The sequence below is a fragment of the Micromys minutus genome (assembly GCF_963924665.1).
Source record: "Micromys minutus genome assembly, chromosome: 29".
In the NCBI taxonomy this organism is placed as follows: domain Eukaryota; kingdom Metazoa; phylum Chordata; class Mammalia; order Rodentia; family Muridae; genus Micromys; species Micromys minutus.
In genome coordinates, this window is record NC_137964.1 from 33,053,227 (window position 1) to 33,124,795 (window position 71,569).

Here is a 71,569-nt window from a genome sequence, read left to right on the forward strand (position 1 = left end):
CACTAGGCTCTCTCTTAGTCCCCTCTGCATTTCTGGCTCTGTGCTGATCCTGGGTCATATTAGCTCCTTCTGTCTTCACGGCCTGTTTAAGAAGGAATCCCTGCCTTTCTCAGTGAAGCCACAGATAGCAGTGGCTAAGCTCACACTCCTCAGATGTGACGCTGCCTCTGCCCGGTGCAGCCCCATGGAACAGGTTGCTATTGTATAGTTTCTGCTCCCACCTCCACTAGCCCACAAGAGACTAAGCATTCAACAAACACTGAGCCATTGCTCCTACTACTCAGGTCACGTGAACGGGAAAACTCAGTCTCCAGGCCCAGAGGGTCCCTGAAGCATCTCTGATGGGAAGGGCAGCTGTGGGAGGTGGGCTGTTGACAATGCAGGCTTTTCTCCCTGGTGACATTTTTCCAGCATAAAACTGCCCCGGGCTAGAAACACAGTCCAAGGGCTTGGCATCACTGGGCTTGTTTTTGACAGCATAGGCCTCTGGGGTTTCTCATGTGTTCAGATAAAGATATTTGCCCAGCCAGACCCGGCCAGCGGGCCGTGTGGGAGCGGCAAGGTCTGCTCCGTACAGCTTCAGGTTTCACACAGACGCCTGGCTGGGCTGGGGGAATACTTCTAATTGGGGGACCTCTGGACACGAGCTGCTTCTGGGACCCAGAATGACAGTGAGTCACAATGGTGTGTCTTGGGGGATGGGAGCGGTGTTGCTGGGCTGGACTGGGCTGGCCCTAGGACTCGGCAGATCCCAGTGGCTAGACAGAGGCACTTCTGGATCCCAGCCCTCTGGGGCTATGTGTGACATGACATAAGACATATGTGCTATGATTTTTGGGGTATGACCTGATTTGATACGTACAATGGGATTTGATTGGTGTCCCACGAGCAGTGTGGTGTGACATGCATGTGACAACCGCTTGACCCACAATGTAAAATAGTGCCAACCCCTCAGCTTCTGATGGGACATCCCAGTTAACTCCAGCATAAGCCCCAAACAGGACTGTGACAATGCTTTGAATGCCTGATTTTACAGGACACCCCAGCTCAGATGCATACCTCTGTGTAGCCTATGGGTCCCCTTCAACATCATGGTGCAGGCTTACAGCCCCGTACCACACTGCCCAGTAGCAGGAGAGAGGCCTGAGCTATGTAGCCCCAGCCGGGGGACAATCCCTATGGAGGACGTGTAGTTTTCCAGGAAGGCCCTCCACACGTGGGTAATTTGAGCATCGGTAAGCTGCTGTGTGTGACTCTGCCCATCATGGAGAGTGCGCATTGGCTTCTCTGGTGCAGACTGACAGACTGAGAGACAGTGCAGACCTGGAGGCTCCCTAGCTCAGTCCCAGCAGCAGTAAGGCCTCGTTGGCTTTTCTCAGAGAGAGCTTCGGTTTTCTCACATATGAGGTCGGGATGGAACCCGGGAAGGCAGAGGGCAGGCAGTTGGAACTGCTCTTCCAGCAGGCACTTAGACAGCACCGTGAAGGCTGAAATCTGTGCTGGTCCAACCTGATTCACACCTGGGTCTGCGGCTTTGGATGAAGCCTTCCCCTCATGAACCTCGGTTTATTTGCCTATCAAGTAGCAGAAATTCCAACCTGCTTCACGAATGCCCCCCGTAGACAAAACACCACGGAACGTTTAGGGACTGACAATTTGAATTGGGTGTGGCCCTGTCCCTTAAGGCTTACATGCTGAGGCTTGGTCCCTCCGCTATGGCAGTGCTTGAAACTGATGAGGTCATAAGGGCTCTGACCTGGCTGATCATCCACCGATGGACTCATAGCTGAGTGGATGGCTTGGAGATGGTACTGAAGGAATAGCAGAGAGAAGGGAGTCACTGGAGGTGTGCTCTCAGAATTGTCCTCATCATTTCCCATTCTCCTTCCTCTCCCTCCTTCCTTGGCTACCCTTGTCCCTCCTTTTCCAGGTCACCATGAGGTAAGCAGCTTCCTCCAACATGGGTCTCCACCATGAGATCCTTCTCACCACAGTCCAGAAATGATGGGACCAAGTAGACATAGACTAAAACTTCTGGGCCAAAGCAAACCTCTTCTTGCTCTGTGTTGTCAAGGCAACAGGAAGCTGACTGACAGTCCTGAGCCCAGGACCTCAGAGCACAGCCTGGTTTGGAAGCAGATTGTTGGACAGATCATTGCTGTGCAGTTCAAACACAGTAGAGTGTGTCAAACACAAAAGGACAGGGGCTTTTAGAGAAGAATAGAGGGCTGAAGAAATGGTTCAGCAGGTGAAGGTGCCCTGACCCTCATTGTGGAAGGAGAAGACAGAGCTGTTCCCACAGTTGTTCTCCAGTCATCATATGAGCATGATGGATGGATGGATGGACGGCTGGGCTGGATGGGTGGGCTGGATGGGTGGGTGGATGGGTGGATGGATGGATGGACGGACGGACGGATGGATGGATGGACGAATGGACGGCTGGGCGGATGGATGGATGGGTGGGTGGATGGATGGATGGATGGACGGACGGATGGATGGATGGACGAATGGACGGCTGGGCGGATGGATGGATAGGTGGGTGGGTGGATGGATGGATGGATGGGTGGGTGGATGGACGGACGGATGGACGGCTGGGCGGATGGATGGTTGGATGGGTGGGTGGATGGACGGACGGATGGACGGCTGGGCGGATGGATGGATGGATGGGTGGGTGAGTGGATGGGTAGATGGACTGACAGATGGATGGACAGACAGATATAATCTTTAAAGGCACCCATTCTTCATCCCCACCTCCTGCCACCGTCCAAGGTTAGCACCATATCTACCTTCATCAAGCAGCTTTTTGCTGTAGCCAGTGAGTGGGGGTTACAGTGGACATTATTAGAAAAACCCAATCTGGCCAAGAATGAGATATGGCAGAGAGCTCAGCCTCAAATGCGGCAGCTACATCCCTCCCTCCAAGGCTGAGGGAAGAGCAGAGAAATGAGCTGTAAGAGGCAGGTTGGGGAAGCTGTGTAGTAAACCACCTCCACCCTCAGGCAGGCAAGCAGCCCTGGTTATTGGTGGGACTCACCCAGAAACAGAGGTATGAGCAGGATGGATGTGTGCTGAGGGAAGGGTCCAGTGGGAGAGGGAGGGGCGCGGAAACGGGAATGAGAGCCACTCGAGTTTATTGTGCAAATGATAAAACTGTCAGGCAATTGTAAAAATAATTTAAGATGGAGGATAAATAGATATGGGAGACTGGTATGCAGGGACAAAGACAGACACCAGGGGAGTGGGTGCAGCTACCAACTGTCTGGTACAGCAAAGGGCAAGCCTTGTGCCCTCATACTGCAGGGGTTCTCAGCTGTGACACAACTCCTCATGCCGTGGTCACCCCCAGCCAGAAGACTGTTTCTGTTGCTACTTCATAACTGTCATGTTGTTATTGTAATGAATAACGTCAATATCTGATATTGACCCCTGTGAAAGAGTCATTTGGGCCTCCACGAAGGCATCATGACCCACAGGTTGGGAACAACTGTCCTCAGAGGGACCCAACCCTACTGACAGGTCAACAAGTGTAGACTTGCGCTGTAAGTTTGTTGTTGGTTTGTAGTGTTGTGTTACCAGCCATAGCAAACAGGTACAGTACAGACCCTAACACGGAGCCTGGGACAGAGTGAGGGACAAGGGGGACTCTTCCTGCCCCATGGGCTCCTTTATCTCTGTGTTGGACCCTCTGTTGCTGAGTTGATGAGACCGTAGTTTGGGGTTCAGCTGGGCATGGGATTGGGGCCCTTCCCAGACGAACCCCATGAGCACACCATCTCGCACACTCTCCCACAGTTGCTCAGTTCTCTCTCTGTTGATTTACATTTCTACCAAAAAAAAATTGTTTGGAAGTTAACTTACTTGAAAATACAAAACCAATGTGCTTTCCCCTAAAGAGGCTAACCACCTTTTATAGTCAAAGGCATGCCTTCCCCTAAAGAGGCCATTTATAGACAAGGGCGACGGGGTGCAGCTCCAGCAGCCCCTGGAGCTCTGAGCCTGAGGCTAGGGTATTAAAGACCCGTAGGCAGTAGTCAGGGCTCTCTTCCTGATTAATGGAGGAGACTCAAAGTGAATGCTTTTCTCAGTCTGTGAACTAAGGTTTATTACACTGGAATCAGCCCTGACAAGGTGACCGATCCACTTTCTATTGTCCTGTTGAAATCTCTGATTCTGTGTAGGTCTGTACTTGTCTTGTGGACAGGCAGATTTACCTTTCTAGATCCACCCCCCACCCCCGCCATGTTTATACAAAAGGTACATGCCTCAGAGACATACAAGAAATGGTTCTGCCTTTGACGTATTCTTAAGGGGCAGCTCATGAATTGGGGGTCCAGGGGTGGGATGCAGGAGTCCGGCTAAACTCTTGAGCAGGCAACATAATCTCTGGCTTGTCAGTCAAAGCTCCCCCCAGGAGAGCTTCAGCACAAACCATTCTTGGGAGTGTTTACTGCCCTTGGGCTCTTGCCAAGGTTAAAAGTGAGAACAGTCCTGATGACACTCACTTGTAGAAAAGACCATTAAACCTGAGGTGCCTCACAAAACAAGATGACCAAGTAGGTAACAGCCAGAAATAGCATGAGTCTTCTCTTTTGAGGAAGCCACAAGTGAGCAGACCTAATGCCCTATGGATCTAACGAGCATCACTCTCAGAGCCGGTCTGTGGCAGTCCTCAGTCTTTGACTCGGAATTCCTCAAATTCCGCATGCTGGGTGCTACGCACAGCTCAGATCTAGAGTGTTCAAAAGCCTCAAGGCTGTCTGCTTTACCCCTTTCTCAGACAGGATTCCATAGACCGGCAGTGGTCTGAGCGGGGCGTTCTGAAAGAAGAGTCACTTATTTTGACTCAAGGACACCGCAATCCACCGGGGTCTTGCTTCAGTTGTGGCTTGATCCAGGCTCAAAGGAAGCCCATCAATTTTCAGTTTCTCAATCACACCCTACTGGTACCCATATCCACAAGATGTTGGAAATCCGGTCTCCCAGCTCAAGTCTGTGAAGAGAGGCAAAGTGGTGTGTTTAGGGGGTTCAATCAGGCTCCCAAGGTTTCTGCATCTTTTTGGGAAAAGAAATGACTCATTGCAGAAACCCAGCAATACACATGAACATACATACATACACATGTGCACTTACACACATATACACTCACAGATGTATATACACATGTACCCACATGCATACGCATATGCACATTAACACTTACAGATGTACACATAACACATGCACACACACTCACACTCAAGATGCATTCACACATGCACACTCACACACACAGATGTACACATAACACACATATATTCACAGATGCATACACATTCACACCCAGCACATGCATGCCCACACATACACACTCACTCATGCTTGCACACACACACACACACACACACACACACACACACAGAGGGAGTGTGAGAGACAGAGGAGGAGAGAGGGAGAGAGGGAGAGGAAGGAAGGGAGAGAGGGATAAAGAAAGAGAGGGGGAAGGGAGAGAACAACCTCATCCCCAGTGCCATGATGCCAGGAAATAACAAGGTAGAAGTCAGCTTGATGAACGGGACTGTGTTCCTCTGCACTGATTTTGCCTGGAAGCTGTAGCTATTTTGGGTTCTGGTGGAGCCCTGGTTAAGCTTAGCTGGTTACAGCATCCCGGGCACCTGAGGGAAAGGGGATGAGAGAGGAGCAGAGAGAAGTGGAACCATGGCCCTGGAGGCAGCACCCCTGGCTGAGCCCCCCACTCCATGCTGTGGCGTTGCAACCTTTGGTGATGTTAAAGTCCCTTCAGAGTGACCACCCCTGCATCTGATCCTGCTTGGTCTTGTCCTACCCCACCTCTGCCAGGTGTCTCTGTGTGCCTCTTAGGTCTCAGCCTGAATTCCCATCCCCAGGCTAGCCAGGAATTCCACAGCCGTAGACAATGAGGCCCCCTATATTCCGAGTGCGCTCCATGAGCGACTCTGGGCAGTTACTCCTCACTGAGCCTCTCTTTCCTTGTATGTCCAGCGGGATAACTAGAACTCTTTCGGGAGGTTTGTGCCAGATAATTGCGTCATTGATTGACGTGGGTCAGCAACAGCTATCTTGGATGAAATCCCAGCAGAGCAGCAAACATGGAAGCCCAGCTTCTGCCCCTTCACTGTGTGGGGAAGATGGCTGCCAGTGTGGTAGGGAATGCCAGTGGGATGTCCCTGAAAAAAGAAATCAGAAGAAACAACAACAAAGACTAGGGCTAGAGCTTCACCTACTGTCCCCTTCAGCTCTGTGCCCAGCCTGTGCCTGCCCCGCCACTCCATACAACTACTTGAATAAGGTTCCAGCTCCGCACACTAGTGTCCCCAGCACCGCTGAGCACAGACCCGCACGATGGGGCCTCACCAGAAAGGTCAAGTTTGATATACCGGTGTGAACTGGGAGAAAGCAGCTTTCTGAGATCTTCGGATCAGATCCAGCTGATCCCAAGGCATCCCAATTTGAGTTCTCCCTGGTTCTCCCAGCCCCGACCCTCGGGGTACAGAACATACAGACGTCTGTGCAGGAGTCCCCATTGTCAGTGTTCTAAGGAGCAATGCCATGTCCTGGGAACAGACAAGGCGAGGGACTGATGAAGTCATGGAGAGACAGCCTCCCTGCGAGACTGGACAGGAAGCTGGATGGCACCCTCACAACTCTGTGCAGAACTTGCTTCACAGAGATGATTTCAAAGGCCATCAGAACCACTAGAGCACCACAAACAAGATGCCTTCTGTGGGGCACATTCCAGACCTAAGAGAGGTTATTTTAGTTGAGCACTTATTCAAAGGGAGGCCAAGAAGCTAAGGACACAGCCTCCCTGTGCTGGGAAGGGAAACCTAAGCTTCACGCTGGTGTGGCAGCGTGTTTCCCTTCCCCAGGGCATCCTCTGTGCTGTGTGCTGACTGTATTCTCCATCCAAAGAAAACATCCTGGATGGAGGTGTGTGTGCACTCTTGCACACATGCAACTTCCACACAAGAACCGTCTTTGTGCCTGGCCTTCATTCCGTATGTGTTAGTGATGGAGTCGCACACAAAGTATTGCTTAGTGCTCTGTGTGATGAGGACAGTAGACAGGGTGACAGATGATGTAAATGTTGGTGTCCGTTGACAATGATTACAGTAACCATGTTGACAATGACAGTGACAGTTGACAATGACTGTGACGATGTAGACAATGATTGTCATGGTCCAGTGACTAAGATGAGGTGTAGAGAATGATGAAGTTGACATTGATTATGATGATGTTGACAGTGACGTTGACAGTGACTGTGATGATGTAGATGACGGTGACGACAGTGACAGTTGACAGTGACCATGATGATGTCGACATTGATTATGGTGTTGACAGTGACTGTGATGATGTAGATGACGGTGACGACAGTGACAGTTGACAGTGACCATGATGATGTCGACATTGATAATGGTGTTGACAGTGACTGTGATGATGTAGATGTTGACAGTGACGTTGACAGTGACAGTTGACAGTGACTGTGATGGTGTAGATGATGATGACATTGACATTGATGATGATGACAGTGACTGTGATGGTGTAGATGATGGTGACGACAGTGACAGTTGACAATGATGGCACAGACAAACGATGATGGTGTTGATGGAGGTGAGGATGATGTCAGTGATGACTGTGGCAGCGATGATGATGACGACAGAGGCGACAAGGCTGATGTCAACAATGATGGTGACAGTGGTGGTCATGATGGTGAAGCTGATATTGACCGTGATGCTGATGAGGTGATGCCAGTGATGAGAAATGGTGGTGATGGTGTCACTGACGACGATGAGGATGCGGACAACGCAAATGATGGTGGTAATGTTGATGTCAACAATGATGCTGATGATGAGACCGGTATCAGCAGTGGTAGTAATGATGATATCGTGATGTCAACAATGATGACGCTAGTGGTTGATGGTGGTGGCGGTGACGATGATGTGACAAGGAGAAACATCTATGGCCATGTGTTGCTCTGAGTGTTTTGATTTTCAGTGACCACTTTGTCTCCATAAGAACTTATGAACCTGGTGTCTAGTCACTGAGTTCATTCCTTGCTGCTTCCAAGGTTACTGATCAAGTTGTTTTGGCTCAGTGTTCCTGTCTGTGAGGTGGAGATTTGGGCTGTACAGCTGGGAGTTGTTCTAGGGTAGAGGACACACTGAAGCAGAGCTGAGCTGAGCTACGCCCACAGAAGCCTCCTGGTGAGAGCCAGTAATTCATAACGGGAGGCCATCATGTGAGAAGACACTCAATTATATCTGTTGAGGCTCTCAGTCCTCCTGACTTGGGGTGGGAGAGGCTCCTCAAAGGCAGAGGACAAATGGCTTGTGGGACATCCTGGAAACAAGGTATAGCACATCTATAAAGAGCTTCTGGATCCCAGTGTCTTATCAGAGCCAAGAAATGCCTGTGGTGAGCACACACCACATAAGCACCCCCAGTTCTTGTGCCCTTTACATAGAAAGCTCAGGGTCCCTGACCTGCAGGTAAGAGGGCACCTGGGCCGCCCCACTCAGGCAGCCCCCTCCCATCAGCTGCTTCCAACTGGAGAATCAGGCTTCAGGCTGCCCCAGCTTTCATAGGATCCTGGCTGCTCAGGCAAAGGTAAAAAAAACAACAACAAACCCCTGTGCAAATGTGTTTTCCAGTAAACACGGCAGGGGGTCGCGGCTGCCTGCTGAGAAACAGCTCAGCGGTTGGTGCAGCTCTGGGCCAAATAACCCTGAGCTTTGTAGCTCCTGGAAAAGACAGGGCAGGAGCTGGGGGCACATGGGAATCCAGGTGCTCTCTGGAGCAACGCAGTCCTCCCGTTGAGCATCCCAGGAGCCCAGATAAGTGAGCAGCTGGCCAAGAAGGGAACTTGCACACTGCAGCTTGTTGTCGAGTTAGGGTTTTTATTAAGTGCAGTTTGCCTACAGTGAACATCCACCAGGTTCAGGTTGTGGTTCTGTGAGCTTTGACAAATAACTCGGCACCCTGCGTCAAAATCAGGAAACGCTTGAGTTCAGCCTCTAACACTCCACATGCTGGGCCCTGGAAATCACTGCTCTTTGTCTTTTCCCAGAACTGGGATCCTACAGCCCTCAGACTCCAGCGTCTTTCATTCTGGGCCATGTTAGCCCAGGGTTGTGCCGGTCTGAGTAACCACAATTTCTTGAAGACTCAGTAGTACCCCCCTGAGACAGGAACTCGCCACCTTGGGCTCACTTGCCTGGGATGGGAGGTTGGCAGAAGCTAGCAGAATTGCTCTCAGTGTCTGAATTTGTTCAGGTTTTGCTGTGGGCATGGCTATCATTTCTCTCATGTTAGCAACCCAGGAGGGAGGTGGTCAGATACCACAGTAAGCAAACATTACTAACACTGTAAGGAACAACCCTGCTTTCTTCCAGGGGGCTCCTGTTTCCTCCCACTATTGTGACTGGAAGTCCCACCCACTCCATGCCTCCCTTCACAGAGCTGGCTTTCTGTTTCAACCACCCTAATATTTTCTTGCAGTGGCTTTAAAGAGCCAGCTGCTACATCCTGCCACCCGGTGTCACTCCGCAGACAGTGGCTGAGGAGTGGTCAGGGCATGCGCCCCGGAGCAGCCAGGCCCCATCTGGTCCTCGAGGGTCCCAGACCTAAAGACATGCCTCATGTCTCTCCCCTGCTCCCATAGGGATGTGTCCCTGCCCACAAAGAGTGAGATTACAACCGGTTTCTAGGCTTGCTGTAGTTGTAGGGTTGGCTCAGAAGACTAAATTAAAGCCAGATGTGGTGACTGGCTAACCATCCAGTACTTAGAAGGCTGAGGAAGCAGGGTGAAGTGTTCGAGGCCAGCCTGGGTTACATGGTGAGACCCTCTTTAAAAACAAACAAACAAACACAAACACAATGTTGTGTAAACTCACAGATGGGCTCAGACACTTAGCTGAGGTGTCTTCCTCAGACTGTAGAGGCTTTCGGGACCTTCCTGTGTTAGGCTTTTACTTAGTCTTGGGGACTAGAGCTGGCACCAGGCTTCCTTTAGGCATGATGTGCTGGCAGAGCCCACCACGGTGTCCTGGAGATGTGGCTTCCTGAGCGGAGTCCCCCATAGAGACAAGGAGACTTATCTCCAGAGTGCCTGTTCCTATGGAAACAGGAGGTTGGGTGTCAGGAGAGGGAACACAGAAACACAGATACACACACAGAGAGAGACAGAGACAGAGACAGAGAGAGGAGAGAAAGAAGAGGAGAGAGAGAGAGGGGGAGAGAGAGACAGAGACAGAGAGACACAGAGAAAGTCAGAGAGGAGAGAAAGAAGAGGGGGGAGAGAGAGAGAAGGAGAGAGAGAGAGAGAGGGAGGGAAGGAGGGAGGGAGGGAGGGAGGGAGAGGGCGAGTGAGCGAGCGAGTACACTGTACCACAGAGCACACAGGCCCAGCCTGAAGTCTTAGCTCAGCACTGGTGATCTACATGATTTTAAAGAAGTCTCTTGATCTTTGGGAGCCTCGGTTTCTCGCACATATGATGGGATGGGGGCAGTACCTGCCTTGCAGATTCATGTTGAATGCTGGACATTGTGTTTTGAGTCTCTGAAAGCTGAAGCAAGGTGAGACTAAACCAGCACCTACTCTGAGTCTGAAACTATAAAACCACCAGCTTCCTGGTGCTGCCCAGGGTCACATCCTCTAGAGCACTGGGTCCACAACCTGATATACAGCAGGAAACTCCCACTGTGCAGAGAGAACAAGTCAGGGCGTGGTACCCTGACCCAGAGTGAGCCTGGGGCACCAGGAGACATCGCTGAGTGGAGAAGAAACTCTCCCAGGATGTGAAGCAGGTGGTGTTCATGGGGAGATGAGCCCTCCCTGCTAGGACAGCCTTCGGTTCAGGCTGGTCTCCTATGGTCAACTTTAGGCTGGTACTAAGGGACGTTTGTTGATTGAATGAATGAGTGAACTGCAGTTTGACTATTGGAAAACATAGATAGATAGGTAGATGGATAGATAGGTAGATGGATGGATGGATGGATGGATAGATAGATAGATAGATAGATAGATAGATAGATAGTGTATATATTTGATTTAGAAGAGCAGAGAGTGCAGTCTTCCTGGAGAAGGCCACACAGCTGTAAAATGATCATTTCGCCAAAGCAGAAGGAAAAGAGACGCCACAGCTTGAGGTGCCCTGCGCGGAACCTCTACCTGCCCTCCCCGTGGCAGCTGATATTTCTCAGAAGACTAACTTAACAGTGCCCACCTCTTCTTGTAACAGAATTACTCTTCTAGCAGTTTGCAAGAAGCCTGGGCAGGACACTGACCCAGGCCAGGCTTTTCTGGGTGCAAGCCATGCCAACTGTGGTCATGGGCAAGCCCATAGACGTAGGTGAGACCACTTCCTTTGTAGACAGGAAACTCCGAGAAGCATGCTGCATCTGAAGTTGGTTCCATCCACTAGCCTTGGAACGTTGGCCTTCCTCTTGATTGGCCCAGCCCTGCAGGACAGACTTCCTGTCCAGTGCTCCTGGCAGGAACATCTAATGCCACCAACAAAGGCACAGAGGCACTCTTCCTGTCCCCAGGTGACTCCTGCACACTCCAGCTCTCACCCCCAAATGTAACCACACAAACATCTCCCCTTCACCCGGTAGATTTATTCTTGGGGGTGTGTGGGCGAGGAGTGTTTTGTGTGGGGGAACGTTTATCTAAATTTAAATTTAAAACGTGTTCAACAGCGGCTTATTAATGCTAGGGCTGGGAATGGATGGCTCACCCCCCCCCTTCCAATAAACTGATAAGTAGGAGCCTCCCCCAGCTCTCCCTTCTGACCCAGCCTTACCTCTCTCTGTGCCCTTGGGCTAATCTGGCCATGGGGTAGCTGTGGATTATCTAGCTTGGAAAATGGAAGCTCAGAGAAGGACAAGGTCTCCTGCCTCTGTCCTGCCTTCCTGCCCTGGCCATCTGAGCTACTTCCTGCAATCCAGGCAAGGTGTCCAGCTGCCCCCACTCCCAGGAAAACGTACCTGACCCCTGCTGTGTCAACTAGCCCTCTCAACAACCAGGGGAGGGGAGGGGTGTTCTCACCCCGTTTTCCGCATAAGAAGTTGCAGCCCCCCCCCCCATGCCTTAAGTGACCCCGTGTTCCTTGTCCTGTCTTCTGTAAGCACCAAGATCCAAACTCCAGTCTAACTGGTGACAAAGCTCACACAATGGCTACAGCGATGGATTAGCCGCTAAGGGCACTGTATGCCAAACCTGGCAGGTCTGACTTTGATCCTCAGAAAGGACATGATGGAAGGAGAGAAGCAACTTGCTCGCGGTGTCCCGTGACCTCCATGTGTGTTGTGACATGGAATAGCAAATCATTTTAGAGAGCCCTCATACACTCCCTTGTATTTTTCAAAGCACAGCTTGGCGAGGGAGAGGGAAAAAGGAAAAAAACAACCATAAACTCACTTCTAACCCATTCCTGTCTGGCGAGGGCATTGCTGCCTAGCTATGCCTCGGCCCACAAGGAGACTCCTGCCTCCCGTGGCCCGTGGCTACTGTGGTGTTCTGTAATTGCTGAGCAATTTGGAGATGACTGGAAATATATAATTCATGGGTGTGTCTTTCTCCCAGTCCCCTGGAAGGCACTGAGGCATGACTGTCTCCCTAGGAGCTTTGACCTCAACACGGAAGGAAGCAGAATCTAAATATCCCAGTCAGAGAATCCTCCGCCATTCGGTAGACCCTGGTGACCCTACTACAAGATCCTGCAAATGGGAACCCCAACATTGAACCCCAACTAGAGCCAACGATCTAAAGCTAGGGTAAATGCTGGGCGTATTGAAAGGTGAGCCCAAGAGCCGCCTTTGCCCAGGCTTGTTCCCTGTGGCTGGCGGGAAACTGAGCCTGCAGCCTATCCCTGTGGCTGGAGGGAAACTGAGCCTGCAGCCGTATCCCTGTGGCTGGCTATCCCGAGATGCAGGTCAGCACTAGCCACAGAGGAGCAGGAACGTGGCCTGGGGGCTTCAGGCTCCAGCTGTGGCTCACTTTCAGTTCCCAGGAGCCAAAGAATCTAGTTAGCAGCTTTCCAGCACTAACCGGGTTTCTGGGGCAAATGGCAGCAGCTGCCGTTCCTTATTTTGAGTGGGGTTCAGGACCTCATTCTGCGCTGAGAAGGAGGAGAGGGTGCAGGATAGAATGCTGTGTCTGTGCTGGGGCGGGAGAAGGGCCGAGTGGGCTGTGAGGGGCTAGGGCTTGGTCCGCTGTGGTGTCCAGATGATGACAGGGGAACTGAAGACACTCCCTTTCTGCCTGAGGTTGTCCTCGAAGGAGGACATTGGAGAAGACAGTTTTCCACTAGGACCCTCTGGCCACTGAAGGCAATGCTGAAGATCCCGGGGACCTCTGCCCCTTCTGAGAAGTCTCCATTCCCTGCATGGGCTCTGAACACACAAAGGAGAAAGGTTCCCTGAAGCTGAGGGATTCCGACCAGTCACCATGCTGGCTCCCCAGACGGGAGGCCCCGGGGCAGCAGTGGGAAGAAGGTTCTAGATCGGCACCAACCTGAGTCTGAGAAGTGGGTTACTGCTTATTTTCCTCCTCTGCCATCATTAGGTTGCCATTCTCCTCTGTCAAAGGAGCATAAAACCACTGTGGAGTCCCCTGGAGGGGCCATAATGGGGGAGATGAAAACCCGACCTGCGGCAGGTCTGCCATGGCCTCGGGGGAGCTACTGGGGTAGGGCAGAGGTTCATCCCCAGTACACGCCATCTGGTTGGGACGCAAGACTAGGTCAAAGATGCTCCTGAGTGGAAAATTCCTCTCTGGAGAGGAGTCTCTAATGGAAGCAGTCACTGTTCCCAAATTAGAGTCCAACTGGGTGTGTCCACAAGTGGCAGTTTGCTTGTGATTGTGGCTAGAAGGAGCTGAGCAGGAGCTGTATGCACACGGGGTGGCAGTTTCTGGAGTCAGCTTGGTCTGACTTAGCTTGGTGACCCTGGGTCACTCCGTTGGGTTCTCTGAGTCCTGCAGATGTAAATCATCTGGTCTGTCCTGGCTGGTGCCTAAGAGCGCCTTCCCCTCTGGTCCCACTGAACACAGCCTGCTAGTCTCTGAGCCTCAGTTTCCCCTTCTGTTAGAGAACACCATTTTGCTGGGTGGTACATCTCGGACTCCTATCTGGTGCCATGCTCCCTACTCTAGAGAAGGTGGGAGGAGGATGTGCGTCCTGAAAACTCGATGATGTTCCTTTGTGGTCCTCGGCCCCTCTTCAGAGCATCCCTGTCAGCCATCTTTGCTGGCACAGGTCAGTGGATGTGTTCTTCGAAAGGCCACGCTGGATGGCCCTGGCTTTGTGGCCACAGGCCTGAGTCCCACAGAGAAGGGAGTATGCACCCTGGCTTTGTGCACAAAAGCTAAAGCACGACCCAGACCTGCCCCAGAAGGGATCCTGGGACTCCCCTCCTACACCCTGTATGGTCTACCTTAAGAAACATGGGCAGAGTTGCGTGCGGGCTCAGGGACAGCTTGAGGTGCAGCCTGTGCTACAAGGCTCCTGTCCCAATATTTAATCAGTACATGGTGCATGGTGTCCCCCCGCTGGGGACCTTCTCTGGAGTTGGCTTACAGACCTCTCCAGAGGGCCCATGTGGCTCCCTTACTACTTGGCACATTCCAGTTATTTCAGTGAGCAGACCGGAGAAGCACCCTTGAGCACAGGGATGGATGCTCAGACTCCACAGGAAGCTGCTGGCTCAGCACCGCAGAGCTGGCTCCATCTTTCCCTGCCTGGGCCCTCCTCTGGACTCCAGGTCCCCTCCTTCCCCTTCCTCTCTGCTCTGCCACCCCCATGGGTCTGGCCCCTGGATAAACATTCTGCCCATGAACACAACCATCCATTATCCCCCTGACAATTAGCAGCCTATTAAGGATGCCTATGCAAATGAGCACTAATTGACCCGTGACACAGCAGAGCCTGCAGGAGAGCGATGGCTCCAGATGGCTTAATGATAGGGGCCCAGGGCCTTGCAGTTCCACAGCTCTCTCCCTGGGAAGGAAGTGCTGCGGGCTGCAGAAGGCAGCCAGCTGCCTGCCAGAGAGAGGAACGCAGATGGGGACTGAGTCTCAGCCTGGGCATCGGAACCGCTGGACAGGAGACGGCTTCCAGGCCAGCATTGGCAAGTATGTAACCATCCTTTCCTGGGAAAAAAAGAATCAAACAAACTGTTGCAAACACTTTCAAAGGCAGCTTTAAAAAAAAATCAAACCCTTGCAAACACTTCCCGTGGCAGCTGAAATTATGGTGTGTGTTACGGGTCGCAGGGTAATGCCTCAGTCCGCCCTGTGCGTGCTCATGAGGTGTGGGCTGAGGTGACCAAAGGAACCAGCTCATCTATTGTGTGGGACATTTGTCATTTCTTCTGGTTAGAACATTCGAAACCCATTCTCCTGGGTGTCTGAAATGTGCCGTGAATCGCTGCCAGCCACGGTTAGGTTAACGTGCAAATGGTCATCTTTGCTGAAGCAGCGGATAGTCAGGAGGCGCAGAGCAAGCCCGTGTTCCCCCCTGCTGACGCTGTCAACACCAGTGGGGTTCAGCTGATGGTCTGGTCGGACCTGAGATCGTTTGCATACCGTCTCCTTCGTGTTCCAAGCTTCAGGACTGTGCTCGGTGCCACCAGTTCTTCGGCTCTGGACATAACTCCACATGTGTGCTGTTACAGCATCAGCAGGTCTGAGCCATCACCCTCAAAGTCCCAGACTCCACCAGTGACAGTAGCAGTAACAGTAACGCAGGTAACACCCATGCCAATGCTGTCTCCCCGCTGTCTTTCCTAGAATATAACTCATGGTTGGAATCACACATGAGTTCTTTTTCAGTGCTGAATCATAGTCCCCTGTCTGGAGGTACATCCGATTTCAGCTCCTGTGGGCAAGTCCTAAGGAGCACCACCGTGTTAGGTAGTAAGTAGGTTAGGAGGCCATTGGGAATATACCCCTCTCTCATGGACTTTGAGCCATACCAGCGAAGAATAATTATTCCCTAATGACATGATGTACTTTTCTGTCCCAGAAGGCCCTCCAGTGGGGGCGGGGATGCTTGCAGATGCTTGCACCCTGGGGCACTCTAACTCAGAAAAGGGGAACTTTTTGTTTTCTGTCCTTTCAGACACTGGACGAAGTCTGGGCCTTCATCTCCAGATATGCTGGGTTTTCCTCTGAAGTTTTCTCCACCCTCATCTGCCAAGTCCATTACTAGACCGCCAGCTCTCTTGGACCCTAACTTACAAGGACATATATGGCTGGCACGCTCTCTCTCAACTCTCTCTCTCTCTCTCTCTCTCTCTCTCTCTCTCTCTCTCTCTCACACACACACACACACACACACACACATCTCCCTCCTCCAGGCAGCATGTTTGGGCTTCCCTTGGGGTCTGTTTTAAAAATTCTTTGATTAATAAAACTAAGAATCCAAAGGGCCTTGGTTTCCCCAGTAATACGGCCCTTGAACAGGGACTTTCCCAGATTTCCCCAGTATCAGCGGCTGGGTCAGATGGAGGAGGAGGAGTTAGGCTGCTGCTCCCCAGGGACCCTGAACCCTTGCACTTTGCCCAGTGGTGTGTGCCAAGGACAGTGTCCAAGTGCCTGGAAGCACCAGGGGTCAAGGCTTGGCTCCTGACTCAGTGTCCCTTTCTGATCATTTGTCTTCTCCCTTGCTCTTCTCATGGGCGTGGCATTTGGTCTGTCTTTGGACAGCCGGGACCTTATAAGGCTCTGGAATGCCCTGCCTCAGTTTCCCAGCCTTTAAAATAAGCTGTGGAACAGAAACTGGCAGAGGGAGATGTGTTCACTGGGAGTTCCGAGTCACAGTGGAGAGAGATAAGACTCTGTTTCTCTGCACCTCAGGGCATTGGAGGAGAGGTGGGGTGTGCATGTAATCTCGAACCCTGGAGGTGGAAGCTGGAAGATCAGGGCTCCGAGGCCATCCTTGGGTACATAGGGAGTTTGAGGCTAGCTTAGACTATGTAAGACCTTATTTCAAAACAAACCCCAGGGTAAGCCACGTGGCTCTGCACTTTCTGCACAGCCTGGTCCCTGGAGCCATCTGTGTAAGAGAGAAAACCGAGTCGCCCTCTGACCTCCACATACGATGTGTGTGAGCGTGCACACGAACGTACATGATAACAACAGATTAAATTCAACTCTAAAAGCAAAATGAGATGAAGCCAGGGGATGTACTTGAGGTGGGTCTGTGTGACAAGCCCTCCAGGGCCGACAGAAAGCCTCCCGGGAGGCAGACCCCTCCTTCAGCAGTGGTACTCCTGCCTTTCATCCCCCCCCATGCTGTCAGGAGGTGGGAGATGAAGGCAGAGATGGCCCAGGTGGGCTCCTCCCCAAGACCAGGAAGACACTGTCTTTCATCAGCCATGTTTTCAGCACCTCTTTCTTGGGCAAACTTTGGTCATAGGTTTAGGTGGTCCCTGGACCTGTCTAATCCCCCACCTGCCTCTGACCCCAGATCAGGCCCTGAGGTACGGAAGGATAGCCCAGTCCCTTCCCATTCTAAACATTTCCCTTCAGTCTCCCTTAAGAATCTGGCGGGAAGACTCTTGGCTCCTAAAGGAAGGAGCTACAGGGTGAGGAGCCTCATGGTTCCCCTTCCTACCGGGCAGCCCTACCCAGCCAGCACCCATCTCTTACTTGATAGCTCAACCCCTAGGTTGTGTTTAATATTAAGAAATAATCTGGGACGGAGAGATTGCTCAGTGGTTAGAGCACTGACTGCTCTTCCAGAAGTCCTGAGTTCAAATCCCAGCAACCACATGGTGGCTCACAACTATCTGTCATGAGATCTGATGCCCTCTTCTGGTGTTTCTAAAGACAGCTACAGTGTACTCATACATAATAAATAGTAAATCTTTTTTTTAAAAAAAAAAGAAAATCTGCATTGAGTCTCTCAGGTGCTACGGTTGGAAACACTGACCCAAGTCCTGTGCATGCTCAGTAAGGGAGCGACACGTGGGGACACTGAGTCTCCAGAGGTCAGAGGTCCCCTGCAAGGAAGAGCAGAGAGTGCTGACCCCTGACCTGTGCTTCATGCCTCCGTGACTGATTTACCTTAGAGAGAAACTGTGGCTCAGGGAGGCTTAGACACTGGAGGTGTCGAGGGAGGACATCAATGTGCTATTCCTCCTGCAGGAAGCATCCATCGGGGCTGTGGATGCATCTGTAGGCCTGGGAGGATTTCAGGCCTGCCTCAAAGGTTGTGAGGAGAGAGGAAGATGTGGGGCATAAATGGAAGTCCTTTAGAAATGGCACGGGCTGGTTCTCATTCCCGCTTTCGGAGGAAGAGGAAATGAGAGACCATCTTAGGGAGAGATGGTGCACGGGGGAGGGCTGGCAGCTCCAGGGAGCAGAGGAGTGTTTAGGTTCCTCTGAGGACAAGACATTGCGGCCTGGAGTGGCTTCTCTACGTAGGCCCACCCAGTGACAGTACAGCACTCTGCAGTGGGTCTCTCTCCAGTCAAACGAAGGCCACACTGCCCTGAAGCTCTGTGATCCGCAGACTGAGGGTCAGAGCACTGGAGTGACTCTTGGCTGCCTCTCCTCACGGCACATAGGCGTGAAGTGCGTGTGAAGTGTGCTGGGGATGCAGCTTGGTTAGAGGGGTGGCTCCTGGCAGGCAGGCAGTCCTGTGTTAATCTCCAGCACACCTTAAACCAGGTGTGGCACATACCTATAAGCAGCTGAGAGGAGGCAGGAAGATCGGGAGTTCAAGGTCGTCTCTGGCTACACGGTGAGCTTGAGGCAGACACACACACACTCACACACGCGCATGTTCACACTCACATGAACATTCACATACATACTCACAGTGCACACTCACACACATGCACATTCATATACATGCACACATACTTACATATGCACAATCAAACTTATGTACACTCATACATGTTCAGTGCATATTCATACTCACACATGCACACTCATATGCACATGCATACTCACACTCATATACAGGCATGTTCACACTCATATGTGTGTTCACACATATACATATACATACGCACACATACTCACACACACACATGCACACTCATACACATGTATATTCACACTCACATGCACATTCATGTACACATACTCACAATGCACACTCACATACACATGCACACTCATACGCAGGCATGTTCACACACATGTATATACTCACATGCGTGTTCACACTCATGCACATTCATATACATACACTCACACATGTACACTCATACAGTGCAGTTCACACTTAACACATGCACTCATACAAATGCATATTCACACTCACATGCACATTCATACACACATACTCACACGTGTGCACTCACACACATGTTCTTTGCCCTTAGCAGGACCAAGGCAGGAAAGGCTCGTGTCTGGCTCCTCCCACTGTTCTCTGCCTCCTGACCTGGCTCTCCCTCATCTCTCCTCCACCTAGAGAGTATCTACTTTTCCAGGCCGCTGGGTCAAAGGCTGCCCCCTGGGGAAGCCCTGTTTGATCTCTGTCCCCAGGCAGCTGTAGACGGGACACAGGTTCCACACCCCAGGGACCCAGCAGGGTCCTCAAATCTGACATGGTAAACCAAATCTGGGACCTTGGTGCAAGGGCTCAAGGCCTCCTCTCTAGCGTGTGCTTGGACTTACGATCCTAAAGCAAGAGGCAGATGCGGGTAGGAGTGTGTCTGAAGTCCCGGGTCCTCACAGCCTCCTTCGGTTTACCAGCTGTGTGTGTCAGAACAAGTTCATCGATCCCTCTGACACTCAATCCTCCGTTCTGTAAGACTATGCAGAACCTCGCAGGATCGTTGTGAGAATTAAATCAGTGTGTATGTGCATATGTAACAGTGTATGTTGTGTGTATGACTGTGAGTATGTGTGTGGATAGGAATGTGCATGTGAGTGTGAACATGCATGTGAGTGAGTATGCATATGTAAGGATGCATGTGTGTACATGTATGTAGTATGTATGTGTGTATGCATGTGTGTGAGTGCATATGTAAGGATGCATGTGTGTGCATGTATGTAGTAGTAGTATGTATGTATGTGTATGAATGTGAATGTGAATACTCATGTGTATGAGTATGCATGTGAGTGTGTGTGTGTGAACATATATGTATATGAATGTGTGAATGCACATTATGAGTATGTGCATGTATGTGAGTGTGCATGTGGAGTGTGGCATGTGTAAGTGCTTATTAAACACTATGAATGTGAGTTGCTGTTTTGTATCATGTGATACATGTTTCCACCCTGGGCTGTGTCATTATGTTGCTGTTTTCCATCTTGGTTCCCTGAAAGCAGATCATAGATCATATAGTCTTGGGATCTTTAACTTACATTTATTATCTATTTATCGTGTGTTTGTGCGTGCGCATGTGCATAGGATCATGCCACAGTGTGCATACGGAGAGGTCTGTGGACAACTTTCAGAAGTCCTCTCTTTGCATCATGTGGGTCCTTGGGGATTGAACTTGAACCACCGGGTTTAGAAGCAACCGCCTTTCCATGCTGAGCCATCTCTTTGGCCCTGTTCTGTGTGACTGGAAGGACAGATGGTGCCTGTCTGAGTGGGTGGGTGGATGGGTGGGTGGACGGATGAATGGACAGACGGACGGATGGGTGGGTGGGTGGATGGGCGGATGGATAGGTGGGTGGGTGGATGGGTGGATGGGCTGTTACAGTTTGGATGGGAGGATGGGTGTGGGATGAATGGGAAGGTGTCCTAAAGGAAGATGACAGATGGATAAAAGGGTGGGTGGCTGGGTGGATAAAATAGATGTTGAAGGTGTCGGATGGACAGACGGATGGATGTTTGGTGCTGTGCACTATTACCCATTCCACGTGCCTAGGAGGTGGTTGGTGTAGTAAGTGCTGAGTCTCAAGGAGTGTGGTACTGCCCAGAGCCTCGGTGACTTGAGGGGCTTTACCAGAGCTGCAATTCTACTGGTAATGAACTGGGTGCCCCTTGCATTGGCTGAGAGCATCCTGACGCCCCCTGCTGGCGGCAGTGTGAAACAGCACAGCCCAGCAGTTTGCTCACAATCAGATTTTTCTTCTGGCAGATGGTCCAGGGTGGAGTACTCAGTCCAGGGTGGAGTACTCAGTACTCAGCTTCTCTTACCCATGAGCCCTCTCCGAGGCCACCTTGTGATAGCAGAGTTGGAAAGTCAGAACTTTCCAACGCCTCTCATGGAAATTTGAGTTCTTAACCATCAGACCCTCCTCAGAAAGCCTTGACCAGGGGAGGTGGCTGGAGTCACTGGAAAGAACTCTTGAGTTCGGGGATAGCCTCGGCTACAGAGCAAGTTTGAATCTACCCAACTCCTGCTCGAAGCCCTCCCTTCACTCACCCGTAAGATAGAACACATGAGATGAGGCTGTATTCTACAGAGGACACTCAGCACGGAGCTGGCCACTGGAAGCCCACAGCCAATGGTAATCACATGGACTTGTTGGTCACTAAGCCTGCTCCCCTCCCTTCCCATCCCCCACTCTGGCAGATTTGACTTCTGCATTAGAAAGCAAGCCCTTGGGAGGTATGTTTTATCTCTGCGTCTCTGCTGTAGCTGGAACACAGCTGGCCTCCTTGGGGAAGCCATAGGAATGAATCTGGGCTCAGCAAAGTCTCCTGGGTTTTCTTTGGAATTGTGGGAGCCCGCACCTCTCTGCGGATATGATAAATACGTGCAACCCATGTAGAAAGGAAGAGCGTGGCAGCTCCGGTCTCCACCCTGCTGGTGGCTTCTACATACAGATTCAACCAACCATGTGAGGAAAACGGGTGGGGGGGGAACCTAGGGCTGGGGACATGGCCCAGTTGGTGAAGAACATGGGGACCTGAACTCAGATCTTCAGCAGTAGGAGGGCAGAGACAGGAGGATACACGGAGCTCACTGGCCAGGCGGTGTTGCCGAACTAGCTTCTAGTTTTATTGAAAAGACCCTGTCTCAAAACACAATAGAGAGTGACTGAAGAAGTTACTCAACATTGACCTCTGACCTCTACACATGAACTCATAACACAGACATGCACATACACACATACACAGAGACACAGACAGACACAGGCACACACTCATACACACACACATACATACATACACACAGAGAGACACATATATACATATACACATACATACCAGAGACACAGACACACACTCAGTCATATACATACACACACAGAGACACATGTATACATATAAAGATACATACACACCGATTCATACATGCACACAGACATACAAACACATATACATACACACACCAACTCATACTTACATATATACATACAGACACAAATTCATACCTATAGACACATACATACAGATACACACATACATACCAGAGACGTACTAATACACACACATAGGTACATACATACCACAGACATCACGCATGCACTCTCGAATGTGCATGCACCCACTGCACATACTGAACGTGTGCTAAAGTCCTTTTGGCCATTATGTTTGAAATACTTTGTAACAACAGATCCTGAGCACTGAGACTGTACTCCGTGTTCTAGGCCATGTGAGACGGAAACCCACAGGAGTGTGTGTGCAGATCCTATACAAACCCCAGACTGCAGCCCAGCAATTGAAGCACCCCAGTTCCAGTGCGGCAGAGGTGAAGGCAGGGCTCTGCACTCCTGAAGCCCACGCAAGCCTCTGGGCTTCCTCACACCCCCTTCAAGTTGCTCAGGACATCTGTCTTTCGATTCCAGGCTTTGGTGAAGGGAGGCTCATGATGATGTCCAATGCTTTACAGGTGGTAGCCCCGTGGCTTGAACCTTGACCAGATGGAGTCCTTCCGGCACATGTCCCCAGAAGGTGGCACACGGCTTGGTCGCCCATTGGAGATAGAGAGGAGGCCAGCGTCAAAGAACTCAGAGAACTAATCAAGCTTCACAGCCCAAGAGGCTGAGAAGGAGTCAGAGTGCAGCCACGGGCCTCCCTCCCTCTATCCCTGTCACCAGAGTTCCTTAGCCACACTCTTGATGAAGAACAAGATATAGGGAACACAGACTGTGTCCTGTAAATCCCCTCCCTTGGCTCCAGGCAGTTCACCTTGACCTTGGGATTCCCGAAACCTTTGTCCTTGTCACCTCTGGACTCAGCCAGGTGCTGACTCCCTTTCCTGCTGCATTGTCTCTGTGGAGGGATCTTTCCCGAGAAGCCACGCCCTCTACGCCCCTTCCCAGCCATCCACCCAGCCTGCCCCAGCCAGTCCGGAATGATCCTGCTATGGCCAAGCTCTGGTTCAAGTTCCAGCGGTGTTTCCGGTATTTCCGCAGGAAGCCCGTGCGCTTCTTTACCCTGCTGGCTATCTACCTAACTGCTGGGAGCCTCGTTTTCTTGCACTCGGGCTTCGTGGGCCAGCCCGCAGTGCCCCAGAGCCAGGCCAGCCCCGCAGCGGGGAGCCCGGCAGAAGGAGCCGATTTGCCTTTCCTGGGTGACTTGCACCTGGGCAGAGGTTTCCGGGACACCGTGGAGGCCTCCAGCATCGCACGCAGGTACGGACCCTCATTCAAAGGCAAGGACACCAGCGAGAGAGCCAAGCTGGGGGACTACGGAGGAGCCTGGAGCCGAGCCCTCAAGGGGAGGGTTGTTCGGGAGAAAGAGAAGGAAAAGGAGGAGGAGAGAGGTAAGTGCCCTGAGGGATTGAGAGAAAACACAGACGCAATTGGTCCTGTCATCCATAAAGAGTGAGTCACGTAGCTACTCGTTAATTGGCAAGTTCTGTCTGAACCCCACACTTGGCTTGGTTTAGAATCCCAAATGCTTGTTAGACGCAGAAACTCCAGAATCCGTGTTTCAGAGCACTGGATGTCCCAGGATCTGTGGTGAGCGCTAGATACGTGCAGAATCAGCTCCACCGTGTTAAGCAGAACTTACCCTTCCTGTTGTAAGACAGGAAGGCAGCTGGGCAGGGTGGTGAATAAATACATCATGCCCTCAGGAGGCCAGCTAGGAGGAGTCAGAGGCTAGCCTGGGCTGTATAATGAGACTCTGTCTCAGAGGGGAGGATGGAGAGAGAGATAGGGAGGGAGAGAGAGGAAGGGAGGGAGAGAGGGGGGGAGAGAGAGAGGGAGGGGAAGAAAGAGGGGGAGGAAGAGAGAGAGAAACAGGGGGAGAGGGAGGTGAGACACAGGGAGCCCAGGATTAATGGCAGCTACCTATAGAAGTGAAGCTAAGGGCATGCTAAAGAATTCTCATTCTGTCGATGATTAGATGATACTTCAGACACTAACACTGCCCTGGGGAGAGAGGGAGTCAGAGGCTAGCCTGGGCTATATAATGAGCCCATGCTCCAGGCACTAACACTAGCCTTGGTAAATTCCTTTGCCTTGCATTTTCTCATTCTTTTGCACCCCAAAAGGATCCTGATTTCCGGTACAGATCCCAGGCTAGAGCAGGGTCCAGATGAGTTCATGCCTGTTTAACAGATGCACGTTCCCCAGGCAGGGTAGGGCACACATGTAACCCCAGCACTACTGAGGTAGAAACAAGACTCGGAAGTCTAGGGTCATTCTTAGCTACACAGAGAATTGGAGATCAGACTAGGCTAGGAGACCCTGTCTCACAAACAAGTAAACGGGACTGGACAGGTGGTTCAGGAGGTAAGAAAGAGATCAAATGGATACTGTTCTTCCAGAGGACCCGAGGTCCATTCCCAGCACCCACATTACCTGTCCGTAACCACAACTTAGGGTTTGGGGGGGTCTTACATGCCTCTGGCACATAGCTACCACCACACATACAAATAGCTGGAAATAAAACTGAGAACCAGGTGTGGAAATGGGGTTTGAGAGGTTAAAGATGCCTGTTAAGGGCTTCACAGCTGTTGACAGGACCACCTGGGGTTTTAAGTACCATCTACCCAGATGCCTAGCTGTCTCTGAAGGTACCCCCATACCACAGGCAGCTATCATGTGACCAGCAGACTGGGGAAACCTGCCCTGACAACAGCTCATGAGATTCCGATGGGAGGATGTGCAGGGAAACCCAGAGAGAATGGGGTGAGAGCTTTGGTCCCACAAGCCTTTGCAGCACCACTGTAGGAAGCTCTTCTCCACCCATGGGAGGCACAGGATTCACAAAGGGACCCATCCTAGGGACAGGGACAGGTGCCCCTGCCCCAGTCTCAGCCTGAACCTGGCTCAGAAGCTGTCCAGGAGATTCTTGTCATCTTGTGAGCCCAGAGCTCAATGAGAGAAGAAGACAGAACAGCCCGGGGGTCTTGGCCTAGGGTTCCAGGCCCACCTGAGCCATCTGTGAAGCCCGGACAACGATTTGACCTTCTTTGCCTGAATTTCTTCTACACCTATCTCACAGGCCTAACAATGAGTCCCTTCCAGGCAGCCCCGAGAGCCCAGTAAGACACGGACCCAATACATCTCAGACAGAACTAGCAGTTAGCAATGTTCAGGGAGTAGTCCCCTACCGCGCATGCGTGATCTACTGGGGGGCGCCCACTGCGCATGCGTGATCTACGGGGGTGGGCAGTCATCTCTTAGCCATCCTTGTGAGGCTGGTCTGTTAGAGAAACCTAATAGAAACCTAATAGCAAGTTCTTTCTCTGTTATTCCCTCAAATTCCACCCGGTCCTTTAAAAGTCCCCAAAGTCCCTTTTCCTTATGTTCTCAGATTCCCTCCCTTCCGTCTGCACCCTTCCGCCCCTGCTACGCCCTGAGCTGCTTCCTACTCTCCTTACCCCAGGAGCTAAAACCTTTAGCCTGTTCACTCTTCCCCACACAGCTCTGCACATCTCCTCTTTTGGAGCCTCTGCCTCCCGAAGCTGCTTTCCAGAGCGACCTAACCAGTTCCACCCGGTGCACGGTCACAGCCACAGTCCCTGGCTTTACCCCGCAGCCCTGCGCATCACAATTCAAAGACCTCTCTCTTGCTTGCACAGCTGGGTCTCTGCACACTGTGCTCCAGAGGGCAGGGGCGGTCCAGTCTTTGCCAGCTCGGCCCGTCAGCACCCGGGACAGCGCCAGGTGCACGCTCTGGCTGCACCCCGTATGGGATACTGGGGGACCGTCACGTGGCCACTGTGGCTGTAGACAGTAGCATCGCTATTTATTGAGCGCCTGCGAGATCTATGCTCGCGGCTTAGATAGAGTGGTCTGTGCACGTGCCTGGCTCGCCCTCTGGTTCCTGATGTCATTGTTGTTAGTGACCATTAGATGGCCGCTGTGGCTGGACCATGTAGGATTGATTCATTGCTTCATTCAACTAGCGCCACTCCATGAATGTGAGGCTGTTTTGGTCCGTATTGAACATGGTAAGACTGAATTCAGAGAGCCATGGCTTGCCCTGGTTACAACGATTGCCGGATAAATGAAGTTATCCAAAGCATGTGTGCCTTCTTTTTAATCCTGGGCACAGCCCAGCAGTTGACCTTATACATGTGTTGTGAACTGCACACACACACACACACACACACACAGAGAGAGAGAGAGAGAGAGAGAGAGAGAGAGAGAGAGAGAGAGAGAGAGGTGGGGGAACACGAACATATAGGAAAGTAGCCCCAAACTCCAGGCTCTTGGCAGGCAGCCCAAGTAGCAGGGAATGTCATTAGGAAAACATATCCTGTCTGTTGATCGACTTATTTGAGGTTCAGCACCTGAGATCAGCAGTACCAAAATCAAAACGCTTTTCTTACCTGACACTGAAGCCTGGCCCCCCTCCCAAGCAGGCAGTGCCCTGTGGATGTTGATGTGTGGGACTGAGAGCCAGGTACTGCCTGGAGCTGTACACACACATCACCTCCCACAACCCCATTACAGCCAGTGAGTGGCTTCATGACTCCATCTAACCAGGAAGGAAAGAACACAGGAGCAGAAACCTAGGGAACATCTGGTGACAGCTGCAGTGTGTGCACGAGTGTGCGAGTGTTCACCCCATACATGCACACATAGATAAACACTTCATCCTACACACAAACATACACTTGTTTACACACAGGAATATCTATCTACGCGTGTGCACATATACTATGAATATGCATACAGTACATAGCTGACCTCATCACCTCCCGACCGTCACGAGGCCGTATTCTGAAGCACCGGGCGAATCTTGTGTCTCTCCTTGGTCAGGGGCTGTGCCTGAGGCAGTGCTCACCTCAAATAACCCAGGGCAGAATTTCTGGTCCCACTTCTTGGAGTGGGCAGTGATGTCCGCAGGAGCCCAGCTCTGTGCCTTGGTGCTACAAACCCAGTCCTGGCTAACGTCAGCACAGCAGGGTACTTCAGGGTCCTTCCACGGCAGCACAGAGAGGAACAGGCAAACCTGCGTGTGCTTAGCCACCATCCTCCTAGCAAATGGCCTCCGTCAGAGAGAAGAGGCTTCTGTGGGAAGATGAACAATAGCAGAAGGAAAAAAGGAGAGGAATTCAGTGCAGGAAGAGGTCCTCACATGCTGAATTCTGGGCTGGAGATGAAGCCATAGCTATTTCCTGGGGTCCTAATGATTTATTATTACCATCCCTATTTCCTGGGAGACTAATGAATTATATGGGCTCAGCCATAAGTCACCTCCATTGTGTGGCCTGTAACTAGGTCCCTGACTTACATATCTGACCTGACCTGCCTCTGAGGTTCTGCCTGGGAAGGAGGCTGGGAAGGGCCCAGTGGTTGGCGGTCACAAGGCTGAGCTCAAACTTGGCAGTGCTGTGACATTCCAAGGACAGGAGGTGGGGAGGAGCCACCAGGTCCTGCCTTGGTGTTGACGTCACCTGGCAATGGTATGTGACATGCCGATGTTCAGTGTGTCCAGAGGACCTTGTGTCTCCCTTCCTTTGACAGATAAGGGAGTAGACACTCGGTGGGTGTTCCTTCAACAGAGGTGTATACAAGCTGTGTGGGACATCTCAGTCTAGTACTAGCTTGGGGAGGGCCAGACGGAGTCACAGATAGATCCCTGGCTCCCAAAGGCCTGGGTTCTATCCCCCACACCCCCACCACACACCATACCCATACCTTACAGACTGAAAAAGGGACCTCTGTCATGGTGAGCATGTCATTTCAAACTAAGAGTCTAGGTTTGAGATGGAAAGACATGTGATTCTCCTGACTGTCACCACAGGCACTCTCTTTTCTCTCCGTCTCCCTCTTTCTCTCTGTCTCTGTCCCTGTGTGTTCCTCTCCCTCTCTCTGTTCCTGTCTGTCTCTGTGTGTCTCTGTCTCTCTCTCTATGTCTGCCTCTGGCCCTGTCTGTCTGTCTCTCTCTCTATCTCTATCTCTGTCTGTCTCTGTCCCTGTCTGTTCCTCTCTCTCTCCCTCTCTCTGTCCCTGTCTCTCTGTGTCTCTGTCTGCCTCTGGCCTTCTCTCTCTCTCTCTCTCTCTCTCTCTCTCTCTCTCTCTCTCTCTCTCTCTCTCTCTCTCTATCGGTGTTTCAGAAAAACAGAGAAACCCCCAAGGTTCTGCCTCAAAAGTGGTAGCTTTGGAGCAGGTGGAGCTGGGCTTGGGTTTGATCTGAGACCCTCCTTGTGGGTGAATTCAGCAAATCAATAGGCCGAAGTAAAGTGATACCTGTGTGTGTGTGTCGGTCCCTGGGTTTTACTGGAAGCAGAAATAAACAAAGACTTAGATGCTCAGTCTTTTAATGAAGGCCTAAAGTGAAGGGTGTGTGGGTGGCCCTGCCCTGTGCCCCCTGTGCAGCAGCCTAGCAGCTGAGATTCTGTCTGAGGCCAGAGGTATTTAGGATGCTCGGAAGAACAAAGGCCATCAGGACCCTCCAGAACTGTTACCGGTGACAGGATCATGTGGAGCTGGGGCAGCGGTGTTCCCTTTGAAGCCAGTCTGTTCTACAAGGAGCCATTACCGCTGTTGTGTGAAGGAAGTCCAGGTTGCTAAGTTGAAGACCAGTGTCTGGCAGAGTGGCTGATAGCCGTGCATGGTAGGGAGCCTCCTTCTGTGGCTCTGCTCCCCAGGACAAGGACAGTTAAAGGATCGGCTCTCCTTTAACCTGGGCGGCATCCTAGGCAGAGGATGTGTCAACTGTCATTGAGGTTTTCCTGGTCACTCCCTAGGAAGGCCATTTAATCCCAGGACCTGGCTGGATCCGTCTCTTCCAAGGGAAGGGCAGAAGGAGCCACTGTGGGTACCGTCTCTTCCAAGGGAAGGGCAGAAGGAGCCACTGTGGGTACCGTAGACCTGCATTCGAATCTTCATTCAATCTGTAAGGGCAGGAGAGTGCAGGGCTTCCCAGTGTGCAGGCACATCGAGAGCATCCAGAAGAGGGATCTGGAGCCAGGCTGTGTGTGTCCAGCTCTGGCTTTCTTCGTACAAGCTGTGTTACCCGAAGCAGAGATGGCAACCTCTCTGGACCACAGAGTAGAGTCTTGGTGAGGAGTCAGTAGGTGATGTGTATGAAGCTCTTACCGTAACTTGCATCCAGATATTGGGGAAAATGTTAAGAGAGAAAAAAAAAAACTAAGAGTTTTACACAAACTGTAAGGTGCTGTCTTTGTGTTCGAGTTCCTGCCAGGAACAAAGGGGAGTGCTCACAGAATTAACAAATGCATGGTTCTCAGAGATCCTTTGAAGTGCTTCCTGGATGGAAATATTCACCCCATCCCTGGAGAGGTGAACTAGGAAGTGTTGAGCGCAGCCCAGTGAATAGCCAGACCCCTGGCTCGAGTACACACGGTTGTGGACAGTATCTTAGAGCGTTCACGAGGGATTCCACTCTGGCCACCGGTTGGGAGATTTCACCCCACTGTAAGGAGAGTCAACCCCATAGGCCTGGGGATTCACGTGCGAAGTGAGGACGGAATCTTGAACCATCCGTGTGCTGCGAGGCCCTTGAGGCAGGCTGTAAAGGAGTGGAAAGTTCCAGACCCTCCACAGCCACTAAAACAGGCCTTGCCCTGGGCGAAGTAGGACTCCTGGACTACAGGTGTGGCCTCGGTGCTCAGTGTCACCAGGAGACCCTCAGCACGTGGCTGTGGTCCGGAGAAAGGAATCCCTCCTGTGCCCTACTATCTTCAGGGTCTGCAGCCTCACCCCACTGGTCCCCACTGCCCTGATTGGCCAGCACCCAGAAGTTCCCATCTCTTGCTTGTGTGCTGAGGACAGAATCAGGTACTAACACTTGGCAAAGCCACACAGCCAGGGACACACGTGCCGCCTCCTGCTGCCCTCCAACTTCATCTTCAAGTAAGCCTGACTCCTCCTCTTTCCCTATAGCCAAGTACATCGGCTGCTACCTGGACGATACCCAGAGCCGGGCCCTGCGAGGTGTGTCCTTTTTCGACTACAAAAAGATGACAGTCTTCCGTTGCCAGGACAACTGTGCTGAACGGTAGTGCCCCAGGCCCCAACACTGTCACCATATCCCCAGACATGTCCCTTCCAACCCTTTCTGGGTGTTCCTTCCGTAATGTCATTTCCCTTGGCTTGTCAGAGGGTGAACAGGGGAATGTAGAAAGAATTGCCAAGAATGGTTGACTAGTGTGTATGTACATGTGTGCATGTAAGCATGTGTGTACACAGATATATAAATGCATATATGCATGTTTGTGCATATGTGCCTGCATATATGTGCATATAAGCATGTGTGCACACACATAAATGTATATATACATGTGTGTACATGTGACTTCATGTGTACACATGCATGTGTGTGCACATAAGCACATGCGTATACACATATATAAATGCATATATACATGTTTGCACATGTATGGATACACACGTGTGCATTTATGCATATTTGTGTGTTTGCATATGTATGCACATACATTTCACCATACAGCTATATGGAGTATGCCAAGGAGTAGGCTGGTAAGGTATGGTGTGCACGGTCTGATGGTTGCATGGGTGAGCTTAATCTGGACAACTGACTGTCTCTGAGATGTGGTGGTTGTGTGATCACAGCCTTGGCAGTCCTCTTGCCTGGAGCTCTGGGGTCACTGGGATCACAGTGCCATCACGCCTGGTTTTAAATCCACCTCTTAGAGAATGCAACTTACAGACAGCCGTGAGGTCAGCTGGCATACGAGCCCCTTCCCTTGCCGGAAGCTGCTAAGCCCTCTCTAGAACTGTGTCGCTCCTCCTCAGCCTTCATCCATCTGGCTCTGAGGAACAGGCTGTCCCCAGTTTCAGCACTGATAGTGTGCTTTCCTTGGGAAATGTTGCTTCCGTCAGTGGGCTCCATTGTAGGAGAGGGTCCTGAGGAATGTCTGAGAAGCAGGGGTATGGGGACAGGTCCTGCAAGTGAGTTCCAAGATGCCCAGGCATGTGAGCTGCTCTTCCTTCACCTTCTAGGGGGAGCAGGTGGATGGGGCAGGGCTAATGTCACCAAGTCACCAGGGCGAGGGCAGCCATAAATCTGCTGCTTCTGCCTGTCTCCCCAGCACGTCGGGATCTGGGGGACAGCCATTGCCACCAGCATCTCTTCTGTCAGAGGACATTCCAGCAGGCTGCTCTCTGAGGAGCCCTCATGGCAGGAAGCTGGCAGGGCTCCCCCTTCCCCGAATTCTCAGCCAGAGCCTGCAGCCTCCTTCTGTGTGTTTAGACCGTCCACCAAGTGGCCTTTTTAGGAAAAGATTTCACAGCTAGGAAAAAATAGCACATCTTTGCGGCCCCTGGAATTCTGTTTTGCTTTGTTTGGAGGAAGAAGTTTTCTTTTTGGCTGGGAATGTGAGCTGGGTTCTGTAGCCTGCCAAAGGAATACAAGTGCCCCAGCTCCACCCCCTTCTCCAAGGACCTGGTGATGAGGTGATAGGTTCCTAGAAGGTGGAGGGTGGGTTCTTCAGAGGGAGAGAGTAGTTGTATTTTGTGTGTGTGTGTGTGTGTGTGTGTGTGTGTGTGTGTGTATAGCTGTATGGGTGTATGTGTGTGAGTGAGTATGTGTGTATGCATAGCTGTATGGGGGTGTGTGCATGTGTGTGCATACCTGTATGGGTGTGTGTGTGTGTGCATAGCTGTATGGGTGTGTGTGTGTGTGTGTGTGTGTGTACATAGCTGTATGGGGGTGTGTATGTGCATACCTGTATGGGGGGTGTGTGTGTATGTGTGTGCATAGCTGTATGGGTGTGTGTGTGTGTGTGTGCATAGCTCTATGGGGGTGTGTGGGGATATGTGGGAATATAACACATTAGGCAGGAGGGTGCTGTCGCCCTGCCTGACAGTAGCTTCTCCCTCCCCCCAGGGGTTACCTGTATGCTGGGCTGGAGTTTGGCGCCGAGTGCTACTGTGGCCACAAGATCCAGGCAGCCAATGTGAGTGAAGCCGACTGTGACATGGCCTGCAAGGGAGAGCGGGGCAGTGTGTGTGGCGGAGTCAACCGCCTCTCAGTCTACCGGCTGCAGCTGGCCCAGGAGTCTGCCCGAAGGTGTACGTGAGTCTGCCCCACGCCAGAAATTACTCAGCCACCCAACCTTCCCGTGTCCCTGCTCTCCTCTGCCCCGCTCAGTCTGGACCTGGTCTTGTCCTGTCTCTTCCTGAGATGAAATTGTCTGCCCTACCTAGGGCAAGGTAGTAGCCACAGCCGTAAAAGCACAGACCCCTTGTCCCTTTCCGAGCGTTTGATTTGGACTAGCTCAGGTCATCTTCCTGGTGTCCCCTGAAATGGGAGGGAAAGCTAAGCCTCGTGGCACGGGCCTGGCATTCCTGCTACTGGGGAGGCTGGTGGGAGATGATTCCAAGTCTAGGGCAGCAGTGAGAACCAGTCTTGGAGCACCTTTAAGGGCTCGGCAGGGGGCTGGGAATGTTGCTCAGTGTAGGGTGCTTGCCTGTCATGCACGAGATCCCTGGGTCAGTCTCCAGGACAACAAAATAAAAAGGGAGGGAGGGAAGGAAACAAACACAAGACTCTGCTTTTAGGTGCTCCCACCTGAGGTGAGAAACCTGTCTTAGTCACAAAGCCTGTGAGCAGTAGGGGGGCCTTCTCCAGTTCAGGCTTCCCTGCTCTTCCAAGAGATCCCCAGGGACCTGTTAGTGTTCCCAACTCAAGCCTTGTTGGGAAAACTGCAGTTTTCAAACCAAGGAGAGGATGTGGGGAGAGAGGCAGGCGACATCTCTTCTGTGGTCATTGTCCCACAGTCCTTCCCAAAGCCTCGGCCTCCAGAGTGGCCAGGATGGCAGGCCTTAGATACCAGGCACTGCTGGATTCCACGGCCCTAAGGTGCCCACAGACCACTCCAGGCTGTCCTCCATAGCTCCCACCCTCTGTACAGTGAGACAGGAGCATCATGTGTTTGGCTGCAGCTCCACACTAAGCTGTAGGGATGAAGCGTCTTCTCAGTGGGATCCCGGATCTTGGTAGTAGCATCGTGCAAGCTTCTCCGTGCGGCGAACAGGGTTAAGCGTGCCACCAATTTGCATCTGTGCCAGTTGCACCATCTGCCTCAGCCACCTCGGTCTGGGTCTGAAGGTCCAGCGGGCAAAGCTCAGAGGTGGGAGAAAGCCAGAGAAAGCCGGTGCAGCTGGCTTGGGTCTGACCACGGTTCTAACTAAATGGCAGATCACTGTTCCTCGCTCTCTAGACCCTGTAGATCAATGGTTCTCAACCTTCCTGATGCTGCGACCCTTTAATACAGCCCCTCAAGTTCTGATGACCCCCAACCATAACTCTTTCCATCACTACTTCATAACTCATTTTGCTGCTGTTGCTGGTTATCACAGAAATGTCTGACATGCGGGATACCTGATATGTCACCCCTGGGAAAGGGTCATGATGCCTGTCCCCCAAAAGAGGTCGTTGACCCACAGATTGGGAACCACTGCTCTAAGGCCCGCAGAGATGTTTCCAGTGTGGTGTGCAAGTTGTGGAGCCCTGTGGAGAACTAAAGGAAAGCGTTATCCTCAGCCTCAAGGCTGTCCCCTGAGACTAGAAGGGAGGTGGTGTGGGTAAGAAGGTAGTTGACCAGATGTCCCACGGAGATACCTGCTGGGCTCCCAGTCAGCAGAGGGGTGTGTGGAGATTCCAAAGCAGGGCACTGTGTACTTTCACGTAGACTCGATGGGGGAGGTGCGACCACTCTTTCAGGGAGGCCGCAGTCCTGGGGTTGGTAGGTCGCCAGCTGGGTTGATTCAGCCCTGGAGGAGAGCCAAGGGGACACTGGAGTGGAATCCTCTTCTCAGGAGAGTTGAGGTGAGCAAGAGGCCATCATTCAGCCAAAAGCAACTTCCAGATTCAGCAAAAAGCCTTGGGGGAGGCAGCTTGCCTCGTGTCTCCTTCTTATAAGCCTGTGGGAACGGGGCTGCAGGGAGAGGAAGGAGCTCCGTGGGACACCCCGGGAGACATCGCAGAAGAGGGCACCTTTGGTGGGGTCCTCAAATGACCGGTCAAGTTTTGTCTGGTAGAGAAGGAAGGACACCCAGACTTGAGACACACTACTGAGGAACCCGGGAAAATCCAGGCAAGAGGAGCTAGACGTAGAAAAACCTAGGTGCAGATCAGATGCGGCAAGCACAGCTTCCTGATGCCCTGGTGCCTTCTGGAAACTGCCGGAAACGGGTTTTGACACACAGTTGGAACATCTCTACTCTGCAAGGACTCAGCTTCAGCCCACCTCCTTCCCCTGGCCCCTGACCCCTGACTCCCTTTCCTGTCTCCGGGCTCTAAGATTTACATCATCTCTGCTTCCTTTGCCCTGACTCCAAAGCACCCTTGACCCCCATACCTGGGATCTGCATTAGCCATAAACAACTCAGAAAGATGTCATCCAAGTCTCTGGCTCTTGGCAACCTTGGCAAGGGTGACATACATGACGCAAGCACCCGTTCCAGGAAACGGAGAGAGCAGAAACAAGACTCCATTTGCAGGGTTCCTGGAGAACTCACAGAGAATGCTTCCAAGCCAGAAGGTCCTTCGGGGCCATTTATTCCCGAGTGCCACCCTGGTGGGCCCATGAGGAGATCAATCGCTTCTGCTGTAATAAAGACATTCAGAGGCAGGCTGGGCCGGGTTCTGCAGGTGCCCTGTCTTCCTGCCTTGGCAGAGACTCCAGGGCACACGGATTCACTCTTGGCACATACAAAAGAAGCAAGAAATGGACTGTCTTTTTGGTGGGATTGCATTTGTCACAACAGTTTGCTAAATGTGCCGTTGAGTTTCGCTTTCTTCCCCAAGGGACAGACCAGCTGGTGGCGGAGAACATTGTGATTTTATAGGCGGTCACGAGAGAGTGTGTCTGCCTGAGGATGCTTGCAGGATTTGGGGTAGAGAGGATCCAGAGGGCTGTGTTTACTGCAGGGAGGTCCCACAGCTCCGTGAGTGGCTGTCCACGGTGCTGATTGACCTCGGGTGCAGTGCGCCCTTGACTGCCACCCAGGGATCCCTGCTCAGCCCATTTCCTCTTCCTCAGCTCTTTCCTCTTTCCCCTTCTCAGGGATTCTTTTTCATCCTCCACCTGGTAGCCACTCTGACCTTTGTCCTCTTTTCTTCCCTGATTATAAAGTTCACAACAAAAGATCTCAATACCTAGTGAATGTATCCCCGTCTGGATAGTGAATTCTGCCCATGACTGTTAGCTCTGGAGAGTCCCATCGCTGAGAGTCAGAAGGAAGATTCTGTGCCTTCTGTGCTTACTGCTTATTGGTACTTCCTTCCACGCCCACCTCCGGCTTGTCCAGGAAACTCGTGTCTCTGGGTGGAGCTTGTCAGCTCGATCTCTGCCAGCCACTAACATATGGCACCGGTGAATCTCACAGCCCTGGGAGACAGGACCAGTTGTAACAGGTGGACTCAGCTTGCGCTTCCCCACAAAATTCACGACACAGGCAGACATGGGGAGCGATACTTCTGCCCGATTTTTATTCCTTTGCTACCCTGACTCTAGCCAAGCTGCAGGTCCATTCCGTGCCTCTGATTGCTGTCTGTAAATTGGGGACAACTCCAAACAACACTGGGGCCACCAAGCAAGTGACAGCCTTAGACAGCCTCATCATGGTGCACTGTGCTCCTGAAAGAATCTCTAAGTTTGCTCTGAGAACTACCCAGTTCAAGCTACTTGGATTTCCATCATCCACAGGACCTTCTGATGACGTCGGAAAACAGCCACCTCAAACATCCTCCCCTAGTCAGGGCAGCTCTTTGTAGAATTCAGTGTATCTCTGAGTGTAGGTAACTCACTGGCTGAGAACAGCTTCTAGCTAGCGGTATCCACTAGCCAGCATCTTTAATGCAGTGGAACTTGGCCTAATGACCCAGGGGGCCATGTCTTCTTTCAGACCAAGAAGTCCTCCTCCCGGTCTGCCTCTGAGCTGATTCCTGGCGATATTTACAGAACAAGGAAGTGACGGCTTCCGACTCTCGAAGCTGACCCCAGCAACCCGTGTCAGCACGCCACTGCTCTTCTCAAATCTTTCTGGAGAAAAAGTTCAGTCTGCCGGGTCACACACCCCCGCTCGGCTACCGGCGTAAGAGCTGACATTGTCAAAATGTGGGTCACAGGCTCCTGCAACCGTCCCAGAACCCGGGGAGAGTTCTGGGAAGTAAGTGTGGGCAGCACGGGGTCTCAGGAGCCCCACCTTAGAACTGGGCATAGCTCATGTGGAGAAGCCCAGGAAGGGAAAGCGCCTTTGATGTGTACAGGGAGACCAGAGGCAAATGCTAGCTCTGCTCCCTGGGGCTGTGGGACCTGGAGATGGTGTCCTTCGACGTCTGGGGCTCTCTGCCTGTAATATGGAGTAATAGTCCTGATGACCTCACAGGCTGTTGTGAAGGCGAATGAAATATGCCCGACACGGTGCATACAGGGCTGCCGTCGCAGCTGCCGTTGGAACGTGACTGGGACACGTCGCTCGCAACCTGCGGCCAGAGAAAGCCGGGAGCCCTGACCTTCATAAGACATTCTTCCTTAAGTGGTCTTACACCGTTTTCCCAAAGCTGGTGCCACTTTGCCTCTGCTGGGAGATGAAGGATCAGAACTAGAAGCAGCCAGTGACCAGTCCTTCACTGAGCTAACCACTCGTGAAAACCCTCCCTGGGCCCTCTGCAGATGGCACTACATGAATTTTAGAGGTGACCAGCCCAAGGAACAGAAGGCTGGGGTTTGTTTCACCCATGTATTAGCGGAGGGTGCCTCCTGAGGAGGTCATCTTCTCAACACTGAGACAAAGTGTCTGATCACCCTCATCCTGTCCTGGGGTGAGCTGTCTATTAAAGGGGCACTGACAGTAACTGTTGCCTAGTACTGAGCTTCTAGGTGCAGGAGACGGAGACCCAATTCACAGATGAGGAAAACTGAGGCTCGGTGAAAACTGAAGATGACTGTCTAAATCTGCTGAGTTGGATAAGTCAAACGTCTGCACCCGGTCCGTCTGGGCTTACAGTTGACCCCCTTTGCACTGGGCTCTATAATCCCAGTGGTGTGGGAATCCAGATATATTTATGCCACAGGGAGGCCAAGGGAGCCAGAGTCACCTCACTTTTATTTTTAAATGTCATAGATACTAGGCAGAGTCACATGACCCATATCAAGATGGGAGAAAGAGGGCAGTGGGAAGAGCCAAGATCTCAGCCACCCTTGGCATGTTCAGTGTCCAGCTGACTAAGCTAAAAAAGGACAGCCACTTAGAGAAATGGCCTCCGCCAGGCTCCCGAGAGGTGGCTGGACACTCTCCTTGCTGACTTAGAAGGCTTGAATATCTTCACTGGCCGTGGGGAGCTCTGCTGAGGCTCTCCACTCTTACCGGGGGCTGAGAGCAGGAAAAGCCCACATCCTCGAGGCTGGCTGCTCTGAGGGCCAACTCCCAGCCTGCTGCGCCCTGCACCTATTCCCCAGGTGCTGTCTCTGGCTCCTTGAGGCTCTGCAGACTTGTCTGAAGTCAGGGCTCCCTGTTCAGCCCTCCTCCCTGGGCTCCAGTTGTGGACAGCTGCTAAACATCAAGGAAGATTCCTCCCTGAGCACTGGGCTACAAAGTCCTCATGCTCTCCCCGCCCATTGCAGTCTGGTGTGGGACTCTCTCCCCTTGTTCTCAGTCTCAGCGCAGGCCTGCCACAGCTCACGGTGCAGGGACCCTCATTTATGAAGAGGAAAGGGTAGCCCACGGAGAACCTGTTTCAGTCACGTGTTGACACAGACGCTGGAGCCGAGGAGAGTCTACCTTGAGATATTAAGCTCACTCACTGGGAAGTGGCCCAATTTTTTCCCTCTCTGCTTTGGCATGCTGTGTGACCTTGGGGTGAATTTTGCCTTCTCTGGGCTTCAACCTTCTAGGTCTTTCTTCCAGAAAGGGATTTATTAAGAGTGCTTTAGTGACCTACCGGCTGTGGTCTGGGTAGTCCCACAATGGCTGTCTGACAGAAGAGCTAATGATAAGGTAGTTGTTCAATCCATAAGGCTGGGTACCAACATTCCCAGTCTGGCTCAGGAGTCCCAGGGAAGTCGTGGAGAGCTGCTGGTCTGCAGTTTACATTGAGATCCTGAAGGAGTAGATTCTAATAACGGTGAGAGAATGCCTCAGCAGCAGAGTGGATGAGCTTGCCAGTCAGAGTGGGGGCAAGCAGGCAAAAGCTTTCCCACGTTCCTTTTATGAGGGTTGATACCAGAGGTGTGGCCCAGTGTCTTAGGGTTTCTATTCCTGCACAAACACCATGACCAAGAAGCAAGTTGGGGAGGAAAGGGTTTATTCAGCTCACACTTCCACATCGCTGTTCGTCACCAAAGAAAGTCAGGACTAGAACTCACACAGGTCAGGAAGCAGGAGCTGATGCAGAGACCATGGAGGGATGTCACTGGCTTGCTTCCCCTGCCTTGTTCAACCTGCTTTCTTATAGAACCCAGGTCTACCAGCCCAGGGATGGCACCACCCACAAAGGGCTGGGCCAGGGATGGCTCCACCCACAATGGGCTGGGCCAGGGATGGCTCCACCCACAATGGGCGGGGCCCTCCCCCCTTGATCACTGGTTGAGAAAATGCCTTAAGGCTAGCTCTCATGGAGGCATTTCCTCAAGGGAGGCTCCTTCCTCTGTGATAACTCCAGCTTGTGTCAGGTTGACCCAAAACCAGCCAGCACACCAGATTTCGGTGGATCTTCCACCTCAAGTTGATCCACTCAGGAAAACCCCTTGCAAGCTTGCCCAGCTTCTAGATTCTAATTGGTTCCGGGCACAGTCAAGAGAATGTTCAAGATTAGCCATAGCTGGGTCTGACGGCTTGGTTTCCCTCTGGCTCTTCAGATGGAAGTGCGGTGTTCAGGGGCTGCTTCCGCCGACCCAACAACCTCTCCCTGGCCTTGCCTGTGTCAGTTGCCATGCCAAACATGTCCGTGGACAAGTGCGTGGACCTCTGCACAGAGAAGGTAAGCTGGGGCTGTCCGCAGCACTCGGGGTGGAAGGGCAGGGTGGCTGAGGCCACTGAGGAACGGAAGTAGCTCACTCAGAACAGATGGGGTCACAGGTAGTGACCCATGATGAGGTCATAGTATGTCAAAGGACGCCAACTTATGACAGAATACTGTGTTGGTTTGTGGATTCAAGGCAGGGGAACTGCAGAGCAGAAGGAATAAGTTGCCTGCTGTGTCTAACAGTGAGGGAGTATGAGGTTGTGGATAGCTGAGGAAGAATAATCAACTCTCCTGGTTAAGCAACATCATGAGCAGTAGCCCAGGGTGGCCCAGTGGGACCCCACTGTGTGACACCTTGCTCCCTGAAGCTCCTAGAGAATAAGATGTGAGACCTGCAGGGACAGAGCTCACTAGGTACAAAGTATGACTTTCTCTCAAGTCTTCCTGGACCCAGGGGGACAGCTGGGCTGTGTCTGGTTTAGAAGCCAACAGGACAGAGATAACCTGGCTACCCAGAGGGCAAAGGAAACATCCCAAGGCAGCTCTGGTATGCCCGTGGCACATCTCTATCCTTTTGGATTTAAAGGCACAGATTTGGGCCAGCAAGATGGCTCAGTGGCTAAGAAGGCTTGCCACCAGCCCTGAAGACCTGAGTTTGAGTCCCAAGACCCACAAGGTAGAAGGAGAAAGCGGCAAGTTTCTGCAAGTTGTCCTCTATGTGTGTGCTGGGGCATGCGCGTGGATGCCCAGTTGATAATTTACAGCACAGATCTTTGACAATGTCCCAGGACGTGCACTGTATGGCGTTGGTGCAGGGAAGATGGAGACAGGACGGACAGATGGACAGGATGCATTTCTCAGTTCTGGCTCGTGCTCCAGGGGGAAAGTGTCAGCACGGTCTGACACTCTCTAATGCAGCCCTTGGTGAATCTCTTGTGCTGGAGAAGGTAGCACTGACCACAGGCTTGCTCTCAGCAGGGGACAGGGATCAGGGAGAATTTACCAGCACTAACCACCTAGTATCGCTGGGGTTGTGGATACCTGGATCTCAGGACACTCACGGGCCTGACCGGGCCAGCAAGGCTTTGCACCAGCTCTGGATGACTTCTAACCCCCAATTTGGTACCAGGGCTGTGTGAGGAGTTGCTATGGTAACAGCTGAGGGGAAGCAAAGGGTCCAGATGTTCAGTCCTCCCATAGCACTTTTCCACAATGATTTTGACCTCACTGTGGAACCACCAGATGGCGAAGGCTGGCATACTGCGGGTCCCCCTTGGCCACCTGGGAAGGTGCTGTGGGGGAGCCTGCTTCTCCACTGCCCTTCCTGGTTAGGAATACCAAGTCTCCCCTGAAGTCTTATTTCAGGTAAGGGGTCAGATAAACAAAAGCGGCCAGGGCCAGCAGCTGCAGAGGTCCGGGAGGAGGATGCTTGGGCGGTACCGGGACTGGGTGACTCTTGCTCCGCTCTCCTGCCCAGGAGTTCCCCCTGGCAGCCCTCGCCGGCACTGCCTGCCACTGTGGCTTTCCCACCACGCGGTTCCCTCTTCACGACCGGGAGGACGAGCAGCTCTGCGCCCAGAAGTGCAGCGCGGAGGAGTTCGAGAGCTGTGGGACCCCCAGCTACTTTATCGTGTACCAGACGCAGGTCCAAGGTAAGGCAGGCCGGCTCGACTGACACCACCCCCCAGATGTGTCCTGGCCAGTGGGTCCCTGAGCCAGCGGTGAGAAGGGAGCTGCTGAGGGGCAGAGGGCTGAAACTATAGCTGGTTGGCCTCAGAGTTCCTCCTCCCTCTTCCCTCCTCCCTCCTCCCTCTCTCCCTTCTCCCTCCTCCCTCTCTCCCTCCTCCCTCCTCCCTCCTCCCTCCCTTCCCCACTCCCTGACTCTATCTCCCTTTCCATCTTTGTCCCTTTGCCAGGGGAGCCCTCACTGACTGCTTATCCCTCTACTGCCCACGGGGATGCCAGGGACGGGACGGCAGTGGCTAGGGTGGTGAGGATGAAGGCAGTAATTATGGAGATAGAGGGGACAGAGGGTGATGGTTGCAATTGTGTTTGTTAGTTCGGTCAGCCGGATGCAAGCCTAGGTATGTCTGGGAGGAGGGGATCTCGGTTGAGGGGTATTCCCCGCAGATTGCACACAGGCGTGTGTGTGAGGTGCTCTCTTGCTTAATCATTGGGGTGAGAGGCTCTAGCCCACTGTAGGTGGTGCCACCTCTGGGCATATGATCTTGGGTTGTACAGGAAGCAGGCTGAACAAGCCAGGAGACGGTTTACTCCACGGTTCCGGCCTCTGCTCCTGCCTGAGTGCCTGCCTTCACCTCCCTCCTCATGGACCATAATTGGGATGTGTTAGCCAAAGAGATGCTTCGGGCGGGTGGTGTTTTATCACAGCAGCAGAGAAGAAAACTGGGACGGTGGTGGTGATGGTGGTGATGGTGGTGACGGTGGTGACGGTGGTGGTGGTGGTGGTGATGGTGGTGGTGATGGTGGTGGTGGTGGTGACGGTGGTGGTGGTGGTGGTGGTGGTGGTGATGGTGGTGGTGGTGGTGATGGTGGTGGTGGTGATGGTGGTGGTGGTGGTGGTGGTGGTGATGATGGTGACGGTGGTGACGGTGGTGACGGTGGTGATGGTGGTGACGGTGGTGGCAGGGATGGTAATATAGATGGGCAGGTGCACACTGCACAGGTATGTCAACAGCAAAAGTGCAAGCAACGCAGCCCACACTTGCACGCTGAAATTAAGAGAGGATACACCAGATGCCTGATTGTGATTTGCACATGCATCCTACGTGTGACTGGTGGTCCCTAGCAGGCAGTCCCACCCGATCTGGTGTTGCATTCGGGGTCCTGGTGAGTAAACTGCTCGTTTCTAGTCCAGTGAGGAGGGAGGAGTGTGTGCTGGTGTCTCCAGTCAGGGTTTCTATTCCTGCACAAGCACCATGACCAAGAAGCAAGTTGGGGAGGAAAGGGTTTATTCAGCTTACACTTCCACATTGCTGTTCATCACCAGAGGAAGTCAGGACTGGAACCCAAGCAGGTCAGGAAGCAGGAGCTGATGCAGAGGCCATGGAGGGATGTTACTTACAGGCTTGCTTCCCCTGGCTTGCTCAGCCTGCTTTCTTATAGAACCCAGGACCACCAGCCCAGGGGTGGCTCTGTCTACTATGTATTGGGCCCTCCCCCACCCCACCTTGATCAGTAGTTGAGAAAATGCCTTACAGCTGGATCTCATGGAGGCATTTCCTCAACTTGAGGCTCCTTTCTCTGTGAAACTCCAGCTTGTGTCAAGTTGACACACAACCAACCAGCACAGCTAGGTTTCTGGGATCGTCCAGCATCTGGGCAGAGTCGCTCGGCCCTGACCTGGAGGAGAGTTGTACACAGATTAATTGCACTGTGGTCAGGAGGGGCTTTGCTGAGGCCCCGATGGAAGCTGAAAGCCTCTCTGTGCTTATTCTCTGCCCCCACTGCCTGAGCCACGCCAGCAGATCCTGAGAAGGGTTGTATGCCATAGATTCTGCTGCTCAGACCTTGGTCCTCAGGGCTGTCCTTTATTAAGCATCCGCTGCACTATAAGCCCTGACACTCATGGTGGGATTCGAACCGTTAGGCTGTGTCCTGGTGTTCAGTGCCATGCTTAACCCATCCAACCCTCCAGTGGCATTGATGGCATGCCATCATGTGACCAGTTTACAAAGGGGCGACTAAACAGAGAGACTGGTCAGTGTGGCCAGAGCCACACAGCAAAATAGGGCAGAGTTAGAATCCAGGACCTTACTTCTCAATGCAGCTTCTCAGCAGGGTTTCGGACACTCCACTCTGAGTGGCCTGCTCACTTCTGTTCCCTGCAGAGAGGAGACTGCAATCCAGGGAGGTAAAGGTGCCCAGTGTTAAAGCAGTCGGGGTGTTGGCAAGGCAGTCGAAAGTGTGGGTTCCACAGCCTAGAAAACCTCTAGCTCCTGCCTTGGTTGATGAAGCTTTAGAATCAAATAGACTGTTATGGTGCTGAGGACCAGCAGCTAACACTGAGATGTTGCTTCTAAGGCTAGTCCAAACTTACAGTCTCCCCGGGGGTAGGGGAAGAAAGCAGCTCAGACCAAAAGCAGAGGAGCCTCTTTATAGTAAGCAAGTGAGCAATTACAAGCTTTGGGTTTTGCAGTTATTTTTATAATCACAGGAAAGTTACATGTTACAGGTTCATGGTCAGACCGTGTTTCAGTCAGGGTTTTACTGCTGTGAACAGACACCATGACCAAGACAACTCTTATAAGGACGACATTTAACTGGGGCTGGCTCACAGGGTCAGAGGTTCGGTCCATTATCATCAAGGTGGGAGCATGGCAGCATCCAGGCAGGCATGGTGCAGGAGGAGCTGAGAGTTCTACATCTTCCTCTGAAGGCTGCTAGCAGAAGACCGGCTTCTAGGCAGCTAGGAGGAGTGTCTTAAAGCCACACCCACAGTGACACACCCACTCCAACATGGCCACCTAATAGTGCCACTCCCTGGGCCAAGCACATACAGACCATCACAGAGAGTTACCAGAAGACACCGTGAAACATTTTATGATCAGTCAATTCTCAGAACGTACCATGAAATAATGGAAAGTATCCATGGTGTGTAAATCATATAATTTCTGAGGATGAACAAAATAAACAATTTGACCCTTAGCTGAGGACATGACTAGGGAGAAGCAGGACACCCTAAGGAACAACACAGAAATAAAGTCTAGCGTTAACTAAAAAAAAGCGGGGCAGAGGGAATCCAGTCAGCTGTGGCCCTTAACATGGACAAAATTTAATACAGAGGACAGCAGCAACCACCAGAGCTTCCCAGGAGGGGGAGATAAAGGAGTGGGTTCTCCAGCCCCACAGCCAAGCTTTTATCACGGGGCAGGGGCGGGAGATAAACCTCAGAATGAAATGTTTCTGTCTGCCCCTTTTTTGACTGAGGCACAGATCTCTCCACTCCTTTCCCCAGCCTGGCCACCCTCATCCTACCATTCTGAAAGATGTGTGGTTCTCGATGTGAGTCTTTAATTACAGTGCAACATTGTAATTGTTTTAGGACTTTTTTTTTTTTAAGTTCTTTTAAGTTTCCATAAAGGGAGAGGCGGGCCCTTTTTAAGCCTTTTGGTCCATGACCACTTGGGGGCCCTTGCCCCTCTGGCACCAAAAGGAACCAGAGAGCCTCTGGCTCAGGTAGGGCTGCAGTGGGTGGGGCTGGGTCTCCAGTAGGCAGGCTCTCAGTCCATTAATTGCAACCACCAACTGTGAATGACCCGCTGTGCTGGAGACATCTGAGACTGGACAGGAGGCTTGCTCTCCTACTAGACTAATGCTGGTCCCTACTATGCGCTCGGTGACCTTGAGACCAGGGCATACCGTGCTGACCCCTGTCTCGCCCCACAGACAACCGCTGTATGGACAGAAGATTCCTCCCAGCCAAGTCGAAGAAACTCATTGCGCTAGCCAGCTTCCCGGGTGCCGGCAACACATGGGCTCGCCACCTCATCGAGCTGGCCACCGGCTTCTACACGGGCAGCTACTACTTCGACGGCTCTCTGTACAACAAAGGTGAGGGGCAGAGGGTGAGGGAGACGCGCTATCCACCCTGCCACAGGCCTCATGTTCTTCTCCCTCGTATGTCTGACACATACCATGTGTCTTCCTGTCTTGGAACCCCCTCTGAGCCCAAATGACATCTATTAAGCACCTAACGTGTCCTGGCCACCTCACCCCAGATACTGACTGACCAACAGCTCTATGCTGTCAATAGAGGTCTAATAGCTGTTTTCCTTTGGGACATTTATTGAGTGTCAACTGTTTACCAGGCATCTCACCTTACAGTATTTTCTGGGTGCCACATTCCAAGCACCGTTACATTGGAGATGCGTTTCCTTCGTGTAGTTTTCAGGGTGCATTTATGGAGCACCGACTGTGTACCAGGTATCTCAGGGAAGTTCAGCCACCCCCAGGTACCATGTTGAGCTAGTGGTGACAGGCGCTGCCCTCTTACCTGCCCCCAGTCCTGGAAAGTGGGGCCTGATGAAGGGCTATAACTGGCCCCAAAGTCACAGTTTTTCAAGTGTCTGATTAGAGAGTGTGTTCAACTGTTTCCCAGTTCACCCTCATGTCCTTATTATTCTTGGGCCTCTTAGTGGGAGCTAGAAATCAGGCTGGCCCTGGACATGAAGCGTTCCCCTTGGTACGGGTTTTATACCTGTGTGCAGACAAACCCTTGCTTGTGGCTTCGGCTGAAGTTTTAGTGAAGGAATGCTTCCTGGCTGTGTGATCTTGGGCACACTGCTGTGCGTCTCTGGCCCTGTGATCTTACACCTACTAAAGCTAATGGTGTGTGCTTCGCGAGGCTGATTAAAAGCAGATGGGTTGGTGCACAGACCCTGCGGTTATGGCTCAACTAAGGAGAAACCGGACAGCAACAGGATGGAAAGCAGGTGGGAGGCAGAGACTGAGGGAGAGTGGTGGGAGGGGAAGAGGGTGGGGTGGAAGGTTGGAGCCTGCAGGGGTGTAGGAGCAGTTTGCTTTCACTTGCTTTGATAAAGACACCAACCAACATCAACTCACACAGGAAAGGGGCAGGAGCTGATGCAGAACCCACAGAAGGGTGCTGCTTACTGGCTTGCTCAGCCTGCTTTCTTTATAGAACCTGGAACAAACTAGAGATGCCAGGGAGAGGGAGGCTCAACTCGGATCCCCTCCCTCAGATTGGTCTGTGGGGTGTTATCTTGATTAATATGGGAGGGCCCCATCCATTGTGGGTAGAGCCATCCCTGAGCACTGTAAGGCCTACTATGTGTGAGGTAGCACCTACTATGTGTGATGTTTCTCTCGGGATTTGAACCCAGACCCTCAGCAGAACTGGAGCTGTGCCTGGCTATACAAGCTCCACCCTCAGAGAAGGGGCCCCTAGGATCACAGAGGCCAGGGATCTAAAGGATTTTCATCTCCTGTCAACCCCGAGTTATAAGACATGTTGAGAGGGTTCTGAGGTTGTGCTCTTACTCAGTGGCTTGAAAGAGGGGAGGTGAAGCAGCAGTGTAGACATCCGGTTCAGGCCCACCCACCAGCTCCCTCCTGGCTTCAGAGAGCATGGAGCTGTCTGACTCAGTGTTCGTGCTACCTTGTGGAGCCTGGGCCCAGGTTCTCTCCCTCCTGAGCCTCAAATGGGAGGAGGCAGCACCAAACACAAGAGGTTTTCCAAAACCCACAACCAGATAATGGCAGGAGGGGACCTGAGGACACTGATCCAAGCACACTTCACCCCTGATACCGGAGCTGTGAGGAGAGACACAAGGAAAGACGTTTTTCTCAGCTCCGAGGCCAGCGCTTGGAACAATTGTCCAGTAGCTCCTCGGTGCCTGAGGGTCACATGCTCCCCAGATAAGTAGGTAACTTATGTGGTGACTCCAGAAAGTAATATTTAAATTTGCCACCTGTGTGTAGCGGAGCTGCTGGGTCCATTAGAAAATGGGTGTTGGGGGCACAGGGGCTCTGGTGGTGGAATTTGGCAACATTCCTCAGGGAATCCCAGCCACACCCATCTACTGAACATTTAGACTTCGGAGTAAGTATTTCTAGACCAGCGCAGTTTATTTTCATCTCCGCAGTACCGCGCTAGGTTGACACCACTGTGGTGTCCAAGACACTGTGAGATGGGGAAGTGACTTTCCGTCATCGTGGATGACGTCATGGGTGCCTTCCTTGGGGCATTGGGAAATTTTCTTTATTGTTTTCTGGAGATTGGAGTCCCACACTATAACCAGGATGGCTGCGACCTCAGGGCCATCTCCCGCATGGGGTTGCCTCAGCTAGACCGGAGGCTGTGGTTCTGGGGACCTGTTTTCTCCTCTAAGAGAGTTGGGTTCCTGCACGCCACCTGTTGTCTCCCCATGGCTGGGCCTGTGAGAGAATGGATTTCAGGGCAGACAATCTGAAGGCCTCGGCCGGAGAGTCCTTGTCTGAGGGAAGTGTGGCAGGTGAGGCTCCACACCCCGGTCTCAGCGCCCTCAGTGACCCTCTGGACTGTTAAAGACCTGCCCACAGGTGCTCAAAAAGGAAGGAAGCCCGAGGTGGTGCATGAGCTCCAGAGGGTGGGGGAGGGTACCTCTTACCCCACCCCCACACCCCCAACTTCTAACTTCTCGACTGGGCTTGTGCCCAGGGTTCAAGGGTGAGCGAGACCACTGGCGGAGCGGGCGGACCATCTGCATCAAGACCCACGAGAGCGGCCAGAAGGAGATCGAGGCCTTCGACTCGGCCATTCTGCTCATCCGCAACCCCTACAAGGCCCTCATGGCAGAGTTCAACCGCAAATACGGAGGCCACATAGGCTTTGCCGCCCACGCCCACTGGAAAGGCAAAGGTACAGGAGAGAGGGGCTGGGGCAGCGTGGGAGCAGGGTAGCCAAGGATTCTGACTTCACCGTGAAACTTGACCCTTCCACTTTCTTGAACAACTCTAACTTTCGGGACTGGGGTGCAAAAGGCTGGGAGGTGCACTCTCCCCTCAGCTTCTGAGGTCTTGTAACGGAGGCACTGCTAGTCAAACCCAGATGGCATAGATTGGCACATTTGTGGGTCCTCTCCTGGGTATCTCGCGGCCTGCGTCCAGCCTATGGGGTGGTGTGAACCTACAGCCGTGTGACCAGTATTACTGTAGTGAGCCTGCCCACAGCCCCCCTGTCACGGTGAGCAGGACCCCGTGTTTTTCCCTGACTAGGTGGAAAGGCTGGTGCGTGTGAGCAGACAGTGGCTGGGAAGGGAATTCAGACCCAGCTGAGTGTGAGAACCCTGGTTCTCTTTGTTAGTGAGGAAACAGGCCTAGAGGGGCACAGACCACTCAGGTCACCGGGATACACAGCAGCCCAGCAAGCCAGCTCTCAGGCATCCCGGGGGGTGTGGTTATCAACTCATCACTTCCTCAAACCCTCCAGGAACTAGGCAGAAAATGTGCCTGTGGCAGGATACATGCATACCCAGGTCTGAGCTGGAATCCCAACCCAGGCATTTATTAACACCCCCACACCACCACCCCCACGTCCAGAGACACTCTCTCTCCCAGCAGCCACTTTGCCAACCTCTTTTTTTATTTAAAGACACCTGAACCCCTAGAGCAACACCAAGTCCGGGCATTGAACCAGCTCAAAACCAATGGAGGGCGTGTGGGGGATCAGGGGGTGGGTCCACGCTCATCTCACACTGGGACTACATTCGTGCCATCAACTCTCACATCGAGTGCTCTCCCCAGGGAACAGAGCCCCCATTCTCCACCCGAGCCACCAGGACAACAGGGAGCTCATTGGCAAATACAAACCACCAGGTTCCACTCCCAACCTGCTTGATCAGAAATGCTCCATTTTCACAAGCCTCTGGGGACCTCACACACACGCGCACACGTTAAGTTTCACTGCCTTAAACTCCTTACTGCTCATGTGTGGCTGGGACCCGCTGCGGCAGTGTTACCTGGAAAATTTGAGGGTCTGTGTCCAACCAGATTTCACAGGGGTTCCGATGCTTCCTCGGGTTTTGAGACACCCTGATCTGGGAGAAGCAGAGATCACACAGCTGCTGTGTATGTTTCTCCCCCCCCCCAATTTTCGTTCTGTAACGTTAATTTTACAACCCCTCTGGAGCAGGACGGAGGCGAAATTTTATGTGATATGATTACACAAGGTGAATTGTCCTGGATCTGTTTAATGAAACAGATCCTGTGTTTAATGATTCCGTGGGGAACTGGCACGGAGAAACCATTAATCAGGGCCTGGTTCCTCCTGAAGACAAGAAGCTGGCACAAAGACCGCCAGGCTGTGCACAGACAGGTGCACCCTGAGGCTCCTGGGGGAGGGGGCTGCCTTTGTTTCCAGATTTGTGGGTGCAGATCGATTATGAGGAGCCCTGAGCTAGCAGGGGGCTTCTGTTTCCGTTTCTGTTCTCCTTGGAATGACGTCATTTAGGAGCTTTGAGCGGTGGGGTTTGGAGTAGTGTGGGCGCACATCTGGTATGGGAGAGCTTGCAACGGCTCAGGAAGCTGCTATGCTTTGGTGGTGGTGGGGTATTTGGGCCAGCGGGAAGGGACATGTGGGGAGCTTCAGGAAAGTCTGAGGAGAAGATGGGGGCCACCATGAAGGAGTTGCCATACACAGCAGTTACTCTTCTGCAAGTGGCACTCCATCAGGATCTTTGCAAAGCTTATTCATCCTAAGGCTGTGCAAAATCAGTAGAGAAACCCAAGGAGATTACCCAGTGCGGGTGAGAGGAGGGTTTCCAGCCCTGGCCAGCACCCAGAGGTGAAGGACGGCGCAGACAGACAGAGGAGCAGCTTCCCAGGCCAGGAGCCTCCGGTGACTCGATCAGAATGCTCATCTTGACACACTAGGCAGATGTCTTCAAGAGGGTCACATGTGGCCTCACCCGAAGTCTAGACCTGTGGGGTGCTAGGTGACAAGAGCCAGCGTCACCTGGCTTTCTCCTGGGATAGTAGTAGCTGTCCTGAGTCACCAAGGATACCGGGAGGTGACAGGCTGATAGCTTAAAGTTTCCTGATCTCCCAGATACATCTGGTCCTAACCCATTATAACAGTACGGGCCCAATTAGTCAGCTGCCTTGTGGATAATTTGTTTGAATAAAAAAAAAAAAAAAAAAAAAAAAACTGTCTTCAGCATAAATATTTCTCAAGTAGCCATGGGGTTCCAGGAGGGGACGAGGAGAGGCATCTAAGGACAGATCCTATGTGTTCTTTTCATCACAGGTGCAGTTAGCTGTTGGAATTTTCAAATTAGTTCAGCAGTGACTCCCCCAGCTCCTGCTGAGTATCAGGCTGTGGAAGGGTGTAGGGATAAGGCTGCTGGTGGCAGGAGTGGATGTTTCCCAGCTGTGTAAGTGTCACTGTCTGGGCCTCAGTCTATCTCCTGGTGGTGAGCACACTGTAGTTTCCAATGGGCTAGTTTGGTAAGGATCTGTCACCCAGCAAGGGGTTAGGATTGAGGAGGACTGTAAGGTCCCAACTGAAGCTTGAGAGACTCACTGGTCTCTCGTTTGAGGAACCAGAGGAGGGCTGTATCTTCTGCAGTTGAGCCCTCAGTGTGCTTCCTGAGGATTATCCAGCTCTCTAGCTAAAGTGTTTGCAACATCCCGGGACCCACGTAGTAATCTCCAGTCTTCTCCCCCACCCAAGCCTCAGCAGCTCTTTTTGAGATCAAGGCCATAACCTCTCTCTCAAGTCAGGCAACCCTAAAGGCACCCTCCCAGTCTGGTGACTTTTGCATCACATGCTAAGATGGCTCACCAGCCCCCAGAGGAGACTGTCCCTGAGGTTTGGAGTAGAAAGGCCACAAGAAGCTTAACAATCCTAATCCTACCCCCAGGGGCTCGGACGGCAATGGAGATTGACCTGTAAGCAGGGTGACCACGCAGTAATGGCTCGATGTGTGGTCAGGAGGAAGAATAAGACCCACAGAGCCCAAGGGAGGCCTGCGTGAGCCCTGGGGGCCGGGGACGATGACTTTGCACCTAAAAAAGATCCTTGAGGACAGCAGCCATGTTTACTGAACAACTGCAGAGCTTGGGCCAGCGTGAGCCACAGCCTGTATACGGCCCACATTCCCTGTGAGAAGGCGGGCCACGCAGCCGGCCAGATCTCCCAAATCCTGCTCTGCCCCTCGATTAGTCTGTGCCCCAGTTTCCCCTTCTGTTAGATGATGACCATTAAAAGACGGATACTGAGTAAGTTAACTCCTTCCTGCATCTAAATAATGAAAATCCAATCACAATCCAGCAATACACCTTCATAATTAATAACAGGAATCATAGACCTATGGTGTGAATGATTTACGTAAATTATACACACTGTATTTTATAAGGCTGGGGGCATGTTAGCACACACCTTTAATCCTAGCACTCAGGAGGCAGAAGTAGGTGGCTCTCTGAGTTTGAGGCTAGCCTGGGCTACAGAGTCAAGTTCCAGGCTAGCCAGGATTACACAGAGGAACCCTGTCCTAAAAAAACAAAAAGTTACTTTATATAAATCTTATAAAAATTTCACTAGTATCATTTGGAAGTACGTTGGAAGTACTTAGATACAGGCCTGATCTTTTAATCAGAATGGAGTCTTTGGCCTGATGTGTTTTTTCTTTCAGTTGATGAAGTCATCTGGTTAATCCTTTGAGGAAGGCCCTGTAACTAACTGTGAATTTAGTTATCTTGTTTAAAAGTCTTTTCCAATACTATGTGTTATTCATTAACTAACAGTTCAAATTGAATAAACAGATTAAATATCCGTTCATCAAAAAGTCTTACAACCATTACTGAATTTAGTAGGAGCATTCCAGATAGGCAGATCTCTAACAATTTTTAAGTGATTAAAGCAATGACTGACTATTCCAAACACAAAGGCTTTGTTCAATTGGGAAACATTTAAGATCATAAGTTTAAATGCCCATTTAGTCAAAGAACAATCAAAAGTTTGTTGTTTGTTTTTTTTTTTTTTTTTTTTTTTTTTTTTTTTGATTTTTGGTAAAAATTACTCAAGGATAAATCAATACTTAAGAAAGTATAGAGAATTAAGCATCAATTTTATCTCAGGTGTTGAATTGACCTTAAGTTTTAGAACTTTGGTATTATTTCAGCCCCATAAGTATATCCGCCTTCTAAACAGTCCTTTCGGGACATACTGTGTTCTTATTATGATGGTTATGACAAAGTTTAGAAAACAATTTTTCGAGGTGATTTTAAAAGGAAGTTGAGGAGGCTGTAGTGTAAACCACAGGAAATATGGTACCTTCGATACCCAATAGTTATAAACCGAGGTAAAGCGCAGTGACCAAATGTAGATTAAATATCTGTTAGAGATTTAAGCCACTATAACAAGTACCTTGAAGAGTTTTGCTTTTGAGTATGTTCTGGGTTTGGTTGTTGCTGGTGGGAAAAGCAATTCCTTTCATTGGTCTTTACCAGACATCAGAAGTACAAGGCGACCAGAGTAGCAAAGCCTAGCCATTCCTGACTTTATCACTCTTTTTAATTAGAATCGAGTAATTCCTTTAAGTATCTAATTGTAGCATAACACATTAAGAAGATCTATAAACTCTAAGGTGTCTAGTGCAGACCCCGAAGTAGGTTTTTAAAATGACAGCTCAAAATATACACATTTAGGGTTTCCTCAGACATTGGCTTTGCCAAGCAAGATACTGATCTTGACTCACACACACACTGTTGGTGGGTTTTTTTTGTTGTTGTGTTTTTGCTTTTAAGGAGACTGTGGTGCTCAAAACTATTCCTGAAATGTTGGCATGCATATAAACAAGACAAATTGAAAGCACAGACAGGAGGCAGCTTCTTCATCTCTGGGATAAAGAGCTCCGTGTCTGGGGCAGGGAGGGGCTAACGGCAGCAAAGGTCACTAGGAAAACTGTATGTTGTCCTGTCATAGTTACTGCATACCCTCCGCTGGATAAGGACCAAGGAGGTGACATCAACAGAATCATATCTTGTTATTAAAGTTACTAAAATGTTTAAATTTAAAATCATGCTAATCACCCCCCCCAAAAAAAAAAGATTTAAAACCATTGAAAAGACCCATTAAAAGAAGAAAAAGATGTAGTTGGTGTGGTCACACTGGGAAGGGGGACAGTGAGATCTAGCAAACCCCACACTGTAAAGTCTGAGAGGGGTGAGCAGTCCGGTCACACTGGTCCTCGTCTGTAAGGTGCTGGAATGTTACCATAACCCTCGAAAATCTCTCTCAGGAGACAAGTTCTCCATCTGGAAACCTTCCTCCTCCCAGTGTGAGATTCCTGGGGAAGCTCCCATAACCATAGGGGCCAGTGCCTCACAGTGTATTGGCTGGACTGAGACATACATTATCTCTTGAGAATATCTTCATTTCTGTCACACAGGGGATCAAGTTTTATGGTGATGGTGCCCAGAGAAACTATGTGTTACTACAAACGACCCAGGAGCATAGCTGGGTGCGTCTGAGAAATGTCTGAGTTGGTGCGTCAGACACTCAGGCATCTAGAGAGTTTCCTGTTAGACCCGTGGAAGCCGAGGGAAGCAGGACCTCCTCGCAGTAGGAAAAGCAGACAGGAAACTCCCCTGAAGATGGGTCCCATCAGCCCCAGGAATGCTAGAGATCTGGGGCACAGACATTTGGTTATCTTTAATAGCCCGAGAAGCTCCCCAGGCTCGGGCCAGGGTGAGATTTTGGGCTTTAAGGCTGAAAGGAAGACAAGTTAACTTTAACATAAGTGTGAAAATTAAAGGGAAAACAAGCTGCTCAAAGAAACTGTAAGAGAGGAGGTGACAAAGACCAGAAAGGAAGGCCAGCCTTGTTTGCCTTTGTTTTGATATAAACCCCTCCAAAAAGGGTTTTGTTGTAGTTGTTGCTTGGTTTGGGTTTTTTGTTTGTTTGTTTGTTTTGTTTTGTTGGTTGGTTGGGGTTTTTTGTTATTGTTTTGGGAGTTTTGTTTTTGTTTTTTTTGTTTGTTTGTTTGGTTGGTTGGTTGGTTTTTTTTTTTTTTTTTTTTGGTTTGTTAGCGTTTTGCATTTTCTTTAACTCCCGTGGCTCCAGAGCTCCTTAATACCGTGAATTACCAATTTGGTTAAGTTTTGGAGAATGGCTTAGGTTTTAGTTAGAGCAGCTACAGGTCTGTGATTTTTAAAGACTTTCCTTGCCTTTGTTAAGTGAGGAGAAACCTGGAGGAGGAAAGCCTTTCTCTTTGGTCTACTTTGTTTCTTCCCAGACGCTTGCAAGTTAGTCAGCAATTACCACCCTCGGAGCCACAGAGCAGGCTAGAGGACCAGATGGCGATTGCCTGCAGGCGCTTCCGCTTTCTGGAGGCCTTGTTTCCCATCGGCCTCCCGCTCCCCCGAATTTTCTCCTGAAAAGTCACCTGTGTGCTAACTAGGGAGTGTATGTTTTGGGTCAGTTTTCTGCTTTTAGCATCTTCCCCCTCTGAGTCTGTGGTTATCCTGCCTTGTTCACACAGACAAGCTCAAGACAAGGGATAAACCAAGTTCCTATGTGTCTGTTCCCAAAGAGCCAGTATTCCAGAACGGAGGAGGCAGAGGCCAGCTGCTCTCCGAGTTTGAAGGTCTACAGAGCAAGTTTCAGGACAGCCAAGGCTACATAGAGAAACCCTGTCTCAAAAACAAAAAGAATGGAGCATATTGACTTTCCTCCACAGCTCGCAGTACGGTACTCCCTCCTGACTCCAGCACACTTTGAGGTGTGGGTTCTGGGACATGTGCCTCTTGTCTCCAGGGGCTGTGTCATCAAATGATCATAAAACTCCTAAGCTAAAGGTCACAGAAGTACCAGAAAGAAAAAAAAAAAAAAAAAGCAGAATTAACCATTTGAGGAGGAGGCAGGAAACAAAGGCCAAAATCAAAACATTTCTAAGACAAGGAAAACCTAAAGAAAACAAGTTCCAAAGGCGAAACCGTGGAATCTGAGCTACCTTTAGAGTTTGGAGTGTAAGCAACCCAGATCAAAGTTTAGAGCCAAAGGCTTTTCAAACAAGCACTCAAAACACGGTCTGTGACCAGCTCAGGACAAGTAGGCAGGCCACAAAACCACGGGAGCCCGGGGAGGCCCGGACAGAACTCACCAACCACCCAGCTGAGGAAGGGACCCCTGATGGCCAGGGCTCAGAGGATCCATGCAGGTGCCTGGCTTCCATTCAGACAGTTCCTCTGGTGAAGAGTGGCCCATTTTTGGAACCTCACATGCCACCATGCCCAAAGACATAAAAACCACAGCTCTCATTTTAACGGGAATATGAGAGCGTTTCTCCTGGAGCCAGTGAGCAGCCGGGGCCCGGAAGCACAGATGTAGGTTACTCCAGATCCCATGGAAACAGTTTCGTGACGCTTTTGTTGTAGTTTTGCAAAACTACATAAAAGCCATAAACCAAGGAGGCAGTTTAAAATACATTGGTGGGAACAGGGGAGAGGCGGGTACCGCAAGACGGGGGTTGGGGGACTTTCTATAGGCCCAAACTGCTGTCTGATGGCTTTCTTAGCCTTGGGGTCTGTAGAAGCTAGCTGTCTGTAAAGGTTTCTGTTAGTCAGGGGGATTCCAACACTGTCATTGCTACTTTGTGGGTTCTTTTTTTCTTACACCCTTTCAACCCCTAACACCAGATAGGAGAGAAATAAAAAGAGATAGAAAGGAAAGAAAACTGATAATTATGGTAAGGCTACTTCCTGCTGATTAGTGGCGTCAAGTTTCTTGGGGCAGGTTTGATCTTTGCCATTAGAATCTAAATATTTTTTTCTTTCTCTTTTTTATGCCCGGCTACTTAACAAGGCACAACCAACAACACCCCCCCCCCAACAAGGCCCCTAGCGTTTATCTGCCCTCTGAAAAGTTCCCAGAATTCCCAGTGGCACACAATCACCGGAACTATCTGCAGCTGGCAGGATGATTTGCCTGCTAGGGCACCAGGCAAATCCTAGTCAGCTGCTGCGGACAGTCCGAAGCGGGCCCCCTACCCGCACCTGGGATCGTAACAGAAGCATATTCTTAGATTTCTGTGCTTTTGACAGAAACCAAAATGGTCACTGTTGGGATTATGTAACCCCACACTCAGTTACCTGGCAGTATGCTCCACCCCAGTGACCTGACACTATAAACGGGACTGCTTGCCCCCTCCTCTCTTGCTTGTTTCCCCTTTACCCCTCCTCTTCCCCTCCCCTCCCCCCCCACATGCTCATGGCCGACCTCCACTCTCTACTCCTCTTTTCTACCTCTGCCACCCTCTTAACTCCCCCATGACCTGAATAAACTATTCTGTACTATACCATCATGTGGCTAGTCCCTCAGGGGGAAGGGATTCCCAACATGGATCCCCCAGAGGCGTCTCCCTCATCTCCAGGCCTTGCCACCCCCCCCCCCCCACTCTCATCATCCTTTTTCTAACATTGGTGCCAAAACCCAGGACGTCATCTTTTAACAACATTGGTGCCCCTGTGAGGAAATTACATTTCCTCACAACTGGATATCTTTTTTCTTTCAGTCACTAACTCGATGTTCCAGAGGTCTAGAACTAGCCCAAAGGTAATTAGCCCCTAGATCTGCAACATTCCAACCTCCCCACAGAACTGCAGTTCTAACCACCCGTCTCTGAGGACACAGCTCCTTCCCACTTCTAGCTTCAGCATGTTAGGCAAGAGCGCGCGCCCTCTGCTCCCCATCCCTTCCCATGTAATTCCGCATCTCTGGACCTCCACAGTTTGGTGGTATCTGTTTACATGCTGTGGTCTATCTGTGGATAGGGCTTTGCCCGCAAGCACCAGCCAGAAGTGTGTTACCCAAGAAAGGGGTTTAGCGAATCTGGAAGGTGTGTCATCTGCCCATGCTGACGCTCTGCTCTCCCCACAGAATGGCCCGAGTTCGTGAGGAACTACGCCCCGTGGTGGGCCACGCACACGCTGGACTGGCTCAAGTTTGGCAAGACCGTCCTGGTGGTGCACTTCGAGGACCTGAAGCAGGACTTATTCACGCAGCTGGGCCGCATGGTCAGCCTGCTGGGCGTGGCGGTCAGGGAGGACCGTCTGCTGTGTGTGGAGAGCCAGAAGGATGGTAACTTCAAGCGCTCGGGACTGCGCAAGCTGGAGTATGACCCTTACACAGCTGAGATGCGCAGGACCATTGCCACGTACATCAGGATGGTGGACTCGGCGCTGCGCAGCCGCAACCTCACGGGGGTGCCTGAGGCCTATGGCCCAAGATGATGGGCAGCCAGGGAAGGACCCAGTACCCCCCGCCCCTTGGCCTTAAAGAGCTGGCTTTCCCTCTGACACACAGACAGCCCCAGGCTTCTGCCTGCCTTCAGAAAGGCCTCCTCGGGAGGAGATGTCTAGACACCTCCTCCTGGAGAGCAAGTTATCTGGTTTGGGGTGTCCCTGTCCCAGCCATTGGTGGGGGGAGGGAGGTTCTGGATGTAGCAGCTGAGGGACAGTCATCAGTGGTGACCTTGCTCTGTGTGGGCCCCAGCCTCTTCCCCTGAGCAAGCACTGGCTTCTGATCTCTCTCAGCCCGCCTCTGTGTGACACACAGCTGGCTGGGACCTGTCTCATTTCTGAGGTATCAGAACGGGTGCTTTGGTATTACAGCAGGAGCTGCCCCCAGGCTAAAGCACATAGGAGACCCAAGATGGGTGTTGTCCCACCTTCAGGACTGCAACCCTCTCCTGTCTCGGGGTGGACGTTGGGGTTCTTGATCCTTCTTCCAAAGTCCCTTAGGTACCAAAAACCAACCCAACAGGTTGGCCATGTGCCACGTGCAAAGCCCCGAGGACCCATCTTTGCAGGGTGGGGCGTGAAATTTCCGTCGTCTTACACTGCCCGACAGATCCTTTAACCTGGAGTCCTTTCCTACCCAGGGCAGGAAGCAAAAGCTCTCCAACTGGAGGGAACCACACCCAAAACTGCTCCCCACCCCCCAGCCGTCAGTCTTCTTTCCCTCGCTTGTAGACAGACATGGCTAGCACCCACTGGGGGCTCCTCAGAAATGGGTAGAGAATGGCCCTCCGTTCCCACTGTACCGCTGCTCTCCCGATGCTGAGACACCAAAGGATTTCTGACTCGAGTCACTGATCATGTTTTGGGAAGCATGCATCCCGGATCCCGTCTCCCCGGCCTCGGATCCCTCTGGCTTCCCCTCCAGCCCTTTGCCGTTCCCATTACATAAACGCAAAAGCCATAGTCACAGCCCCTCGGTCTTCTGTCCGGAGCAGCCCCTTGCAGCCTCAAGGGCAAACGGACACTCGCTCCCACCTGGCCAAGGAACCCTGGAGAAGGTTCGTGGAAATAGATATATTTTTTTAAGAGGAATGTGACCAAGACATTCTGCCCCTTGGACACTGACCACACAAAAAGAGCCAGAGCCTGGACCTGCTTTCCTCCCCCCAAAGCCCTCCTCCGGAGGGTTTGGACCACCCCAGGGCTCAGTCAAGGGGCTCTGAATGTATTTTGTATGGTGTTTCCCTACCCCAGACTAATTTCTAGTTTTCTTTCACTGGGTAGTAGAGGGCCTGGCCTCCCTCCTGCTTGGAGGTCAGCTCTCTGAGAGACTCTGGATCCAGACCCTGGGCCAGTTCCTTGCTAGTGGCCCCCTCTGGTTCGAAGATTCCTCAGGTCAACATTATCATTAAAAGAGTTTTGTTGCTAATCTGTTGCTCTGTTGCATGTGGTGTGTTCACACACAGAGTATTTTCTTGGACATGTGTGTATGAGCAAGAGAGAAGGGGGAGGGCTAGGGCGTGGAATTCTCAGTTGTTTATGCACAGATGTGGATGACTGTGTCGAAGGGAGATGTCTCTTCTGTGTTAGCGACAGAAACCCTGTGTGGCTGCTGGACGTTGTCTCTGAGGTAGGGTAGCCGATGATGACACAGATACCCAGGGACCCGATGGTTCCACATCTCCATCAACAAACCTCCACCTGGCTTCTGTCACCCACCAGACTGGGGCCTTCTATGGGCAAGGCTGTGACCAGAGACTGTAATCAGAGGGAGGAGGAGCTTTAAATGTCTCCTGGGCATTGAGGGAGTAAGGCAGCTGAGGTGGAAGGGGCTCCTCTCCACCCAGAGTCCTGGGCCTCCAATGCAGGAGAAGCAAGAAAGACTTACATATCTGAGTCCTTGGGGGAGGGGATGCTGCTCATGGAAGCCTGAGCTCATCTGGCCCCAGGTCAACTCGGGTATCAGTATTAAACCAAGTCTGACCCATCAGAGGTGACCTCGGACTGACCAATCCTAGACTCTTGCTTTGAACCTAAGTCCCATCTGTGTTCCTGAACCCACCCATACCCACTGAAGGAAGCTATGTGACATCAAGCAGGCCTGGATTCTTGTCTCAGGATCATAAGGGACCCGCCTCCCACTCCTTTCTGATGCTAATGTCCCAGTCCATAGCCAGTGGTGAATCTGAGCTGAAGCACCTGTCACAACAGCGAATGCCTGCCCTTTCCAGGGCCTTCTGGAAACAAGTCTTTATATTTCAGGCTTGGGAGGAACTAAAGTCGTTTTTCCCCCCACTCACACATACTTCCTGAGCATGAATGACCAGACCGCCACAGGTTCTGCGCCCTAATTTGGAGCCTGAAAAAGGGGAATTAAGCTCTCTATCCCTGCATTTGGGGAAGAGGATATAGTGAGGCCCCTAGGAACCACAGAGACTGCTGAGCTACGTGGAGACTGATTTCAGAGCTAAGACTTGCTGTGGAAAACAGTGTGAACGATAGTAGGGGGTGAGGGGGGATCCAGGGTGAATCCTGCTGTCTTCCCTCAGTGTGGAAAACAGGGATTATGGGGATCCAGGGTGGATCCTGCTGTCTTCCCTCAGTGACTCCCAGACTCAAGGAAAATAAGGCTGATTATTGGAATCAATTCCAGGTTTCCCCAGGAGCCCTGGAGGTGACCGCATCCAGTGTGGGAGGGAAGAGGAGAGGGGATGAGGCAGCTCCTCCTAGGACTGCCCTCCAGGCAGAGGCCCTACCCCTCTTCCCTTGCTTGCATCTTTGTTTTCTTTCTCTTCATCCCTGTTTGGCTTAGGGCCCTGTATTCCCTCTTTGAGGTCTGATTTCCCCCAGCTGCCCTGTGCCCCTTTCCTTTCTGCCTGCCTCTGACTGTCCCTCTGCCTTTCTCTGTCCTCCTCTCCATCCTCACCGTCCTCCTCTCCATCCTCACCATCATCACCGTCCTTACCGTTTCTCTCTACATCCTCCTCACCATCCTCCTCTACGTCCTCCTCGATGTCCTCCCACTCTCCATCTCCCTAATGATGCTGCAAGTGTCTCCCCCACCTCTACCCCTTGATCTACGCCCTCTCCTCTTCCCTTCCTCTCCCACCCCCTTCTCATCCTGCAGAGTGGGGGTGGCTCTGTGAGATCCAGGCCTAGTGAGACAAATGCACCCAGCCTGGTAACTAAGGAAGTGGTTTCCTTAGCAACAGAATCTGCAGAACCGGGGCTGCTCTGTCCCTTAGCTCTAGCTCTGTTAACATTGTAATAGAATGAGGAAGGGAGGAAGTGAAGGGGGGAGGAATGAATATCAGACAATGCCTGCCTCAGTGTGACACTGATGGAGACCACACCCCTCACACAGTATGACGCCACTGGGGTCCTTCCTCGTGGGGGACAGCACCCCAGCTCACTGGTATTTTAGGAATACTCAAAATTCAAGGCACTGGGGCTGGAGAGATGGCTCAGCAGTTAAGAGCACTGACTGCTCTCCCAGAGGTCCTGAGTTCAATTCCCAGCAACCACAGGGTGGCTCACAACCATTGTAATGGGATCGGATGCCCTCTTCTGCTGTGTCTGAAGACAGCTACAGTGCACTCATATGCATCCAATAAATCCTTTTTTTAAATGTAGGTACAGAGGAATTGAGGGCAGAGGGAAGGAGAAGTGGAGGGTTGGGGAAAGTGCGCGGGGGACCTGACCACACGTTCCACGAGTAGAAAAAGACAAAAAAAAAAAAAAAAAAAAAAAAAAACCGCCCAGCAGACCCTGTAACTCCCGGCCTCAGCAGTGCCCACCCCAGGGGGATCCCAGTGAGATTCCCCCACTGAGAACAGTGTGGCGAGGATGGAGAGGGCCGTTGAGTCTCCTGTTTCTCGGGAGTTCCTCTTGGCAGGGATGGAGGTAGAAGGATACAGAGAAGGAAGCAGACACCTCCAAATCCTCTTCTGAACCGCCGAGAGACATGGAGTAGGGACCAACCAGGGCTGAGAGAGGCCCAACGTTAACAAATTCACTTTGGGACACAGACGCTGGTGACAATGCTTGGCTTGGAACCAGAAGAGGCAGAGGGTGTACTGGGAGAGAAGAGGAGGAAGGGAGACCGACAGACAGACAGACAGATAGCCTTAAATCAATTACTCTGGCATTGTTTTATGCCCCGAGTGCATGAGGCTGTAAATGATTATCTCCGAGAAAAGAAATCTGTCTGGGTGCATCGGTTCCTTCCCAGAGAGACACTGGGTTCCACTTCTAGGCTGCTATGCAAGATTCAGAGGGATGTTGGAGGTATGGGGGTGAGGGGCAGAGAGGTATTCATGCAGAAGCACGTCCCACCTCTTCCCAGAAAGCACTGACGCTCGGCGGCAAGGTGCCCTCAGTGATACATCCATCCGTTTGTCTACAGCAGTTTACTGTCTCTGTGAGATTTACTGCCTGCATTCAGGAGAGATGTCTGCAGAGGAGGGCACACCTCAGAACGTGGAGGAGGAGGGAAGGATGGGGTGTTTCTGCCCCACCCCTGACTTGCCTCTCAGCACAATAGTGGCAGTATTCCAGCAGGCCCCACAACCCTGATTGAAATGTGCAGGCCTCGAGGGAGGCAGCTCCCTGATGCAAACGCCTTTGTAGCGTTCGCTGCCTGCCTTAGCTACTTGACTACAGGGAACAAACGGAAGAACAGCAGAGGGGAGCGCTCCCTGTTCACAACCTTCATGAGTACCAAAGGAAAGGACTCAGGGAAGAGACAATGGAGAGGCCTAGGGTGGGCAGTCAGCCTTTTCTAGGGCTTCCTGAACTCCACTGAGACACTGTCCTAAGGATGTGGCACTGATGGATATGACCACGACCCAGACCTTACGCTACATCTCCCAAACTCACTTGGCATCCAGCACATAGTAGGTGCTGGTGCTGGGCAGTCCCTGAAGCAGTCATGTCCCAATAAAGCTCGTAAGAGGCGTCAGAGTCAGCAGCCAGGGCAGGCTTTAGTTAGCCCTTGGCAGCCTGGATCTGTGCTCCAGGAGCAGAGATGGCTCTTGCTCTCGCCCCACCTTGAGCCCCCTGTGATAGTATGACTATTCTTGGCCCAGAGAGTGGCACTATTAGAAGGTGTGGCCCTGTTGGAGTGAGTGTGGCCCTGTTGGAGTGGGTGTGGCCTTAGAGTAGGTGTGTCACTGTGGGTGTGGCTTTAAGACCCTCATCCTAGCAGCCTTCAGATGAAGATGTAGAACTCTCAGCTCCTCCTGCACCATGTCTGCCTGGATGCTGCCATGTTCCCACCTTGGTGATACTGGACTGAACCTCTGAACCTGTGAGCCAGCCCCGATTACATGTTGTCCTTATAAGAATTGCTTTGGTCATGGTGTCTGTTCACAGCAGTGAAGCCCTGAGACAGGCATGGTGTCTCTTCACAACAATAAAACGGTGACAAAGACATCTGGTTTGAGAACCTACTTATGTAATCGGGTACTGAATGGTAGGCGTGGGCAGATGTGACATCAGGGTGAGTAAGGGAGGTGTGGATGGATCTGACAAGGTGCTGAGGGCAATCATCTACCAAGAAGGAGAAGGAGAGATGAGGAAGAAGACAGAGCCCACGGCTGGGCTTCCTGGGTTTAGATTGTGAAACAGCAACTCAAGCTGTGCTTTCCAGATTCACACAATGGAACCCCAGCTTCCCAAATAGGGGTGTTTAGTAACATCTGGAGGCGTTGTTGGGTTTTTTCCACAGCTGTGGGAGTTGCTGGCTTTTTAATGGGTGGAGACAAGGAGCGTCACCTCTCCCCACACAGCGCACACCACACAAGGCTCAAGCGCACACCAGGAGACAAGGCACTCTGAGTGTAGTGGGATCAGGGGTGGGCACACAGATGCCTTCCGGTTGGTTCTTAGCTGCAAGGATACCTTACAGGTTCTCATGACAACTGCCAAGCAGGGAAGGACCTTGGATTCTGTAGCTCACATTTCTGCAATTCTTTCCTGTGCTGAAGTACATGCACCCCTCCCCCACAGTCCATACAGAAGAATGTGAAGAGGAAGGTGTGCTCCGAGACCAGAAACGGGGGAGGGGCACTGTAAAACCGAAAACGCCAAACTAGCATACGTGGGAGAGACTGGGAAGGGAGGTGTTGAGCCAAAGACAGTTTGGAAATGGCTGTCTGCGTGTAGTTTTCCAGTCCGTGGAGGGGCTTCGATGGTAGCTCAGTAGTTAGGGTGCCCCGTTCCATCCCCAGTGCCATATAAACCAGTGTGTGGTAGTGTACACCAGCAATCCCAACCTTCAGGAGGTGGAGGAAGAAGGATTGGCAGTTAAGGCCATCCTGGGCTGTTGTGACTTCGAGGCTAGCCTGAGCTACACGAGACCCTGTCTTAACAAACCAAAAAAGAAGAAATCCATCTCTTGGGACTTCAATTAAACAACTAGACTCTTCCCTGAAAACAGAATCTCACTGTTCTTAACAGGTTGACAGTAACTTTTATTACAGAGCTCCCCACTCTGGGTGCACCCAGGAAATGTTTAAGCAAGTGGAGGTAAGGGAGGAACGCCTGGTGTCTAGAGGGTTGAGGCCAACGCAATGTACCTAGGGGTGAGGATGGTCTCACCCAAATGGTAGTGGTGTCAAGACACTAGCAGAACCTGGTGTGACCTAGGGAAGGGAGCAGCTTAGGGCTCGGTCAAAAATGGGCCAGAACACATCTAGCAGGAATTCTCTTTTAATTGGCCTGGGCTGGCTGCTGAGCACCTCTGAATTGTGTCCTCAACATGGAATTTGGACTTGGGATTTGCTGCATTATCGAGTTCTGCATAGGACCAGGTGGCCTGGAGGAGCAGCTGTTACCTGAGCCACCGGCTACCTGGAGGGATAGAAGACAGGATGGAACCAGGCAGGCTCCCTCCGCCCGGTGCACCCTTCCAGCGCTCACTCCCCGGCCCTGTACTGGCTACTTTTCTGTTGCTTCGACAGAACCCCGAGCCCAAGAGAACACAGGCGAGCTTATTTGAGCTTACGTGTCCACGGGGGTGAGAGTCCGTTGCTGCAGGGAAGCATGGCATCCGGAACAGGAAGCCGAGAGCACACATCCTCAACCACAAGCCGTGCTACAGAGAAAGCAAACTGGAAACAACACGAGGTCTTCCATTTCAAAGCACACCGTCCTAGTCAGGCTTTCTACTGCTGGGTTGAAACGCCATGACCAGAAGCAACCAGGGAAGGAAGGGGTTAATTCAACTCACAAGTCTACATCACTGTTCACCAAAAGAGGGACTCTGAGCAGGGCAGGAACCTGAAGGCAGGAACCTGAAGGCAGGAGGTCATGGAGGGGTGCTGCTTACTGGCTTGCTCCCCCTGGCTTGCTCAGCCTGCTTTCTTATAGAACCCAGGACCACCTGCCCAAGATTGGCTCCGCCCACAATGGGCTGGGCCAGGGATGGCTCCGCCCACAGTGGGCCGGACCCGCCCCCATCAATCACTAATTGTGAAGATGCCTTACAGATGTATCTTATGAAAACATTTTCTCAATTAAGATTCTGTCTTCCCATCTTGTCTAGGTTTGTGTCAAGTTGACAAAAAACCCAACCACCCACTCCCTGCCTCCGTGACCACTTCCTCCAGTGAGATTGCACCACCTAAAACTCCCTGAAGATCACCACGAACCAGGGACCTAGGCCACAAATGCCTGAGCCTATAGAGACCATTTCTCATTCAGCCACCTGAAGGCCTCGGCTGAGATCCAGCTGCCTTGTGAGAGCTGAGCCTGCATCCCTGTCTCCAGCTGTTCACCACCATCAGCTCTGTGTTTCAGAAATACCATAGCTGAACTGGGCCCTGCTGTCTCTAAAGCTCAGTATGTCTCTCTGTAAATCCAGGATGTTGAACTATATGAGCCCCTAAGGATTCGGTGTATGTACAGATAAAGAAGGGGTCATTCCTAGGCCTGGAGTCACAAAAGCCAACCAGCCTTACAGGAAAGGACCAAGGCTCAGAGAGGAGCCGAGCCTGCCACACCTATTTCCCCTAAACCAACAGCTGCCATCGGCTAACAAGACTGAGGCAGGAGAAACCTGACCCTGGGAAACCCACACCCACTTCCTGGCCTTCCTAGGCTGACCTGGGGCAATGGCCCGCCCATCCCTTGTGTCCCTGGGCTGTAGAAAGTGTTTAATTAATAAACGAGCTCTTAAAGCCTAGTTGAAAGGGAGGACGACATTTAAATGCTAATTATTGTTATCAGGGGCTGTTTTCTGCCTAATTAAATGCATGGATTCTGTAATTATTAGCTAATTCCCAAAGAGAAGTCAGGCCCTTAGGTGTTACAACTTTCTCTCCTCAGCCACTGACCTGATTCCAACGTCCTAGACAAACCTAAGTTTTCAAGTTTGGCCTTGAAAGGGGGGTGAACTGGGGTCCTGTGGAATGAATATGGGCTCTGTTGTCACTGCGCGCCTTTTTTTTTTTTTTTTTTTTTTAATGTCAGTCGTGAGGACTAGAAGGACAGCTCACTGGTTAAGAGCACTTGCTGCTCTTGCAAATGGTCCAAATTCAGTTGCCAGCGCCCACCTGGTGGCTCACAGCCCTCTGTAATCCAGTCTCAGGGGGTTCGATGCTCTCGTCTGACTTCATGGCACAGGCACACAGGGTGCACATTAAGGAAAGGAACCTCCTACCTGTGCACTGGCAGCCTGCTTTGGGTCTCCGCTCTGCCTTTCTTTACAAAAAGAAATTGCCTGTTGGGTTGCTTTCACTTTGTACCCTCTGCCACGTGTGTGTGTGTGTGTGTGTGTGTGTATACACGTGTGTGCACATACGTGCACTATGGCTGTGGTGTGTGTGTGTTATGATATGGTATGTGTTTAAAGTCTGTGTGTGTAGAGTGTGTGTTCTGATGCTGTGTGGGTATTTGTGTGTGTGAGAGAGAGCATGTGTGTGTTATATGATATGTGTGTGAAGTGTGTGTGTGTAAAGAGAGTATATATATATATGTGTGTGTGTGTGTTATGATGTGGTATGTGTGTATGTATGTGGAGTGTGTGTATATATGAGTATGTGGTATGTGTGTGTGTATGTGTGTGTGTGTAGAGTGTTCTGTTATAATGTGACATATATGTATATGTATATATATGTTATGATATGGTATGTGTATGAAGTGTGTATGTAGAGTGTGTGTGTGTGGAGTAGGTATACATATATGTATATGTGGTGTGGTATGTAGTATGTGTGTGATATGTCATGTATATGTGGTATGTGTGTCTGTGTGTGGTATGATGTAGTTTGTATTTGGAGTATGTATATGTGTGTGTGTGTGTGTGTGTGGTGTGGTGTGTTTGTATGGTATGTGTTATGTGTGTATATGTGTGGTGTGAGTGTGATATGTATATGCTATGATGTGGTATGTGCATGGCATGTGTTGTATGTGTGAGTAAGTGTGTGTGGTGTGCATGTGTGTTGTGGTGTGTGTGTATACTATGAAGTGTGTGCTGTGTGTTCAGTGTGTGGTTTGTGTGTGGAGTGTGTTGTTCACAGGCAGTTGTGAAACACCTGCCATGAGTGCTGGGAATTAAACTCAGGTCCTCTGCAAGAGCAGTCAGTGCTCTGAGGCATGGGTCTGTGTTTCTCCGGGGTGAGCTGGGTGTTCTTGGTCTCTTCCCAAGGCGAGTGCCCTGTTGGTGGTAACACACTTTGGCCTCAAGAGCTTCCCTATCCATCGCCTTTGGAAGAATGGAAACTTCTCACTGCAGTGACGTTCACTGTGTTGGTTTCACTGTGTTAGGCTGTGTTTTGGTTTCGTCTGTCAGACATCTCTGTTCTTGTGAACCCAGTCACACAGAGGCCTCCTCCCAGCACCACTGTTTAGTTTCTCCTGTGGAAGTTGGTATAAGATTAGTCCCTAAACTTCCCCAAATGCTAACATTCATTCCCCTGGCATCTGACCTATAACAAGTGTCTTACTTAGCGTTTCACTGCTGTAAACAGATACCATGACCAAGACAACTCTTATTAGAACAACATTAATTGGGGCTGGCTCACAGGTTCAGAGGTTCAGTCCATTATCATCAAGGTGGGAACATGGCAGCATCCAGGCAGGCATGGTGCAGGAGCTGAGAATTCTACATCTTCATCTGAAGGTTGCTAGGAGAACACTGGCTCCTAGGCAGCTAAGGATCTTATAGTCACACCCCATCCAACAAGGCCACACCTCCAACAGAGCCACACCCCCTCCAACAGAGCCACACCCCCTCCAACAAGGCCACACCTCCAACAGAGCCACACCCCCTCCAACAGGGCCACACCCCCTCCAACAGAGCCACACCCCCTCCAACAGAGCCACACCCCCTCCAACAAGGCCACACCCCCTCCAACAAGGCCACACCTCCAACAGAGCCACACCCCCTCCCACAGGGCCACACCTCCACCAACAGGGCCACACCCACTTCAACAAAGCCACACCTCCTAATAGTGCCACTTTCTGGGCCAAACATATTCAAACCACCACAGCAAGTAAAGGATCCTCCATCTCTACCATTAGAAATGAGCAGGGGCTTGCAGGATGTAGCATAGTGGTTAAGAGCACTCTTCCATATTGCTGAGGATCTGGGTTTGGTTCTCACCATCCACATGGTGGCTCACAACCATCCCTAACTCCAATTTCAGTAGATCTGATGCCCTCTTCTGGCCTCTGCAGACACTGCACACGTGTGGTATATGATATAGGTAAAACACTGACACGTTTTTAATTTAAAGTGCATGGTTCACAGACTTGCTCAGGGAAGAGTGGGCAAAGAAATTACTTGTGCTTCACAGACAGATCTGTCCCAGCTGCCCAGTTGATCCGTGCAACATCGAAGCAGCCATGTCGGGGACCTGAATCCACAGGATCATCTGCTTGCCCATCAAAACCTCAAAACCTCGCTTACAAAAGCAGCCAACAGTTCCACAGCAATAGTTTGCAAACTTCTGGGCTGTTGCAGTAAATATTAAAACTGGATGTTTATCTCTTTATCGGCCCCCGAGGTCTCACTCTGTGGGCGCTGCTTTAGTATGGAGCCAAACGTGTGGACTTTGTCACTCAGTCCTGATAGCTTTTCATGTAGGTTTATATATCACAAATCTCAACCCACAAACCCTCTATACCATAAGATTACATCAAATGGACAAAGATACAAACTGCCCTTCTATATGAGATAAAAGACCTATAAAATCCCTTAAAATATTCACATCTACCTGTTGCCAATTATGGCCACCAGGATCCAGGTCAGCTTTCTCCGGCTCCATCTTGATTTCCTCCCTCAATCTCTGCTCCTCTTTTGTTTCCCTACCTTTTCTCCACCTACCTTTGCCCTGTCTACCTCTCCACTGTTCAATTATGTATCACCCTGACATAAATCTACACTGGGTCACTTTAGCACCTCTCTGATCAGAGGCAGTTGACAGAGGCCACTGAGGGCTCATGATTTGAGGGCTTGCCACCCATCACAGTGGGCGAAGTACAGTGACACATGGCTCTGCATATTGGGAATGTGCAGTTGGTCCTCACTTTCTCAGACAGGACAGGAAGCTGGGTCAGGCTATAAACTTCAAGGTATATCCCTCCAGCTTGCCCCCATGACCCAGTTCCTCCAGCGAGGTTCCTTCAGAAGGTTCCGTAACATCACCAAACAGGACCTGAGCCTGTGGGGAGCTGTGGTGGTTTGAATAGATTTGACCTCCATAAACTCATGGGTGTGAATGCTTTGCCATAGGGAGTAGGACTATTAGGAGGTGTGGCCTTGTTGGAGTGGGTGTGGCCTTGCTGACGTGGGTGTGGCCTTGCTGAAGTGGGTGTGGCCTTGCTGAAGTGGGTGTGGCCTTGTTGGAGGAAGCAAGTCACTAGGGGGCTGGCTTTGAGGTCTCCTATGCTCAAGCTATGACTAGAGTAACACGCAGTCTCCTTCTTCTGTCTGTGGATCAAGATATAACACTCTCAGCTCCTCCAGCACCATGTCTGCCTGCATGCCTCCATGCTTCCTGCTGTGATGATAATGGACTGAGCCTCTGAAACTGTACGCCAGCACCAATGAAATGTTATCTTTTATCAGAGTTGCTTTGGGGGTTAAGAGCTCTGACTGCTCCTCCAGAGGTCCTGCGTTCAATTCCCAGCAACCACATGGTGGTTCACAACCCTCTGTAATGGGATCCGTTGCCCTCCTCTGCTGTGTCTCATATACATAAAATAAATAAATAAATATTTAAAATAAAATTAAAAAAGAGTTGCTTTGATCACGGTGTCTCTTCTCAGCAATGGAAACTTACTAGGAGCTCCTGCAAGTTCCCACGTCGTGGTCTAGCAACCTGAGGCCTGGGGAGGAAGAGATTGTCAGCTGCCAAGCAGCAGACATATGTTAGATGGGATGCGGGCATGAATAATCCCAAGTGCCGTCTGGTGTAACTGTATCATGAAAACCACGGGCAAAGCGCTTAGCTGGATTACTCCAAATATAACGCCTAAATTGCAGTAGTCATTGTGGGAATTTAAAGGAGGTATTGTGCTCGGGACCGGGGATGTAGTCGGCTGTTTGGCCCCAGAATCAGGCTGGTTGTCTCCATCAGCCCAACCCTAGGCCACCACACCAGTTAGCATTGTGGGAGACATTAAGTACAAGTCTTTCCTACCAAAATCCATAAAACCTGTGTTAGGGGAAGGATGAAGAGAGTGAGGGCATATGGCCCATGGAGGTGCAGCAAGGCAGATGCCTTTGGGGGGGTCCATGTTGGGAATCCCTTCCCCCTGAGGGCCAGCCACACAACGGTATAGTACAGAATAGAGTTTATTCAGGTCATGGGAGAGTTAAGAGGGTGGTAGAGGTAGAGAGAGAGAGAGAGAGAGAGAGAGAGAGAGAGAGAGAGGAATAAAGGAGTAGAGGCCGGCCATGAGCACGTGGAGAGAAAGGGGGGGGGAGGGAAGGGGAAGAGGAGGGGTAGGGTTGGGAAGGCAAGAGAGCCAGGAGGCAAGAGAGGCCAAGAGAGAGAGGAGGGGGTAAGCAGCCCCTTTTATAGTGTCACTGAGGCGGAGCATACCTGGCTACTGCCAGGTAATTGAGGGGTGGGGTTTACAGAATCCCAACATCCCCCGTTTTGGTTTAATTAAAAAAAAAAATTAGAGGTGATGGTGGACCAGGAATTGGGTCGTTGTGATCTCTTGACTGCTTCATGCTTGTTTGGGGCGATGTTTCTAGAGAGTCCAGAAAAGTGGGGGTAGGGATCTTTGTCCAGTCTTAGAGTTGGCTGTTTCCTTGTTGTCCAGGGTCTGTGGAACCATCTGAGGATAGGTCAGAAGTAACAGGTCCAGTGGAACCGTCTGTGTCTGTGAGAGAAGGCTGAACCATCTGTAGGTTGCTTCTCTGGAGCTGTTCTAGATGTAATGAGCGCCTGGACTTGACAAGATGCTGGAACACACATATGTATACATTATAGGTAGAGATTAACTACATTTGGTTTGGAAGAAAGAAAAAATTTTCAGGAACAGTCCTAGTGCTGCCATTCTTCCCCTTTTCTTATTGTAAAAAGGAGAAAAAGGGGAGGGGGAGGCCGATGGTGAAAGGGGAATAGGGGCAGCGAGAGTCTTATTGGCTACTTCCTGCTGTCTTGCGGCGTTGTTGGGGGTGCAGCTGGCTTTCACCATCGGGGTCCACTTGGCAAACATTCACATCAGACTCCTCTATGGACAGTGGCTGGTAATCCTGTAACAGGAACTAATTAATAGTTTGGTTAGAAAGTTTCTGTGTCTATCATTGAAGTAGACAGAGGACTGATAAGATTTGGAGCAAATTACTACAGAATGTGTCTCGATGTCTTAGAACAGTTTGCCATGCCATGAAGAGGGATAGGGGAAAGGTGTGGAGTCATGGCAACGTCAGAGTCAGGGCAGCTGAATTTTGATAGTACTTACAGGGGGCACTCTGGCTGGTTTCTTACAGCAGAAATTACCAACAACTTCTGTCTGAATGGCAGGAGAGTCATGAATCTGCATGACTCACCAAGAGCAAGGTTCTGGTTCCTATGCCCATCAATCCTGCCTCCCAGGGTCTGAGGAGCTGCGGCTGCAGTTGAGACAGGTTTGTTCTGCACACAGTGTATCTACATAACGGCTGCATCCAGATAACCCCATCGCTGTCAAAGCTGCCATTTTCTCTTTCTCTGCTCTGTTTTCCATCCCAGTCGGCTGAGGCCACCAGAGTGAGGCCAGTGATCTCACCGAGGCTACAGTGAGCCTTGTCTATGTCCGATGGGCATGAGGCTAGCCCTCTCCTCAGAGCTGGGCCCATTGCCTCCATTCGTCACTGAAATCTGAAAAGGGATGAGACCCAGAGTGAACCAAGAAACAGCAAGGAGAGATGCTGCCCAGTGGCCACACCCACTGCCGGTCCCACCCCCAGCGCAGAAGACCCGTAGCTGATGCCATTCAGGTTATCTTTCTCAGATGCCAAAGGTCCAGGGGATGGGTTCCTAATTCCTGGCAAGCCTCAGCCACAAGACAAGGAGCTCAGGAGGAGCAGCTGGAGCCAATTCCAGGCAGCACTAATCCCA

General features: G+C 51.4%; 1 protein-coding gene across 1 annotated transcript; it reads left to right on the top strand.

The window, feature by feature from the left end:
• Positions 1 to 23,246: 23,246 nt before the first annotated feature.
• WSCD2 (WSC domain containing 2) lies at positions 23,247 to 58,036 on the top strand (the record flags this gene model as incomplete). Its single annotated transcript, XM_080941457.1, has 8 exons — positions 23,247 to 23,646; positions 30,197 to 30,311; positions 32,163 to 32,347; positions 39,142 to 39,263; positions 40,726 to 40,900; positions 44,658 to 44,822; positions 47,431 to 47,631; positions 56,650 to 58,036. 8 exons carry the CDS (start codon positions 23,247 to 23,249, stop codon positions 57,000 to 57,002), a joined length of 1,716 nt encoding a protein of 571 aa, XP_080797583.1. The 3' UTR covers positions 57,003 to 58,036.
• Positions 58,037 to 71,569: the final 13,533 nt, after the last annotated feature.